At 39.3% G+C, this 55,358-nt stretch overlaps 1 protein-coding gene across 1 annotated transcript; it reads left to right on the top strand.

The window, feature by feature from the left end:
* Positions 1-2,601: 2,601 nt before the first annotated feature.
* On the top strand, positions 2,602-43,050 carry SPECC1L (sperm antigen with calponin homology and coiled-coil domains 1 like). Its single transcript, XM_075215458.1, has 16 exons — positions 2,602-2,743; positions 14,207-14,384; positions 18,483-18,630; positions 19,106-20,688; positions 20,842-21,049; positions 32,218-32,291; positions 32,619-32,794; positions 32,893-33,059; positions 33,155-33,264; positions 33,504-33,594; positions 33,715-33,801; positions 35,260-35,419; positions 36,054-36,156; positions 39,916-40,032; positions 40,713-40,772; positions 40,884-43,050. The coding sequence occupies exons 2-16, from the start codon at positions 14,244-14,246 to the stop codon at positions 40,971-40,973; spliced, it is 3,315 nt and encodes a 1,104-aa protein (XP_075071559.1). The 5' UTR covers positions 2,602-2,743; positions 14,207-14,243; the 3' UTR covers positions 40,974-43,050.
* Positions 43,051-55,358: the final 12,308 nt, after the last annotated feature.

The raw sequence follows: 55,358 nt of genomic DNA on the forward strand, positions 1-55,358 counted from the left end.
CTTAGTAAATAGACCCCTAACAGTCAGCCACGTTTCAAAGACTCTGCTACTCTCTCCATATGCGAATACAAATTGCACATTTAAACATTTCTTGTTACTTGCACTCTAAAACCATATTTAGATAGCTAAAACATTCACTTTGGCAGGTCAGGGGTTTCAGCAAGTTTGTTTCGTCAAGACAATAAAAAATTTTTTTTTATTAATAACCACCTCTATCGCACCAGGACAATCCTTAATCCTCCAGATTAGCAAATATAACTATCTCTTGGTATTACATTCTATATATTGGAACCACATCTAGAGGTAGGTGCACCCACACAAATGGAACAATCTGAGAAACAAACTATAAAACACCTTATGTGTCTAAGGGGCACTCAAAGGATAATTAGATTGTTAAAATTATATAAAGACTTTATTGATATACATTAAAATAGTATGACTTCTATGACATTGGTTAGTAGTGAAAAATTAAAAACAAGTGTATGACAAAATGACCCAGAAAATAATAACTGTTAAGATCGATAGACAAACTATCGAGACGCGCTGTTTCCCCAATAATACATTATAGTTCCAAAGTGAATGCTAACTGTGAGGGAATTGTAATAAACTCCTCTTGTTGAGATGTATCACAAACAGGGTTGAGTCTAAAACCTCAAAGGTATAAGTCATAACAGGACAAAAATCCCTAATTGAGAATGCATTATATTGGAATGTGTTCAGGTATAAAGTTTTTATTGGTTTAGAAATTTAAATGGTAATAAGACTAGGTATTATGTCCTTAATCTTAAAGAGGATCCTGTATTTTCCCAAGTAAATACCGATCCTATGGAAAAAGTATATCCCCTTTCAAGGTTAGATCATACTATATCTAACTGAAACTCTCATATAATTAAAATGTTCTATGCTCTAATTAATTATTAAGACCTATAGATGTAAGAGACTCCTAAATAAAAAAAAACATGGCAGTTTCGAGGAACATACACTATATAGACAAAAGTATTTAGCCACACCTGTTAATTATTGAATTGAGTTATTTCAATCAGACCCATTGCCAGAGGTGTATAAAATCAAGCACCTAGCTATGCAGTCTATATTTGCAAACATTTGTGATACAAAATGGGTCATTCTGAACAGCTCAGTGACTTCAAGCGTGGTACTGTGATAGGAAACCACCTTTGCAATAAGACAGTTCATGAAATTGCATCCCTACTGCATATTTGAGTCAAAAGTGATATTAGAAAGTGGAAGTGTTTAGGAACAGCAGCAACTCAGAAGACCACGTAAAATCACAGCGGGGTCAAAGACTGCTAAGGCGCATGGTGCGTAAAAGTCACCAACGCTCTGCTGATTCCATAACTGAAGAGTTCCGAGCTTCCACTGGCATTAATGCAAGCACAAAACTGTGCGGCGGGAGCTTAATAGAATTGGTTTCCATGGCCGAGCAGCTGCAAGCAAGCCTTACATCACCAAGACCAATGCCATGCGTCGGATGGAGTGCTGTAAAGCACACTGACACTGGACTGTGGCGAAGTGGACACGTGTTCTGTGGAGTGACAAATCACATTTCTCTGTTTGCCAACTAGATGGGCGAGTCTGGGTTTGGCGGATGGCGGTGAATGTTACCAACCTGACTGCATTAAGTCAACTGTAAAGTTTAGTGTAGGAGAGAATGGTATGGGGCTGTTTTCCAGGGTTTGGGCCCTTATCTCCAGTGAAGGGCAATCTTAATGCCTCAGCATACTAAGTAATTTTGGACAATGCTATGTGTTCAACTTTGAGCCAACAGTTTGGGGAAGGCCCTTTTTATGCCAACATGACTGCCCCAATGCATAAAGCAAGGACTACAAAGACATGATTTGATGAGTTCAGTGTGGAAGAACTTGACTGGTCCGCACAGATCCCTGACCTCAACCCCATTTAACATCTTTGGGATGAACTGGAGCAGAGATTGCGAGACAGGCCTTCACGTCCAACATCAGTGCCTGACCTCATAAATGCACTACAGAATGAATGGGCACAAATTCCCACAGAACCACTCCATCTTCCAAGAAGAGTAGAAGCTGTTATTGCTGCAAAAGTGGGACCAACTCTATATTAAAGTGTATGTATTTGAATAAAAAGTCATTGCAGTCCCTGTCGGTGTAATGGTCAAGCATCGGAATACTTTTGTCCATATAGTGTATACAAGACAAAAATCCAGTCAGCCAATCAAGCACGGTACTGGCAGAGTGTGAAAGAAGCTGCAGTGCTCACCATCAGGTATCAAGGTACAGTACACTTGAATAATGGAAGCTGGAATGCCCATCAAACTAATAGCGCCTCATGGGACAGGGATTATCGCGACAGCTAATTAGTTTGATATCAATCCCTGCTTCCTTTCGGCGACTGTAACGTACAGCTGAAGTCCCACCGTCCTACAGTTACTGGAGCCCCTCGCTCCTCCCCAGCATCACTGTACCGTACAGCTGAAGTCCCACCGTCCTACAGTTACTGGAGCCCCTCGCTCCTCCCCCAGCATATCACTCACTCGGTGAACCGTTACTAGAGCATGCGCAGTGCACCGCTCAGGGTAGTAGTAGGCGGGGCTAACACACGGTGGCCGGTGCCTGGTACGCATGCGTAACGCTGGCTTCGCCACTGTGTCTTGTCGAAGCCCGTGAGCTCCGGAAACGGAAATGACCCCGGGAGCTCCCAGACCGAGAATACTGAAAGCGCTTCAGAGATAGGAGAAGTGATGCGCAACGTGTGTATACATTGTGCATGTTCCCGTGTGCTCACTGAGGGCAAGCTGCACATCCATGCATGTTACGTGTGATCGTCCCTTTGTCACTACGTGTCAATGATTGTGTGTTTATGAGTCTTATTACATGGCTTTGGTGTGGTTACTTCTTCCCATTACTTATACATGTTGGCTATTCTCTCCATCGTATTGTAAAGGGATTTAGACGTTCCGTTTAATATGTAAAATGCACTGCTTATGTGTAATATACTTTTTTTTGTATTGTTTTTATTTATTTTTTTGCTTACAATAATTTAATATTTTGTTTTGCTGAACTATAGCTATATGTTGTAAATGTGAACACATACTGGCAGAAAATGTGGTAAATTGGATGGTCTGCTTTGGTTACATAATAATGTTTATGAGTTATACTAGGGGTTAGGAATAACCGAATTCTTGCATGGGAGTTGTCTCTACACTTTCCTCCTTTCTGGTTATTCTGAATGTTTCACTGACCTGTCCTGGTCTTTGGTATTGTATTTAACGTGCTTGCTGATTCACAACACACCTGAAACTAGTCAGATCTTTTCTAACATCAAAGAATAATTTTTCTTTCTTGTAGTGCTTTATATACGCTGTGAGAAATGTTTGTAATTGTGCACGAATTTGCAGCATGCTTTGTTTGAGATGCAAAAAACTTATTGTTGACATTTTGCTTTTTTGTTGTTTTGACCTTCAGTTGGTGATTATCTGCCATAGGGGGTGGTTTAAGGAAAACCTTTAAATTGTGGTCACTTTTCAGTCAGCTGTGTTTACTAAGTGAATACTGCTAAGAAAAACTTTTTTTCTTAGCAGTGTTTACTTTCAAACTTCTCCTGGCTCTTATGCTTGGAAAAGCAGAAGTCTAAGGCACATACAGGGTCTGGTGTCTCAAGAACCTTGGAATTATGCTAGTTGGGATGTTTTTTAAAAGTGTGCTATGTTACACTTTTTATAATAATTGGCGTCTGTACCTATGTTTAAAAATAAAATTGTAATAGCAACACTCCTGGGTGTCTGAAAAAGATATATTGTGTGCAGTGCCTTTTAGGATATTAAAGGCTGCCAGAGCACCCACCTGGCCATGAGTGACAAGTGGGTTCATTGAAACAAATTGTAACTAAAATATCCCCAAAATATATCTTGCACTTATTTATTAAACACCACGTACTGCCACCTCCTATGATTTTGTACAAGAGCTGACACTCTTAGGAAGTATTCATTTACTCCCTTTCATATCCCAAACTACAATCACAGCCTAAATTAGTTACTGTAAACTGAACAATTCCCAACATAAATGTAGGATTACAAAACTGAAGCCTATCTGACATGTGAATTCTTTAAATGCACAGATGGTACGCAGTCACAATGCTTATTGAATAAAAGATGGCTATAACACATTTGCATACATACATAGAAATGCTAAAGTTTCTTAAAATAAATCAGAAATAAAATAGAGAAACGTAAGAAATTTGTACACATTATTCATGTAATCTGCCACCTGGAGAACAGCTAGATAATTTTGTCAATTCTTAACTGACAGACCCCCCCAAAATTGACAATTCCCCAAATCATTTAAATACCTTTTTGTGTTTGGGTAAGAATAACAGGTATGTCCCTGAAAGAGGTGTGCTAATATTTCACAGTCTATTTATTGTCCAAGAACAGTTCTAGTAAGGAGTACAGAAAATATATAACTCCTCTATTCTGGACCTTAGCGGTTATGGCATTAATTCCACTAAGCATGGTATGATTTTCTGTACGTATACAGTACATATGAAACATGTTTAAAATATATGGATTCCTTGGAGAGTGACTTTGGATTTTTTGATCTGGTTACATAATTATGTTTGAGTTATACTAGGTGCGATTAGGAACTTACTGAATTCTGGCATGGGTGTTGTCTTTTTTCTTTCCGTTTTGGTTATTCTATTATTTACTTTTATAGTGCTACCAGATTATGCAGCGCTGTACAAAATATATTGTCATTCAGCATCAGACAGGTACATTTATCAAGCTGTGGGTTTGAAAAAGTGGAGATGTTGCATACAGTCTCAATTTCCTAACACACACACTCTAGGGTCCAATTAACCTACCATTTATGCCTTTGATTCTGAATCTTTCATTGACATGTTCTGGTCTTTGGTATTATATTCACATTTTATTGACACAAAGTTATGTTGTTCCATTGAGCGGTTACAAATTTGTACAGAGGTCTTCTCAAACATGGATTATGGAAAGTGTTGTTTTGATCTTTTCTGTTTCCTATATTAATTATGCACTGAACTTAGTGACCTAGATAGACATTTTAGTCTTTTCCTTTAAAACTCTTAAATGGGCAATAAAAAAAGGTTGATTGCTCCTTTGTGATAACATGGCATCTCTGAGTAAATAATCAAGGTAAGTGACAGAAAGCAGCCGCCTGAAGGACGTCTATTTCCTTCATCAAAATACATTAATAGCACTGAGTCCAGAAATCTGATATATTTGTAAGGGAATGAGTCCCCTTTTCCCCTTTCCCTTATGCCATCCATTCTCTTTATTGTTTTTTTTGTTTGTTCTACAAAAGTTTGTACCACTTCTTTGTTCAAGTTTGGAAACATTAGCTTGTTGTTAAGTTTCTGTTGGTACTTATTAAAATAAATGACATTAAAAAATACATTAACCCATTGTGTACTTACGCACATTGATTTGCTGGAAACTATTCTGTTAATTCAGATTTTAGGGTATAGATCATGACAACATTACTACATAATTTCATAAGTATCCCATTTACATTTTAATCTTGACAACCAGCATAACATTTTACATTGCATGTGTGGTGGTGTTGTTTTTTTCTGAATTGCAATATTAATGGAGTGCGAGGCCTTCAACACACTGGCGCTTATTTCATTCCTTTTACTAGCTTTTTGAACTCATACGCATGTAAACGGGTCTGAAAAATAGAATATGTTGTTTCCAATATCACCATACCCACTTACATTTCTGCTACCATTCAGGTGTTATGTTTTTTTCCAAACAAATAGAGCCTGATTCATTGGCATGAAAAATGAACGTAAATTGATTTTTATTTTATTTTTTATTTATCCACTCCAATATATTTATCCTGATGTTATGAATATTTGCGTTATATAAAATGCATTTTTACAGTTGCTCCTGATTGCAAACGTATACACAGCCATCATCACTTGTAATAGGCATTTACACCTGACCTGTAGCTGGTACAAATGATACGACAAAAAAACACATCCATTTGAAAAGCCCAAAGCGTGGATGGGACGCTGTTGTGTGCGCTCCAGCTTGGCACACCCTTACTGTACATTGACTATGTGCATATGGCCGTGCCCCTCCACGTTCCACCCCTGAAATAGTAGGCTGTAGTAAGGGTCCTTTGTATTAGAATTGAATATTGATACTTTCACTGGCGTTTATTCTGGCTCTAGGCATGCACAGAATGATTTTATGTAAAATATGACACATATCTGCATTTACATTCCACAATGCATTGGGAAGCATGTGGCCTGAGAGAGCTTGTAAAATCTGTAGTAATAAATGCATGTTGAATGCATTTGCCTTTGATCTGCTTTTTCAGTAGCGTTTAGAAAAAATGCAATGGCAATACTGTAATGATGGATAGATAGATTATATCTTATATATAAATGCCTAGTGGCGTGTGTGGAAAAAAAAAACCAAGCTGCAGCGCCACCTGCTGGGCAGAGTTATACACTGACCTATATATTTCTTGAAGGAGAAGTGACAGTTGGGAGTGGTTGGTGGTTGCCGGGGGTGACAGTGGGCAGTTTTTAACACCTTAAGTAGCTTGAAGGATGTGGCGATGAAGGATGAGGTGATGGAGAAAAATGATGAGGTGGCGACATGTGTACAAAACCACGTTAAAAAAGGGCGCTTGCGTCGGGTAGTAACGCTCTTCCCCTGAGGAGGCCTGGGCTAGGCCCAAATGCATGACAAGAACCTTTTTAAGACCTTAAGTAGCTTGATTTGACTAGAATGCATGAGTATCATGCACGGGTTAACGTGTGTGTGTGTGTATGTGTGTATATATATATATATATCTCCCAAACAAGTAGTGTGGGCAAGAACACTGATATGTATGTGTGTAAAACATGCATTTTATAAACTATAGCACAGAGATAAGAGTATACTTAGGCGCTCCACTAAGATATGCAGCCTAAATATGTGACTGTGAACCCCACTATAAATTCACAATATAACAATATTAACAAAACAATAGTCACATACAATTGGTGCTTTCTTTAACACTCAATCAGTATATACAAATTTTCACCTTATATGGGGAAACGTATAAATCCATACGATGTATATTCTTTCTTCAGTAGATCTCAAACATGTAAAGAAAACATACAAACAAACATCGTGCGGATGGTAGACACAAAATGTACAATTCTCAACCTTCACCCACGATAAATAAAATGAACACAGTGGTAAGTATTTATAATAAAAATCCAATAGGTGTCATAGATCTTCAGAGAAGAACCCCTTAAGGGTATATGCTTACGAGACAAAACTCGAACATGCACTTCAAACAGCTGTCTTAAATCCGATTGATCCCTTTCCAGACACGATAACCACTTTTTACGTTCCCTCAGCACATGTAATGAAGAGTTGAAACCAAAAAGGACATCTCGTGTGATACAATTTAAAATTTATTGCAACAAAGTAATAAAATTTCATTCCTCAACCAGGAATGGTTGAAACAAATAAAAACTCGTACCAGAGACTAAGCTCCCACAATCACATAACAGGTTCTTTTGATAAAGATGGTACATCAAAAGTTACACAACATCCGTCACCTGTGACTGTGTGATCACGCTCCGGTTTCTTCCAATATAGCCAACGCGTTTCGACCCTTTAACGGGGGTCTTTATCAAGGTACCCCCGTTAAAGGGTCGTTCCTGGTTGAGGAATTAAATTTTATTACTTTGTTGCAATAAATTTTAAATTGTATCACACGAGATGTCCTTTTTGGTTTCAACTCTTCATTACATGTGCTGAGGGAACGTAAAAGGTGGTTATCGTGTCTGGAAAGGGATTAATCGGATTTAAGACAGCTGTTTGAAGTGCATGTTCGAGTTTTGTCTCATAAGCATATACCCTTAAGGGGTTCTTCTCTGAAGATCTATGACACCTATTGGATTTTTATTATAAATACTTACCACCGTGTTCATTTTATTTATCGTGGGTGAAGGTTGAGAATTGTACATTTTGTGTCTACCATCCGCACAATGTTTGTTTGTATGTTTTCTTTACATGTTTGAGATATACTGAAGAAAGAATATACATCGTATGGATTTATACGTTTCCCAATATAAGGTGAAAATTTGTATATACTGATTGAGTGTTAAAGAAAGCGCCAATTGTATGTGACTATTGTTTTGTTAATATTTTATGAACTATGCAAAAGTCTCCTTTTGAGACAGCAGGTAATCTGTACTTTTAGCATTAAAGTATCCTATGTGCTCTTGCAAACCCTAATGAAATAAAGTGGAGTACCCGAGTAGACGATGATGGCCCCATCTCGTGCTGCTGTATTCGGCCACTGACCCACAGTTATGTTTCAAAGTCCCAGTGAGGAGGTACAGAAGGCAATAAGGGGGAAGACATTGTTCAAATAGTTACATGTTTATAACATGCAGCTCGGACAAAACGTACAACACTGAGGTTCTGCAGATTTTCTACAACAAAATACTTCTATGTAATGCAGGCCTGTAGAATGACCATCTTAATCTGACTTGTGCATTGGTCTATGACAGAGGTGCTGAAACTCAGCCCTCAAGTGCTTTCGACAGTTCATGTTTTCAGGATTTCTCTAATCATGCACAGGTGAGTTAATCTATTTTTCTGAGTCAGTAATTATCTTACCTATTTCTACAGATAAATCCTGAAAACATGACCTGTTCGTAGCTCTTGAGGACTAGTTTGAGTACCTCTGGTCTATGTGCAATCCTGTTCACTTTCTTTAATCTTGTAGCAGAAATAGATACAGAAGCATGTATCAAATCTTTATTGCTATTTTAGAACTTCAAGTTGTGTTTCTTTATGCTTCAAATCTCCTTAAATCATCTGTGGAGATATTAGCTTATGTGTTGGCACACATTTCTTTCAAGTAATGCGTTGCAAATAAGTTGGATAATCACACATTTTCTAAAAGTTTACCCATAGGTGCAGCATATATGTCTCATGCACTAGCTCTGGAAGCTGAGGTGTTCTGTACAAGGTAACTGAGCTACATTCCAGCATGGAGCCAGGAGTCCATCCCCAGACAGTTAATTAACAGGAGGGAAGGCCTCAGCTAACAGTGTGTTCACATTCTCCGTTATTTGTTAAACTTTTTGTCTTACTGCTTGGGAAATAGATCTGTACAGTGATAATATCCATGTTTAGATTCTATTACAAAATAGATTCCCTTCCATTACTTTGGTCCCAAGTGACTAGTGTACATGGTATAAACAGGAAATGTTGGGATTCTTGTTATTTTCTAACTTCATGTTTCATAACAGGCTGAGCATAATTGATAGAATCAAGATGAAGAAAGTTTTTCAGATGCAAACACAGATTGTGTGTGTCGGACAATCCATTCAGGCAAACCCAATACAGAATCTTCTACTGTTATGCTTTTTGCTGTGGATGTAAAGGCTTACAAAAGAGTTATTTTCCTTGGCCTCCATATTAATGCAACCTCGTTTGCTGTTAATAAAGACATTTGTTAACAGGAATATTCGTGTTGCGAGACTTGGTTGCACATGCTGCAGATGAAAGGGAGGTAGTTAGAAGAGGAGGCCCGCTCAAAGCAATATTGCAGGCTTGTAGCGCGGAACATCAAACCTATGTGTTTAAACTAAAGGCTGAAGACCCACACCATAGCCTCTCATAGACTCATCTGGTGTTTAGTCAACCACTACTGGTATAAAGGCATCTCTCATACTCTGATTTATGACTTGCTAGGTTTATTTTTATTTTATTTTTAATGGCAATCGTCTGTTCTCTAAGACTAAGTTACCATGTTCTCTGTACAGGTTTATGACTTGCAGTGTAGTGTACAATAATCCTTCTGTTATTTCTTTGCAATGTGTTACTGCCAATATTTTCCAAGCTCTTTGAAGTGGCTTCTGGAGAACAAACCTCCCCCTCACAATCGCTCAGGCACAAAGCGCCTAGTTGCACACTTCCTATCAGCTGAATCCCCCTGTGGATACCTAGTAGCACGTTTAGGAAAATCCGATTCTCCTCCCCCCACAATGCTAAAGCCAGCTTAGATCTATACATTGGAGCAGGCAGCACACAATTGTAGGTCATGCTGGCTCCCAATACAGAAACATGTTTGTGTAACAGCATTATGGACCCACAGCAAACTGATGGAAATGGGTGATGGCTCTAGAATCCGCTGCCATTGTTTTTTGTTGCATACATCTTTAAGGAATGTTCACAGCAACGTGTTTTTTTTTCTTGTGTTTCTGCACTTAAATGCAAACTGTTTCCTATACTGTAATAGATGGAAATCTTCCAAAGGACATGAAAGAAATAATGTCCATGCATTATTTGTCACTTGTGTGAGCACAAAGACCATTCTTGCAAGAACACCCCACAACTGCAGGTGTAGCGGGACTCACAAAAGTCCATAGTAATGTTTATCAGCCTCTATACAAGGTTGGAGATGCAAAAAAAGATTAACAGAGACTTATCACTTAAACTACATTATTATTTATAATTACTGTCTGCATCGCTGTACATAGGGGATGAAAAAGAGTACACATTTACAAATTAAACAATGAATACATGATACAGTTATGCAATGAACGAACAGCAATAAATTATCATGCAAAAAGGAAAAAAAATATACATGAGCACAAATAAGTAGAAAAATCCATATATGAATGCAAATAAGGCAGCAAATTGCAGGCATGACAGGAACAATTGAGGAAGATGGAGAGAGGTCAGACAGGCGACATAGGGTAGAAGACCCTGCCCGTGAGAGCTTACATTCTAAAGTGAGGACTAATGAGAGACAATAGGAGCAAATAGGACACTAGGCATTATGTTGCTGGGGCGTAGATGGTGCTAGTCACAGTGCAACTTCAGATCTTTTTGTCTGATTTTCATATATATTGCAATATTTAAATTCAAAGCCAAGTTTAAAGCCACATTTGTTTATCCTTGGTGCACTTACCTGATCTTTGGTGAAAGCACAAATATGTTTTTGGTGTGTGCTACCTTAACTTGCAATTATGTATGATCTTCCAACACATCAGTGGTGGAATGGCCATTGGCATTAGATTGCTCTTGCAACTTTAATTTTACATGTATCTACATTTGTAAGTCAGTATGTTGCATGATGCATTGTTTTAGCACATTTTCTGCAAATTGGTTCACAAGGAAAAATGATGTAACCTATATCAATCATTCAGGTTCTGTCATTTTCTGGTTCTGGTTGCTACAGTTTTCATTGCCTTTATCATGTATACCAGTTTTCATAAATGTTCCTGGTTACGTTTAGATTTGTGTGGTTATTAATATTAAAGTTTGGTTAACGCAAATTAACCAGGACTGTAGTGACCTGTCTGGATAGTTCCTGCAGCCATTTAATTAGGTGTAAACTTTTACCCCACACATGGCTTAAGATGGCTTAAGTCCTGCCATAAACACTACTTTCTACAGGGTGGAGTGGTCCAATTGCCCACATCATGCGATGGTTCCAGGGGAAGGTCCGTCCTTCTAATTGTCAGGAGTGGAGTGGCTGGACAAGGGCTTTTATGGAGCTATAAAGGGGACAGTGATCGTATTGTACTTGAAGCTGCCACATTCTACAGTTCCTCCTTATATCCACACATAGATCTTGTCAATATTAACCATTTATAATTGCTCAGCTCACTGTTAGAGCGGCCAGAAAATGTCTGAGCACGCAGCTCAGATAGCTGGAATTTTCCAACATGCCCAACAATAATTTTAATTTCAGTAAAATTATTGAACATAATTTGTTTTAGGGCCCTTTGCTTGATATTGCTGCCAATAATAAGAATGACCAGTTTAAGATTTTAATTTTTAATTTGAAACTCTAAGTATTTTTGGCTGAGTATCCTAGGTGATATATTCACGTAATAAGTGTAACAGAAAAGTAAAGAAACCTTTGTGTGTGTGTAGCATTGGTTGCCATTAAAAAGTGCATCGGAAGAGACACTACCAGCAGTTTTGAAGGCTGCTCTGTGTAACCTCTCTGATGCGTGTCTACTCAGCAGCTGGATAAACATACCCTACAACGAAAAGATCAGCAGCTGTCAAACATAAAAATATTTCATTTTTATTAAGCTATTATACAATGTACATGAGGAGAACTTGATTCATATGATTGCAGACCCTTCTGATTTTTTTTTGATTTTTTTTTGTTCTATGGGGAAAAGGCTTAGCTTTGACTCTCCCAACAGCAATGTTCTCTCTCTTACAAAACTACTATATTTTTAATGAAACCTTATGTGTATTGAAGAAATAAATAGATACAGTACAACACTGAACACGTTATGAAAACCAACGTAATTGTTTCCACATTATTATATAGTTATTAAAGGTAACTGGGGCAGGGAGGGTTCAGGTACAGACCCAATACAGGGGAAAAATTGAGGTGCTGTACTAACAATAAAGTAATATAAATAATAGCAAAAAGAGGTCTAATACAGCTCTAGAACATCAAGAGAAAAAAGAAACCATAAAACTCCAATCTTTAAGAGATTGTTGGAAGTAAAAAAGTTAACAAGATTTGGAGTAACACTTTAATTGCATCCTTCGGTATATCCTAATGGTGATGTCCAAAAGCAGTGATCATGACAGCTGAATTGCTTGTATAGTTCATACATGGGAGTAAATGGTAAATGCTCCTCCTGTCATAGAAGAGTGATTCCTATTGGAAAGTGCTACGTACATTTATCCATATTGTGTGTATTGACCTTTGAAGTTGGTATTATATAAAACAAGGATATTTATTTTGTATTTTTGAAAATATTGCAACGTATTGCAGGTATTTTTGTGGCGTTTTGCTGGGACCTACTGTTTGTACGATCACTGTGAACTGGATGATCCCTATGCTGCTATTATTTCCAGAGTGGCATAACATTCGGAATGTTGTGTGAGCAAATTCATGTCATATGCTCGTCTGAGCGATTTGTTAACAAAGAATATCCATATAATCTTGGTATTTTTAACATTTGTGACTTTAGTTGTGAAAGTGCATTGGACAAAAAAAAAAGTAAAGGAAAAAAAAAGCTGTAAAAGTAATTGTTTTTTTACACAGCCACCATACACAATAGAAATCTTTTGCTTGCTCTGCCCCCTGTAATCCAGATGTTCATAAAATGTTTCTATTGGACAAATGCTGTAGATGGGGGGAAAACACACAAGACCCTTCTCTTGTCTGTCGTTTCCAAGGAATTCCAAATATTAGGAACGTTTAATGTCAGAATCCACAGATCCCTGCAGTGCTATGTTAGATTCCAAATAAGGAAGACAAGTTCTGTGTATGTGAGCTTCAGTCTCAACATCAAATGCAGGATTTAAATTTAAATCCTTCTACCTTTTTGACCCTCCTAGTGCAGTGTCATTCATTGCTGAATGGAGGAAATATGATGTGCATCATACAAAGTGTTAACTGATGCATGCACTGTGCAGCTCCATTGGTTTACAGTTATTTTTAAAAAATGGGAGGGTGGGGAGCAGGCACCGTATATATCTTATGAACGTTGTATTGGAGTGAAATCAGACATAGTCCAGATCCATTCTCTTTATGTGTTCTCCTAGGAACCGCCAACTTAACAGCAGGTACCAAACCACTGCCCTTGAATATTTATTGATATAGATATATAGTATATAGTATTGTTCTTTGTGTGTGTATATGTATGTGTGTGTATATATTTGCACAAAAATATACGATCTATTATGCAGCACCGCATTTTCTTTGCACTTTGTGAATGACCTGTATGGAATAATATTTGAAATAATGCACTCCATCTGTAAACTATAGATATAGCAGAAGTCGTACAGGTTACATAAATCCAAGGTATCTTTTAATATTCATAATAATTTACAGTAAGGGGGGCATTTTTTCTTATATTACACAAGGTTTCTTAATGAACACATCTTATCTTTCATTTACTGCCCCATTAATATTAAAGTTGATTTTGACTATATTCTTTAAACTATTTTCATGATTCTCATTATACCTACTGCATATCATTAGCTAATGCATTTTTTTTTTACTTAAGATTCAATTACTTCTGTCAACTATTTACGATTTCTTTGTGACCACACGTGTAATAGTACTGCTGCTGCCTTTTGAGCCTTCCCTTCTTTCCCTTCGTGTGCCATAAAAATAAACCCAACTGGGAAACGCAGCATAATGTAATGAGTCTTGTGTCTGCTTCACAGATTCAGCTGTAAATGCATCACAAACAGACTGCCCAGGATGAGGAAAGCTAACAGGAGTGCAGGCTCCGCCCCAAAAGTACCTGCCACTAGCAAATCCCAGGGCACCGAGAGGGCAAAGTCGGAGATCAGCGTACCCACATCATCCAAGGTGTCCCGCCCAGGATCATCTTTATCCAAGGTAAACAATAACTAAAGCTGCTTACAATGTACATACACTGGAATTTTTTTTGTCATGTAGCTTGATGCTTTGCCAAATCACAATGTAATATTTACTACCCAAGTGACTGTTATAGGTAAAAATGTGCATCTTAAATTGCTCTTTGTCATCTGAAACTTAAAAATGTCCACCGAATGTATTTTGATTCCTACTCTCCACTTAGAGCTGCAGTGCCCTGTAATAGGTGTGTTTTTATTACAGCTGCATTCCTAGGTAAGATGAAAGAAATCTCCATACCCAGGGTTCCCCTCACTGGACTTCCCATCTGACAGACCTGGCCGAATATAGTCTAGCCGCTGCATTCAAAAAATTTTGTAGGGGTGAAAGCTGAATTAGGGGAAGATCAGTGATAAGGGAATTGCAATAGTCCATGTTGGTGATAATGAGTGCATGAATTAAAGTTTTTGCAGTATCGTGAGATCATGAGATATGTGCATATTCTAGAAATGCATCTTAGATGTAAGTAACAGAATTTGAATACAGATTGGATGTGGGGAACAAAGGACAGTTCTGAGTCAAGAATAACACGTAGGCAGCAAGCCTGTGGTGTAGGGTTTATTTTCCTGCTGTCCACTGATAGAGATAACTGGTAAATGGCTTCTGTTGACTGGTGGTAATATTATTAGCTCAGTTTTTAAAAGATTGAGTTTAGGGCGGTGAGAGGATCATCCAAGATGAAATGGCAGGTAAACTTTCAGTAATGCAGGCCAATGTGGAAGGTGAGAGATCTGTAGGAGATAAATTTGTGCATCATCTGTATAGAAGCAATACTGAAATCCAAAGGAGCTTATTAGTTTTCAAAGAAAATGGTATAGATAGAGAACGGTAGAGGGTCTAGTACCAAGCTTTGTTGTACTCCAACTAATAAAGGAAGTGGAGAGGAGGTGGATCCTGAGAAGAAGTGGTTTCATAAGTAGGATAAGAACCAGGAAAAGACAGTGTTCTGAGTGCTTTGGGAAAGTAGTATTTGTATGAGAAGAGAGTGGTCAATTGTTAAATGTAGCGGAGAGATCCCCATAATCAGAAGAGACGAATAGTCTTTAGATTTAGCAGGGTTCGAGTTATTGACCACCTTAGTCAGCGCGGTCTTTGTTGAGTTTTAAGAACAAAGGCCTGCCTGAAGACGGTCCAATAAGTTATGTGAGAAAAGAAGTTAGATGAATGTAGGCGAGCCTCTCGAGAAACTTGGAGGGGCATGCATGGGACTTGGGAGATGAGATGGCAATCTGAGAGAGTTTGGTTCAGAATTAGTTTTTAGGTTTTTGTTTTTTTTTGTTTTTTTCCCAGAATAGGAGTATTTACAGCATGCTTGAATAATGATGGATAAGTACCAGTGGAGAGAGAAATTTGAGATGTTAATTAAGGCTGGGATGAGCAGAGGAGACGGCAATCAACTGATTTGTTAGGGGATAAGGTCAAGTGGGCAGGTTGTAGAGTGTGAGGAGAAATCGAGAGCCAATGCTTCCTCTTCATTTGTGGGTTAAAAAGAGAAGGTGACCGAGGGTGCAGGAAAGGAATTAGGCAGTCTGTAACTCAGGGAACCTAAACTAAAACCTTTATTAGGTATGCTGGCCTTGCAACTTTTGAAAACTTACTCTAAAATTGCTACACATATTTCCAGTAACAAAATTTTCCACTTTTATATTTGTTGGCTTGTAGTTTTTTTTTGTTTTTTTTCTTCTCTTAACTGCCTTTTGACCTATATAGTTCTTAAATTCCCAACTTCTCTGGTATGTGCCCTATAAACATCCACCTCTGTGTAACTGACATTTCCTTTATCTTTACATGGTTAATCCCTTACATTTGCACTTGGTCTCTATTTTTTCCCTCACAGTAAATCTAAAATTATATATTGTTGCACAACACATAGTAATTGTAATGTAATAATACAGTAGTAAGAACATTTAACATATAATTATTAATCAGAAAGTAATTAGGCAAATATTCAATTATTTAAATAGGTATCGATTAAATTCTGCAGAAAGATGTATTATATACAAGTTAACCCGTGCATGATACTCATGCATTCTAGTCAAATCAAGCTACTTAAGGTGTTAAAAAGGTTCTTGTCATGCATTTGGGCCATAGCCCAGGCCTCAACCACCAACCACTCCCCACTGTCACCCCCGGCAACCACCAACCACTCCCCACTGTCACCCCCGGCAACCACCAACCACTCCCAACTGTCACTTCTCCTTCAAGAAATATATATATATATATATATTTTTTTTAAAATCTTTATAAACACTTTTAACAATTAACAAATTAAAAACATCTTAGTATACCAAATTTCAGCCCTTTTTGTTTTCCACACACACTAAGAATTTAGTAGGTCAGTGTATAACTCCGCCCAGCAGGTGGCGCTGCAGCTTGGTTTTATTTTTTCCACACACAGACAGACTAACACACGCCACTAGACATTTATATTATAGATATATTAAAGTAGCAAACATGTCATCAGAGGAAAAATGAAGGGATGGGAGATAGTGTAAAATGGGTTTGGCCGGTAAAGGGATGAGCGCAAGAGAGTTGAGGACATCCTTATGATCTCTTACGTTTATGAGATGCCAGGGAGTGGGGTGCTGATGGTAGGAGTGCCAGGGTTCCCAGATCTTATGGGCATTTTTAACTTTATGTTTTTGAAGACTAGTGATATAATCCATAGTGATGTAGTCCATTCTGGAGGTTAACCAGATACGATTAATGGTTTCTTGCTGTGTGGGAGGGTTAGGTGTTTTGCAGTTGTGTGCAATTTGATACTTTGCAGCGCAGTGTATGTTTTGTCTATCTGTGGTATAAGTAGTAGATTGGGGAAACAGATCTGTGATGTTGGCAAAAAGAGTTTTTATTTGTTCCAAATGAGGTTTTCTTGGGGCAAGACCACCAAACATGAACAAACCTACCATTCAGGTCACATTCCCTCCAACATTAATCAGATGTATTTGGATAGATTTTGTGTATGCGTTCTGGTACTAAGTACTACCAGGTTAAAAGTTTATAAGCGTTTTCTCTTATAGCCACTGTAATCAAGCATTTAAAACTTGTGCGGATTTTATCCCACTTCTCCTCTTCGAGACATATATCTATATCTGATTCCCCGGCCAGTTTGATTGTCGTCTTCCAATTTTCTTGGGGCTAGAATATTGTGGTATAATAAAGATGTAATGCCTCTAAAGTTAGAATTCTAAGTACAGGTACTTTCAAATTGGGTTAGCATTCTGGGTGGAATTTGTTTGAGTGTTAATTGGACAAAGTGACGAATTTGGAGGTATTGATAAAAATGTTATGGGGTAGTTGTTTTTTTTTTTTTTTTTCTTGTAACTCGCAAATAAGATGGGTACGCACTCTCCTGCTATGTGACACCCTCCTCCCAGAGGCCATAGATTCACTTTGACAAGGAGGGAAAAGGGGGTGAGCCCAAATGGGCACAAGTGGCAAGGGGTGATCCAACAGGCGAAAACTTCTGTTAACTGTCCCAGATGGATAATAAGTTCACGGTTGGGACAGTTAAAGCCATTTTCGATCGTGTTGTTTTTTTAAGCCAGCGAATGAATTCCAGAGAACTTTCACCAACTAACTCATTCTCCAGGTTGACCCAGCAATTGTACTTGGCCTCTTTTTTAACTTGTTCTGACTTGCCTTTAAAAAAACATGTACATGATTTATAATACTTTTATGATTCAAGCATATACAGCATCTTGAAGGGTACATCTGTATTTTTGCTGTAACCCTAGCTAATCAAATTGACATCATTTTTGTAAATGTGCCTATAATAAATATGTGAATTTTTCTATACATCCTACTTATGATACTAGTCCCAATAATATTAACAAATATGTATAATAGTTTGGAGAGTGAACAGATTCTTGCTTATCCAGGCCTAATAAACTATGCAAGTTGATGGAGATGGAATTGTCTTTCTTGAAAGCATAACATACATGTATGATGAACCCCTATGTACTGCACTATATATACATTATTTGCTGTCACCTTTATGTGGTTGAGAAATGACTGCATGGTTATAATAGTCTCATCTGTCGCTTGTTTGATCCCCTCCAGGCCAAGAGTAATGATGATCTCCTAGCTGGAGTGGGTGGTGGGCCACCCACAAGCAACGGTGTAAAGGCGAAAAAAACCAGTGCCATATCCAACGCCAGTTGTGGGACAGCAATGAGTGGATCAGATGGTAGAGCAAGGAACAGCGCTGGTATGAATTTATATACTGGCACAGTAACCAACTTACCAAGTCAAGTCTTGAATGTTTTGCTGGAAAAATTTAGCATATCATTAAATGTGGTACATTCCAGATTTAGCAGACATCCATATTTTTTACTTTGTTTTGTGTAAATTGGAGAGCTGCATAGTGGCAGTAGATGGCAGTCCTGTGTTGCATTTGTTCATTGCTCATTGTAACTTGGTGCACTGTGGTCTACTGCAACTGTACCTCAATTTACCGCAACAGGGTAGTAAGCTTTTACATTATAGGGATAGAATGATCATTTTTATTGGTGCTCATATTAGTTATTTTTTGTAATGGTATGACATTCTGCAGGACAAGATGATGACACTTTTTGTCTGTTTGGCTTCAGCTATAAAATAACTTGACTAATTACATACAGCTGTTAGCCCTGCTGTCAAGCTCTTCTCATTGGCTTTTACTGTGTTCTTCAATTTACCTGCAGGCAGCAGTTCCAACACCAAGCGAAGTGGCTCTTCTGGGACCAAAGAAACAGGATCATCTCGAGAGAGAGTACGTGATCGTTCTCGCTTAAATGCCAGCAAAAAACCTCAGGGTTCAGGCGTTGGTATAGGAGAGACGTCTGCCCCCACTAAACGATGTCGGGGCCGTGCAGAGTCTGATGTTCTTCGTATGAGCAAATCCAAATCTGACAACCAGATCAGTGATCGGGCTGCTCTAGAAACCAAAGTAAAGGACCTGTTAAATCTGGCTAAAAATAAAGATGCTGAGATTCTGCTCCTCCGTACTGAGTTGAGGGACATGAGGACACAATTAGGACAGGATCTTTGTGATAAGAGCCCTGAGGAAGCACCATTACTGCAGTTGCAGGAGCAGAATGCTGTGGTACGAGAAGAGCTACAACAATTGAAGAATGAGAACCGCATGCTGAAGGATCGGCTGAATGCATTAGGCTTTTCATTGGGTCAGCAGTTAGATGTTACAGAGAAGCTGTATGGCTACCCATCCATGGATATGGCTGTTGGCAGCCACAGTGATTGTGGAGGAGGGACTTTAGCCTCATCTGTGGAGGGTTCTGCTCCTGGCTCGATGGAGGACCTCTTGAGTCAAGATGAGAGTACACTGACAGGAGAGAGGAGGAGTAGTTCCATGGATAACTTAGACAGTGAGTGCAGTGAAGTTTACCAGCCACTCACCTCGAGTGATGATGCTCTTGATGCCCCGTCTTCATCCTCAGAGTCTGAAGGTCTTCCAAGTACTGACCGTTCCCGCAAAGGGAGCAGTGGAAATGTAAGTGAGGTGTCGGTGGCATGCCTGACTGAGCGCATTCACCAAATGGAAGAGAACCAGCATAGCACAGCAGAGGAACTACAAGCCACACTACAAGAACTGGCTGATCTGCAGCAGATCACACAGGAGCTAAATAGTGAGAATGAGAGGTTGGGTGAAGAAAAGGTCATCTTAATGGACTCCCTTTGCCAGCAGAGTGATAAGCTGGAGTTGTTCAGCCGTCAGTTAGAGTACGCAAGAGCTCTTCTCGATGAGCATCATGTGTCGTACTCTCTAGATGAGACCCTTAAAAGCAGCCGTTATTTAGACTTAGAACAGAGATACATGGAATTGGCAGATAGTGGCCGTTTTGAGCGAGAGCAATTGCTGGGTGTCCAGCAACATTTGAGCAACACTCTAAAGATGGCAGAACAGGACAATAAGGATGCGCAGGAGGTGATCCGAGCACTTAAAGAGCGGAACCACCACATGGATCGCATTGCTGAAGCTGAACAACTTGGAAAGCAGGCACTGGCGGCCACTCTAGACGAATACAAAGCCTCTCTAAATGCAGAGCAGGCAGAATGTGCGCGTCTGAAGGCCCAACTGGAACAGGAGAAGCAGAGAGTGGCAGAATTGTACTCTATACACAGCTCTGGGGATGCGTCTCACATCCAGAACTTGCTGGAAAGTGTGCGTTCTGATAAAGAGAAAGCAGAAACTCTGGCGGGGAACCTGCAGGAGGAGTTGCTGCATGTACAGAGTGATCTCAGACGTACGCAAGACGCTTTTGACAAGGTGAGAACAGTGGAATGAGTGGTAGAAAAAGCACATCACCTAATGTGACAAAGGAGGGTGTCTATGGCAGAAGTCGTATGTGATTAATTTGGTAGGATGGGGCATAATTATTTATTTTTTATTTATCTTTATATTATCAATGCTCTTTTTCAGCTGGAAGACAAATATAGAGCGTTCCGTGAGGAGGCACAAAAGCAGGTGTCAGAATTGACTCTGGCACTCGATAAGGTGAGGAGTGAGCTGGAGGAAAAAGAGACCGAACGCAGTGATATGAAAGAGACCATATTTGAACTGGAGGATGAAGTTGAACAGCACAGAGCTGTGAAACTACATGACAACCTCATCATGTCTGATCTTGAGAGTAAGTGCTTTCCCGTTTCCTTCCAGCAGAGGTCATTATGACATAGCCAAGCTACGGAATCCTTCCAACCTGAAATAAGGGAAACTGGGCCCGAGTCATTAAGGAGAGCAAGGCAAAAAAAGGAGTAAATTTGATCCTGCACAATCCATGTTACAATGCAAGGGTTGCAAATCAGTTTATTATTTTGCACATAAAGAAAATACTGGCTTTTTTTGTCATATAGTGCACAAATACTTGATAACTTTATTTTTACGCTGAAATTTAAAGTTGATCAAGAACATGCCCTACCCAAATATAAATCTGTCCCCACATTTTAAGTTTACTTCACCCTCCAATGCAACATGGTTTTGACTCCAACCCAATGTGTATTGTATTGGCCGTTGGTCCCCATGATGAAAGAAGAGTTCTGCATTATTTAGTGCAGTATATTAGGTCAATGTTGGTGTCTTTAAAAAGTATAAAATAATATTTGACTATGTCTTTAGTTATAAAATTTGTAATGATTTTTTTTTCTTTTTTATGTTGTTTTTTAAATACTCATTGCTTGTAACATAAGGAATATCTATATTTGTATATTTGATTAATTGAGTCCCTGTCTCCCTCAATTTTCTACATGTTGCTCTGCTGGTACTTTAAGTGCAACCCAACTGTTAAAGTCAACTTAGCAATTATACCTATAGATTTTTATTTATGCAAAACATCTGAGCTGTTTTTTCAGAACGCAAACAATCTTATTCCGAACATTAACTCATCCATAACACAATTGCTGAAATGCAGCTCTTAATATGTAGATTGGTCTATATAAGCAGTGAATTGTCAGGGTAGTATGTACAACATTAGGAGGAGAAGAATTGTAATCTACTTCCTTACTGCCAGTAGTCTTCCCCTAATCACAGCATAGTGTGCTCTTAAAGTAACAGGATCTACTAAAACGAAAAGGGGAAATTGCTGCAGTCAGTCAGCATTTAGCAAGAGCAAAGTGCGCCTCTTGCCTTTGGATTATGTACTTATATTTTGCCAAATACTCACATTTTCAGGCACACTTGTTTTAAAAAAAAAAAAAAAAATAGTTTCAAGTATTAGTCCAATGTTAGAAGGAATAACGTCTACTCTTTATTGTCTTGGTTTTTTAACTGAGGAACAAAAACAAAACCCAAAATGCTTGAAGGGTGGTCCTACATAGTGGTTTACACTAAAAGAAAGACATATATGATTTTTATTTTATTCCCTGTATCTTATTGATATTTGCCATGTGATTAACCTAAAGGGCTCCGTAAGAAATTCCTAAGTACAGAAACTGTTAAATGCACTAAAATATTCTGGGGCTAAACACCTGAATATAAATAGTAAAGTAGTTAAAGGTGAAATGTCCCAAATTAAGTCTAATTATAATAATTTGATGGAATACTAAATACATACTATTTTTAGAGAAAAATGAATAAATGCAATCTTAGAATAAAAAGTAAAATATACAAATATTGTAAATAGTGTAACATGAAAATCCGATACATATCACTGTTAATTAATCAAATGACTATAATGATGGAAACAAAGGTATCAAATTTAATGTAACTCAAATGTCCTATTTCCTATAAAGAAGAACAAATTACTATGCACCATAAGAACATGGTGTAAATGCTAATGTTAAAATAAAATAAAACTGGTGCCCAATTCTCCCTAAATATTTACATTTATATTAATCAAGAGAATATTGGGAATACAATATGATTTTAGCTACAAAACAAATTTGTAAATGTATATATACAGATTGGCAATCACTATAGTAAAGTTAATGGGCATTCACCTGTGATAATGATACTGGGTTTATTTATGCTCAATGCTAAATAAGTGAGCAGGTGTGGAGGACAGTTATTATTTTACTATTTTCAGTTCAGTTGTTTAGTGCCGTAATATCTTGGTATATTTAATTGCCTTCCTTTTTTTTTTTTTTTTTTTGTGATTAGCCGATCCATGTATACTTATTGTTAACGGGCTATGTGAAGTGTCAGACCATAAGCCCACCTTCTGTATGTGTGTCCTTAAATTTCCTGTGACCCATCATCGCTGTCTGCACCATTGCACATAGCACTTTACACTTAGATGGTAGAGCATTTTATTTTGGGCTCCTGACAATTTTTTTATATTCTTTCATTTTCAATTGTCAACTTTTATTTTTACTTTTGCGTGCATTGCAGGGACCCTTTTAGCAGAGACTGAATAGCCTGTGGGCTGCTTTCACTCTGGGTCCCTGCATCGCGGTGTGCAGCCTGTGTGCTTTCTGCACCCCTGTTGGTGTGGCAGCCGCTGGGAGAAAGCTCTGTGTTTCACACACACACTGCGGCTGTATGAGAGTGACGCTAACAGCTGCTCCTCCAAAACCGCACAGCTTGCAGACATCCTTTAGCAACAAGCAGCTCTTTCAAAGAAAGAGAACACTCGGCAGGGGGAAGACCGCGCGATAGGACTTCTATATGTAGTGAACTCTGCTATGTCGACATCTACAACTATAAGTGTAGGCAGCATTGGGCACTAGTAAAGAATGTATAACAGCCATTACTGGATGGGCAGTTCCAAGGGGGCAGTCCTCCTCAGGCTCGTTTGGTGGGCTCTCACTCACAGAAGCAGCCATGTTTCCCCAGTAGCAGTGCAGTAACACAGCCCTTTCCTACTCTGTGCTCTCTTTGTTTTTGTCTGGTACCCTTATCTACAAGATGAAATTCCTGTGCCTTTACCACCTGTTACTATAGTGTTGTAGTCATTAATTCACACTTGGGGCACAATAACTTACTATAAATCGGTATAGTGGGTGTCAGTGTGTGGCATACAAGTGTATTTTATATTAAATCCTTCTGTAGCTCATAACACAGAAGATTTTATTGTGGTATTTATTAGACCTTGTTTGCTGTGTGATATTTGTTATTTATCATCTATATATCTGAGAAAGACTAAAGGATCAGCTGTAAAGTCTGTGCAACATTATTTTTTTAAATCAAGTAATTTCTATTGTAGAGTTTAGACAAAAGACATAGTATAATGAAATAAAACAAATAAAAAATGATAAAGCCATACAGCATAGTTATATGATGTAGGCGAGTTTGATTCAAGCAGAACAGATTGATACATGGATGTATATAATTAAACAGATTGTGTATATATATATATATATATATATATATATATATATATATAAACAGAAGGCGGGCGCAATGGTGATCTTAACAGATTATACTAATCAAGGTGGGTACAGAGTAATATGTATGAGGAAGTAAAATAAGTCTCTGGGTTGGTATCCAACAATATGCGTAGTAAGTCCAGAGCCAAATTCATATGCTAGACAGTGACCAACGTATCAGATACTAATGTGCAGAGAATCAACATAAATGTCACAATATAAAGATGCAGTTCCTACTCCTCTAAAGCTTGCTGAATCAGTGTAACGCAGCTTGTAAACTCTCCAACCAAATGTCAACAGAGGGACAAGGATAAACAGGAGATACATAGAGTAGTGCAGTTCACCAGATAACAAATCAATAGATGGGAGCGTACCAGAAAATAATATAAGACCAGCATATCTGTATCAGGGTCTCCAAGGGGAAATCACGGCTCCGTCTGGTGTGTCAGGAACAGGCATAACAGCAAATGCAGTATGTGGTAATTCTTAGTCTCGGGCAGCCGTCCCCATGCAAACACCGCTAACAAACTCCAGTCAGCCAAAATAGTAGAGATAAAGGAGCCATATAGTGTAGTAATTTATATACAAAGAGTTTATTCAGCAATATAATAATATAATAAAATGCAAACTCACATTATGCAAAGTAAATAAAAGCTTATCTGTATATAGCAGTAGGTCAGCTTGTGCCAGTATGGATCCCTGGAGAGTTCTATAGGTATTATCAGCGATCTCCACACAGGAGTATCAGGGTATATACACTAAGTGTCCAGGATAGTAGTGTGACCTAGTTGGTATCTTACAGAAGTATTAGGGACTCAACGTGTTTCGTCTTGATAGACTTCTTCAGGAGGAATATATATATATATATATATATATATATATATATATATATATATATATATATATATATATATATATATATATATATATATATATATATATATATATATGGCAAGGTGCCTCATAGTGTAGTATTATGGAACACAAAGATATAAATTAAGATAGTGGTATGCGTACCAGATTTAGGCTTGTCAGCAGTCATAACAAAATTGTCAGTTCTTCCAGTTATCAGAATATATCTCTGGATCTCACCTCATACAAAAACACAGCAAAGGAAACCGGTAATAGTATAGTATTTTGATATATTCACTTGTACACCCAAAGATGCATGGATATATACCGCCAGACCAAGTAAATCAAATCTACTGGCCACCTTTCTATACATCACCACACCAGTGGAAAAAATCACACACACATCCGTGCTTGTGAGTCACCCAATGGTGTACCAAAAAAATGTATAAAGATGGCTTATCTGTCACCGATCCTCTAAAACATCCTCTTGTTCATAGATGTACCTTCCTCATTTTTTCCACAGATGGTATATAGGGAAAATGATGATTGATATAGTGTAGTATGTAATAGAACAAGTTTTATTTAGTACAATACAAAGGTTGCACTCACATAATTAAAAAGAATAAAAACTTATCTGTATAACCCCGCATGGAGCCGCAACAATAGAGATTAGTCTGGCTTACACCACCGATCACATAAACAGTCCTCAGCCACTGGATTCAGACAATATAGATGTCAGCACTTAGCCGAATACCTCAATGCGTTTTGTCTTGCAATAGGTAAGACTTCAACAGGAGTGTTTTTTAGAGAGTGTTGTAGTAGTGCCTCATATAGTGCAGGGAGCGGTTAGATCTGGATTAGATTTTAATAAAGAGGTTGTTTGGGAGCTACAGCCATAATGCACAGAGTAAAGAGGAGGAGGATGACCATTCAGAGAAATCAAGTTTAAATAAGGTCTAGTTCAGACCTGTGTAGTTTGTATTTTGAGGAATACCAGGTTGACCATATGTTTTCATATTTGTGCCTTGCATGTCTTTCCATATACATATACCTTTCATGATTCATGGTATCCTTCACAAGAGCTCTCCATTTATGTAAATCAGAGGCATCCGTTGCCATCCACGTGCGGGCTATAATAACCTTGGCTAGGGTTGTGAGAGTAAAGATATATTGACATTGAGTTTTAAAGAAACTATCATCCAAGAAAATACCAAATAAACATGTCATTGGTGTAAGAGGAGGAACCCCATGCACTGTATTATAAACACATGCCCATACCTTGGTCCAGAAATCGTTTACTTTTGGGCATTGCCATAGCAAGTGCTAGAAGTTGCAATCCGTTGACCCACACTTTGGGCATTGTCATGTTTTCTCCCAATTTTGATTAGTGAACATGGAGTATGATAGACCCTAAGTAATATGTGTAAATTAATTTGTCGATAGCGAATACATGACGTGGCCTTTTTCAAACTTTTTAGGATATTGGGACCATTCTTCCCCATGACAACACCCCTACATTAATTTTGCATCTGATAGTAGACTATCAGATGCGTAATGATAATTTTGTTCTGTATACACAATGGAGATAATTCTATGCTCACCCATATTTTGTAGCAAAGTTTTAATTGGTGAAATTTGAAATGTGAGAGGAGAGTCAGCTAATTGTGATTGAATAGCATGTCTGAGCTGTAAGTAACGGTAAAACACAGTGTGTGATAAACCAAAGTCTTGTCTGAATTGAGCAAAAGATTTAAATACCCCACATACATAGAGATGACCTGTTTCCGACACCCCATATTTGCTTAAAAATATATTATCACTTAGTTTATTCAGTTCCGGTAACATAGTATTGTGCCAAATCATAGTGTCTGGATCCCAGCCCTCTCCCCCCATTAACCTGTGAGGCATATTCAATACCCTAATTGCCTGAGACACAATGGGAGGGTGAGACCTAATGGATTTACCTATCAGAAGCACCTGGAGTGGGGAAAGTAAAGACCCTGCTCGATCACCAAGAAGTGTGGTATATAACCAGTCTTGTAAATGTGATAACTGAGCTGCCATATAATATATTTTAATTTAAGTCTGTGCAACATTATAACTAATAACTGTACCAAATGTAATGTCAAATTATCTTGTGGACAGTCAGACCTGGAAGCCCTGTCTGCAATGTGTCAGACAGAGATCTGTGATCAGGGTGCGTCCATAACTGCACTGGCGGCCCTGGAGGAAAAGACTTGGACTAAGTCACTAGGGACGTCCATAGCTGAACTTGCTCAGCTAATGTCTCTGTCCAAAGAGGTAGGTGACTCTTATTCTCTAAACGCACCACAAATTACACCTTCAAAGCCGCTACCACCTATTAGTGGGGCTTCCCAGGCTGAGGCAAGTTTGGTGGTATCTCTAACCGAGACTGCCCAGGAGAGGCCTTCCTCCTCTTTGGAGCGCCCCCTACAGGACAACTGGTAAACGTCAGGTTCCTGACACTATTCATGTCCCTATCCCTGACTTTAAACTTTCTTCTGAAGAAGCTAAAGAATTGCTTTGGGAATCTGAGGAGAAAGACTTTCTGTGCTGAGGACATTTCTACTTCACAGAGTGCAGACAATTTAATCCTGGGCGTTCGGAAAACCTTGGGTTTTGCAGAGCCTTTGGTTGTGGACTCATCTATCTTCTGGTTGGTTTCCCACCTTCTCCTCCGTTTTTGGTGAGATTCAGAATGGAGTCGTTGCGGTCTGTGATTGCGGGCATGGAACACGGGGAATTCCTGGCATCACTAGATATATAAAATGCCTATGTTCAAAGCCTCCTATTAGAGGGGCATCAGTGTCTCCTCCACTTCCACAGTCTGCAGCGAACACTATCTGTTTGGGTCTCTCTACCACAGCGTGGGTGTTCACCAAAATTATTTCCACCGTGGCAGTCCTCCTGTGTTCTCAGGAAGTTCTTATTGTGGGACTGGATTTTGGTTACCGCAGACTCCAGTCTGTGCGGTCATAGGTCTGCTCCGCTTCCAGGGTCTCTGGTCTGCTCTGGAGTCCTACCTGCTCATAAATGTGTTGAAACTAAGGGCGAAGTACACTACTTCAGGGTCAGGAGATTCTGCAAGGTCTAATCTAACAGTGCTAAGGCAGTAACTCACCTGAGCCTTCAGGAGGGGGAAAACTCAGTACCATGGCAATACGAGAGACAGCGGGTATCATGTCCAGGGTGGTAGGTTATGTTCCTGTGATATTGGCAATATGCATCCTTCATCCTAAAGAACTGGGATACAGATTACCTCAGCCGCAATTGTTTCTTCATGAGGAGGTCTTTGGCTGACCCCAAAATTAAACCAGAAGGGCAGAGATCGACATCATGGTGTCTCGTCTGAACTTCAGAGTCCCTCTTTTCTGCTCCAAGTCCAGGGATCCAGAGGCGGGATATATGGATGCCATGATGATCCGGTGGCTGTTTCATCTGGTATACCGGTTTCCTCCGTTTTCCATGCCCACACGGGTGCTCAAAAGAGAATGAGTTCTTGCCATTTTAGTGGCTCCAGATTGGCTGCGCAGAATGTGGTACTCAGACGTTCTAGGAACAGCGAGAGATTACCTCTTTCTCCATGTCTTCTGGTGCAGGGTCCTCTTCACTACCACTCGTTAGATCATCTGGTTTTGACAGCGTGGTTACTGAATCCCTGATTCTCTGGACTCTGGGTTTCTCGCACACGGTTGTGAGGAACGTGATTAAACCAAATAAATCTGCTTCCTCTGCAAATTATCGAATGTGTTAGGTTTACATCCTGTGGTGTGTGTCACTTCCCATTTTAGTCTTTCCCACCTGCTATCTTTTCTGCAAAACGGTTTGGATAAAAGGCTTTGTCTGTCTTCTATTAAACTGCTGGTTTTGGTGCTCTCAATTTTCTTTCATTGCAAGTTGGCAGTTGAGGAATGTCCAGACTTTTCCACAAGGGGTTCTACTCACTCAGCCCCCTTTTGTACATAAGGTAGAGCCTTGGGATCCTAATCTGGTGATCAGGGTTCTTACTTAGGAATCCTTTGAGTCTTTGCATTCTGTTACTCTCCGTTAAATTACTTGGAAGGTGGCGTTTCTACTTCCTATTTCCTTTGTTTGTCGGGTGCCTGGTTTGGGGGCATTGTGCTGTAATACCTCCTTTCTGGTATTTCATTTTGTTAGGGCAGTGCTCTGCATTAAACCCTCCTTTCTGCTGAAGGTGGTCCCCCATTTTCACTTAAACCAGGACATTGTCATGTCAACGTTCTGTCCGAGGTCTCGTCTTCTGATGAGGCTTTGCCTCTTTTGGGTGTGATCATCATCATCATCAGTTATTTATATAGCGCCAACATATTCCGTAGCGCTTTACAATTGGGGACAAATGTAATAAACTAATAAACAAACTGGGTAAAACAGACAAAGAGGTGAGAAGGCCCTGCTCGCAAGCTTACAATCTATGGGATCTGGGCCTTTTGGTGCTATGTCAACCATGCACTTTCTGTTCGCAAGAGTAATGACCTTTTCATCCTGTATGACGGTGACAAGCGTGGTTGGTCAGCGTCTTAGCAGTCAATTGCTTATCACTCGGCTTATGTCCAGGCGGCTCGGCCTGTGCCAGTTTGAGTCCAACAGGGCTGTTGGTGCTTCGCAGGTGGTGCCTCGCAGGGTTTCGGCTGAGCAGTTGTGCCAGGCTGCATTGTGATCGTCAGTCCGCACTGGCTCAAAAATCTACAAGTTGCAGTGCTTTGCATCTCGGGATGCTAGCTTTGGGCGCAAGCTGTTACACACAGCTATTCCAGAGTAGTTCCTCCCTTAGGGGCAGCTTTGGTATGTCCCCAATATCTTGCAGTGTATCCCAATGGCACGAAAGAGAAAAGAGTATTTTTTACTTGCCATAAAATCCATTTCTCTGACTCCATTGAGGGAGGACACTGCGAACTGTCCCCTTGCTCTGGTTGATTGATGTTGTTGTTTGTGGTTACGCCTCGTTGGCTCTCTCTTATATTCTGTGTTATACAGTAACTGAGGATGGCTCCAGATGGGAGTGACATAGTACGGGAGGAGTGTACACTCAAATAGTTATGTTTAAAGTGCCTTTACTCCTAGTCCGCCTGCTATATGTTTCCTATGCTCTCCTAGAATGTTTGAAATCGGTAACTAGCTAGGAAAATAGCCTTATTATTTCACATTTTCATTTTCTATACTCTGCCTCACTCAATTCCATAGCATAGGTCCTTGTCATCACTTTTAACCTTTCCACAAATGACACCTCTGTTGGAGTATAGGAAATCTGGATTAATAACTTCTGAGAAAGTATAATTTTAGTATAGTAATAGTATAATTTTAAAATGTTTAGTTTATCACAAATGTTTTTGTGTGCTTATTCAAGAGACTTTGACCAACTAGAGAATGGTCAATGTCAATTTATCTTCCCAAACCTAGCCACATTTTCTTATCTAGCAAATTCCTTGAGTTGATGACTTCAAATCATTGAAATGTATTTACATTGATAAAATATTCTCAATGATTGAAGAATAAAGAAAATGTATTGTGGTGATGCAGCCCATTCTGGCAATTATTTCTGGACGTTGTGATCGCTACTCAGTCACAGAAATACCAGATATCAATTAATGTGATTAATCACTGATCAGATCCTTCACTAAGTAGTTTTCTTATTGCAGCATTTTTTTAATCTGACTGGCTGCTATGGGATGCAAATTATTGTTTTGCACTTGAACATATTTTGTGTCTCCATTACTTTATTTACATTTTTTTCTTGACTTGTGCAACCTTATTCCTGTGTTTCATATTTCTTCATATTGGACTGCACTATGCGAGTAAGCAGATAGAATCGCGTAATGAAAAGTTATGGCAAGTGTAAAAGAAATGCACTTCCAATACCAAATTGTAACATTCACTTTAAAACACTTTGAGCTATTGCCCACCGCACAGAAGGTAAATCTAGATCTGCAGAAATCGCCACTTACCAGATGGCAACCGTGGCCTATTAAAGAGCTTCTCTCCAAACCTGTTTCCGCAAGATATGGTAATTTCTGCATATTCGGATTTGCCTTGTGTGCTGCAGAACAGCATTAGTGTTCTAAAGTGATTGTTACAGTTTTATATGGTATGTGGGTTTCTTTTATTTTTCTACTTACCCTAACTTGTATCTGTCTATTCTGCTAATTTGCACAGTGCACCCCTATGTGAATCCCATTTCATATTCTGCCTGTGTAACAGCAGGTAGTGGGTTGTTTCTGCTCTGTGAATTTTTCAATGCGATCAGTTTTGGACTTTTAGGATTGCTAAGGCTGACTTACTAACCTACTTTTGTAGGTTATTGTGTTTCATTGTAGTCCAAAAATATATTGCTGTAACCCTTGTTTATTAAGCTCCCTGCCAGCTAACATCTCCTTAATCTTATTGCTTCTCCCTCATTTTTTTCCAGTGTTTATTGCTTATAAAGAGCAGGTAGACCCATTAATGGATATTAATAAATGCATATTGAACCACAGGCCCTAACTACTTCCTCATCCCCAGACCTCATTGTAGTACCTCACACTGGAAATGTCTCCAATGCAAAATATAGTATTTTGAGTATTTGCTTCAGATTACTCAATTTTATATTAAAATGTACACAAGTTTTTATTTTATTGGTTTACCCTTTTAAAATTTGATTCAGCTGACAGTATATCCAGGTTCCCTTTTTCTTATGTTGGAAACTTTTACGTTTTCCCCTATATACTGAGCTTGTTTTGTTTTTCTTGGTTTCATTTTGTATCGCTATCATTCAAATTAGTGATTCCAAAGTAGAGTGACAGGATATTTTTAATGACATGGTTACTAACTGTCCGGTCCTGTACGTGCTGGTCACCTCAAACTCCATTGTCTTCCTGCCTCTAGCAGCACTTACCCAGAGGATGTGTTAAGGCCGTCTTAACACGTCTCACATGTAGCTATTAAATTAGCTCTAAAAAAAATTCTCATTTCCTTTTTTGCACGTTATACCTAGATATAGCTATCCTCAGGGTTTGAACCTTGCAACAACATTAACTCATTATAATGACACAGGCCTGTATCATGTACTGCTAAATAATTTACTAGTGTATGCCCCACACTTATCAAGTAATTCCTCTTCATCTTTTAGACACTGTAAAAAAGCTGCAGGATCAGAAACATGACATGGAGCGAGAGATCAAAATATTAAATCGGAAGTTGCGGGTAAGCCTTCCACATATCATTGTGGGGGAGGGGGGTATAGCAGTGCCTAAAGGACTTTCTTTACTTTGGCCAATGATAACATTTTCAGACATTTCCCCTGAATGTTAGGCCTGATTTTTCCATGTTTACCTTCTTTTTTTTGTTGTTTTGTTTTATTTTGTTTTTCTATTTTTTTTTTATTTTTTATTATGATTCAGTTCTTATAGCCTTGTATATATGATCTAATTAGTGGAGTTTGCTGTTGAAGACCTGGTATAGTTGAGGTGCATGATCTATGCTGTAGAAGTGATTCCAGTTTAATTATCCTCTCTCCGGTGGGCACCACAGGAGGAATCTGCAGAGTGGCGCCAGTTTCAGGCTGATTTGCAAACGGCTGTCGTGATTGCTAATGACATCAAGTCAGAAGCACAGGAGGAGATTGGTGAACTTAAACGGCGGCTCCAAGAGGCACTGGAGAAAAATGAAAAGCTTAACAAGGAATTAGAGAATGCTGCATCTCGAAAGTAAGGACAGTTCTAATAGGGTTGATGGCAAAGTTTTAATAATAAGTAGTTGCACATATACAGTTGAGTCCTAAATCTATATATTTCCATCTCTCCAGACAGGAAGAGGAACGGGGTCGTGTCTATAACTACATGAATGCAGTGGAGAGGGACTTGGCAGCCTTGAGACAGGGAATGGGTCTAAGTCGCAGGTCCTCCACCTCTTCTGAACCCACACCAACTGTCAAGACCCTCATCAAATCATTTGACAATGCATCCTCGCCAGGTTGTAATACAGATATTTCTGCAAATCAGACAACAGTAAGGTTGTTCTTTTATAGAAATAGATAGAGTAACTCCTATACTTGTCTTTTCTGATAGCCCCCAATCCAGCGGTAGCAGCAGCAGCAGCGGCAACCACAATTCCCCGCACACCTCTAAGCCCGAGCCCCATGAAGACTCCACCTGCTGCAGCTGTGTCCCCTATGCAGGTAAGAAAATAATCTATCATTTGTTCTGCAACCTCTGCAAATATTTGTGCTTGTTGGGCAACACGTATTTCATTTAAAAAAAATACATATTGGCCATAATTATCACTAGTGAATCCTAATTTTTAAAATTACATTGGTCACATTCAATTTGGGTCAGCTTTATATCAATATATTTGTCTAAGAGCATTTATTCACTGGTTATATCTTCTATTTCATATTTCTCCTAACTGTCCTTGCAGAGACATTCCATCAGTGGACCTATATCTTCTGTTAAATCATTGCCAGGCCTGTCAGAGAAGAGACCAAGTTATGCCGAAATACCAGTGCAAGGTAGGTAAAGAGCAAACGTTTTAATAGGTTTATGGGTACATTAAATTGGTGCGAGTCTAGAGTCCCCTAAAGGAGCTGTGAATGATCAGGACTCTAATTCTTTTTTTCTTCCTTCTGCAGAACATCTGTTGAGAACGTCATCCAGTGGCAGAACTGCCTCATCCTTGCCCCGTGTCCCAAACATGGACAGCACAAAATCCATCTCTGGTAAATCCAGCTATAATCTAATATATATAAGCCTAGCGGTGTGTGTTAGTGTGTGTGTGTGTTAGTGTGTGTGTGTGGAAAAAACTATTTTCTCAGAAAGGATTTATCCAATTGACCTGAAATTTGGTATACTGACATTATTTGACCAAAAAATTATAATAGTGAAGTCAGTTAACTTCCATCATCCCCCCTTCCCCCTGTGGGAGGGGTAGTAAAAGCTAAATTTACGAGTTGAGGGCTCAAACTCTTGACCGTGTGGGTATTTATTTACCAGAGCCTGTGTTTGGTCATGGACAATTGTATGTCGCATTTTCACGAGTACGGAAAAGCAGTGATGTGAAAGTGCAGGTTATGAGTACTGCTCTTCAAGGAAGACTGATTGAGCACAGCGATAAGGTGTTTAGCAGAAATGTTGTGTATCGAGAGGTTTTAGAACAGTAAGACGATGGAAATTAAGGATGTGGCGATGAAGATGAAGGATGAGGTGATGGAGAAGAATGATAAGGTGGTGACATGTGGACAAAACCACGTTAAAAAAGGGCGCTTACGTTGGGAAGTAACGCTCTTCCCCTGAGGAGGCCTGGCCTAGCCCCAAATGCATGACAAGAACCTTTTTAACACCTTAAGTAGCTTGATTTGACTAGAATGCAAGAGTATCATGCACGGGTTAACTTGTATTTTATATAGATAGATCAGCGCAGTGGCAACCTGAGATCAAAGAGGGATTGTTGGATTGGTATGAGAGGGGTATGGCAGAGTTGGTTATTTGCCAATCACTTACTGTGTTTTAACTGCATAATGCCTTGAGAACAGGTTTTTTTCGATGAAGAGATTTATTCGGAATCCACAGGGACAAAATCCAGCCCTCATTCACTTTGAGTGAAGTGTTTTGAGTTTGAGGAGCAATGTGATAGTGTAGTGTTTGTGTAAATGGAGGATAAACTATACTTTTGTTTGGGAATTAACCTGTTAGTGTTCACTATTAATAGCAACAACATTGGGTGCCCAGATTTTTTTTTTTATTATTATTTATTTATTTTTCTTCCCTTTTCGCTTTGTGTTTTTTACTTCCTGTTCTCAGAATAGAAACAATATTAAAGAGGAAGTGTCTGACCCCAGCTTCCACGGCAATTTCCTATTCCCTTCCTGTCCATGTCTGGGATTCCTTGAGGGTGCTGATTAGAATGTGCAAATAATTGTGTTGCTGTACAAGTTGTTGTTGTTAAGCCAAAGCCTTAGGATATATTTTATATGTAGGCTTTGTTGCTGTATATTTTGTTGCTATATCTTAATCATCCTTATCCTGTGAATGACAATTAGAGAGCCAAATTTGACAAGTCGGAAGTTGTATGATGTCCTCAGTTCTCTTGATGCTGTATCTGAGACTGAAAGCTGTTTCCTTTGATATTGTGTCCTCTAAGGCTATTTTTGTACCTTTTTTTTTTTTTTTTTAATTAGTGTCCCGCCGCAGCAGTGAGGAACTGAAACGTGACATCACTGTGCCGGATGGTGGTTCTGCTTCACCTTTGATGTCAATGACCTCACCCTCACCACAACTTTCCCTCACTTCTTCCTCTCCGACTGCGTCTGTGACACCAACTGCTCGAAACCGCATCAGGTAGAAGACACAGTATTACAGCTCCTTTATACTACTAGAGTGACTAACATGGCAGCAGTAATTTAGGGTACTGCTCCTGGAGTTCACAGAACAGTTACTCCCATGATCCAGCTAGTGTGTCTTAGCAGACTCCTCTTTGTCTTTATTCTGAATTGTGAGACTGTAAATTCTGCAGTGTCTCCAGACATTTCCGTTTTTCATTGAAAAGTTTATTATTGCAGAGTGTCTTCTGTTGGGTTTGATTGAAAGTCTAAATTTTTGACCAGTGAGCAATTTGTTGAAAGGAACAGTACATAATTTCTGTCATTTCACAGCTCATTTTAGTTTTAGATCTAGTATGTGTTTTATTTACGGTACTAAAATACATAACAATAAAACATTTAAGCTTCCCCTGTTACAAGAATTATTTTTAAAGGTACATGTTTAAATTCACTAATAAGCTTCATATTATTGCCATTAGTTGTAGCCTTCTCTTCCCTGTAATGGCAGGACAAGCAAATGGACTTTTCTTTGTCCCCTTTGCACTTGGTAAAGGCATGTGGAATATTCCTACTATTTCATCTCCTTTCCTACTTCTTTTTTTTTTTTTTTTTTTTTTTCTCTCACATATTTTTTCAATGATTGTGTACTACAGGGAGGAGAGGAAGGACCCCTTGTCAGCCCTTGCAAGAGAGTATGGTGGCTCCAAAAGAAATGCTTTGCTGAAGTGGTGTCAGAAGAAGACTGAGGGATACCAGGTGAATATGCGGTGTTAAGTGAAGAGTGCTCTACTTTACACCTCTCAGCTACCATTACTTGTATATATGCCCAGTTGGCAATGCAGGGGTTATCATTTAAAGGTAGATCTGACCCTGAAAAGGCGTAGGCAGATTGTTAGGTTGGTTAATTAGACCCTGGGTTATTAAGCAGCACTCTCTCTCTCTCCCGGGAGCGGATGAAGGATAGTTACTGGGATACATGCAGCTCCATCTGTCTAGAACCAGGAAGGAATTAACAAATGCTCTTTGCATACACAGATGGCGAGGTGGGTAACTCCTGCCTTTTCATACCTTCTCCCTGTTTTACTGGTGTTACAATGGTTTTGAGGATGGTTGGTTCTTGCTGATGACATTGTGTGATTTGTGGGTCAAAGAGTTCTAGATCTTGAAAATAATCCTTTGCCTATTGTAATCCTATGACGTAGCCACTGAAGTGTTTCACTTTAGAAACTACACCTATGTCGCTGTTTAAAACCATTGTGGGGAAAAGTCCATTATCCGTTTGAGTAACTTAAATGTGTTCAGTGTAATCGTTGCATAGGCTCAAAAGTTAGGATTTGAAATGTTTAAACATGTAACTGTGCCCAGTTATATAATTTGCTTGACCAGTGTCCTAGATAATAAGATGTGCTGTTTTGTAAAACATTTGATTGACAGTCTGATTTGAAGTGATGCTGCTACCAAGGGATATGATTGACAAACTGTAGCAAAGGACGCACACTGACATGTGACATTAGTCCTTGTTGTCCTGGGGAGCTTTTGTCTGTGCTGGGAGATACTGATTTCTTTTTAGGGTCAAGCTTTGATAGAAGCCTCTGCTGCGGGGGTGGATGGCTGTGATATATAAGTGAACAAGACAATAAATACAGCTAAATCTTTGGTGTAGAGTTCATGTGACTTCCTGAGGAATACAGGCATTGTGCAAAATATGCAGAGAGGCTTTTTCCTGTTCACTTGCATGGGCGCTTCTCTGGGAATGAAGAATTTTCACTAGTTTGTTTTTTTTTGTTTTTGTTTCTGATGGATTTAAACTCTTTTGCAGAAGAAAGATACTAATAGTCCTGGAGCTACTAGATAATAACAAGTCCTTCCTATTGTGCCCCTGAGATACTTGAACAAGTTTGTTCATGTTTTTTGCTTGCTCACCATTTGACCTGTGCAAATGTGTTGGTCAGTACGTGTTAAATCCGCATTCTGCACAGGAGTTACTTGAAATACTCTTGTGTTTTGATTAAGTGCACCTTAAAAAGTACCTGTCAGGTTTGCATTCATAGAATAGCTTCATTATGGTATACAAAAACAATCCATCTGTCATACTAAACAGCACATTAAGAAGCCTAAATAAACCGCTGGACAAACTGAGAATTTGTAACGCAGCCAAAGACAATTTTTTTAAAAATAAAACACACCTCCCCCTAGACACATCCCAGTCAAACAGAATAGGTTTCATCACTTCTATGGAGTATACCACTAGCCTCCAGAATAACACAGTGGCTGATTTGTCACACCACCCACAATCCCTGGGACTCAACACCCATCCCATCTCCATTAGCTAAGTGGCGTTCTGTTTTATTTTATTTACTGCTTTAAGAACCAACATAGTAATATCTTGTTAAGGTAACTAAACCCAATCTGCCCAGGATTTTTCGCTACCACCTCCCTCTTCTCTAGTCTGTATGTGGGGCCAGTTACATATTGTTGTATGTTTGTAACTGCTACATTTACAAATAAAAAAATTAAAAAAATAATTGCACGCCGATGACTTTGTTCGTTCAACTGGGTGGACTCGCTGTCGCCCCTCTCCAGTGACTGACAGGCACCATCCTTTTGCAACTGGTAAGCGGCCTTGTTTGTGTTAGCCACCCCTCCGCTTTGATATCTGCATTTTGTCTTAAGCTCATGTGTTTGCACAGTGAGCTTTGCTGTCATCGACTCTCTAATCACCAGGCAGGTATGCTTATCACTGGTTCTATTGTGAGACCAGCGAAGCTTATGTGCTGGATGGTTAGGCAGAATTCAATCTAAATTGTCAACTAAAACATGACGTTTCATAGATGAGGAACTTGCACAGCCTTCCGTGTTCCAGTACTTTTATAAAGCTTTGTCTTTATCATCTACCGTTCACTAATTAAGTAAGCACCTCGATAACTTTCAAACACTGAGTATCCCACAAGCCAGCAAAATAGACCTGCCTCTTTATATTGCAACTTATTCAAATAATTGCAGTATGGGAAATGAAAGTCCATTAGGAGCATAAATTATAGCTGTAAAGTAATGTGGTTAGCTAGACAAAATTGATGGCATTGAAGTCCCAACAGGTTGAACAGCTCACTAGGTTTGTTTTTGTTTTTTTGTTCTCCACTGTATTGATCAGCCAGTTTTTGGTGCTAAAACAAAGATAAAAATCTTGCAAGTATATTGTGACCTCATGCAGTAAGAATAACAGTAAAGCGCTACGGAATATGCTAGCACTATATAAATAAATATTGATGATAACAGGAGCGCACATAGACGTTCCCACTTGGGATCTTTAAATACAAAATAGTGTTCATTGGCATGTAGACACAGACTACACAGCCAGGTCACGCAAGCACATTTTTCATCCGTTGTCTCTGTGTGCTGAAAACATGTTAATCTGTGTTGTAGTGCACAGTTTTTAGCAACGTGCACTCTAGGAGACAGTGGGCAGTATGTTATTTTATTTTTTTTTTGTTTTTTTTTTAATGTACCAAGTGCACTTTAGTTTTCAAATAAAAATATAGATCAAAATAAAGTGATGCCTATGCAGCTGTTTAACAATAATATCAAAACCTGTGTGAACTTACCTGGGAAATATCGTCAAGAAAGCCCTAATGCCTCTCGCTGTAGACATCTGCTGGGGTTAAGAAAAGCCGTGAACACTAAGAGGGAGGTTTTAAATCAAGATTTATTGATGCAAAAAAAATGTGACTCTTGTATTTGACCTTAATAGAAATACACACATTTCTTGGTAACAATTGTCTGACATTAAAGCTGGTACTGGGAATAGAATCCCTGATTCCTAGAGGTTCTGTCCTGGGTCAAATGATGTCTCTGTCACTGAAGTCACACATCTCCTGCTTCTATAAGTGTTAGTTAATTAGACACTTGGATTGGGACCCCCCAAGGCCATGGCTACTGTGTGTGTGTATGCGCGCGACTCAGCACGTACAGCTGTACAACAGGCAGGAAATGAATTCTTTATTATCATTGGTATTATTTTAGTTTCTTCCCAGAAATGAATTTGACCCAGGGACAGGCGGGGGAAGAAAAGACTGGGACAGCGGGAGGGAACATCCTGCTCCTGTGAGAAGGAGATTCCTTTGTATTAGGGTAGAAACACAAATATTAGTACTGGTTCAAAAACCACATGTACATATTCATTCTTATGGATATACAGAAACCTCTCCACTCTCCTCTACACACATATTTTCTATACATAAAGGAGGGACGTGTGCTTAAATAGCCCCTGCAGAGCTCTTATCTACCTTGCTCTGTGGAACTGTTAAAGCAAAGGTGTCCACGCCGTCTGTTGTGGACCAGCTGGTATATGTAGAGCTGCGGAATCTGTCCAGAATGGCCAGTCTAAAATTGACTTAAATTTAAATTTTACATTTTAAGATACTTGTACACCAGCTAATAGATCACAAATAAGTAAGATGATGATCTCTGCTAGTGAGCAATTTACTTACATGGTTTGTTTCATTTTCTTTCTTTCAGAATATTGATATCACAAATTTTAGCAGCAGTTGGAATGATGGCCTGGCATTCTGTGCTTTACTGCACACCTATCTTCCTGCCCATATTCCATACCAGGAGCTGAGCAACCAGGACAAGGTAACCTGCATGTGACATACCCACATTCCGGGCAGTGGTAGTCCCTTTAACGGTGCATATAACACCGACAGTGACTACCACGAACAAAAATACACAAAACTCACTTGCCTGACTCCTAATAAATTCTGACTGACATTAACAATGACAAAACAAGTCACCGACAGTGTGGTAAGAAATCACGAGCACCAGTAATAACGGCAGCCTGTTTTCACGTCATTTTAAATTGTGACCTCTATATCACTATTTTAAAGCGGCAATGCTGCTTCTCATTGGATCTAGGTGTTAGACTTAGGGTTAGGAATAAGGTTAGTGTTAGGGACCCGCCATTGCCGCTTTAAAAATACTGATATAGAGGTCGTAATTTAAAATTACTGATACTCGTTATTTTTTAACACACTGCCGGGGACTTGTTTTGTCATCCTTAAGGTCAGTCAGCATTTATTAGGAGTCGGGCAAGTGAGTTTTATGAATTTTTGGTCATCCTACTGCCTGTCGTTTATAGCAGCTCTGTAAATTCGTACCCCACCCATTCCGGGAAGGCATGACATCAAATTTGCAGTCAAACGTAACAATGCACATGTTAAACCTATTATGTTTTGGTCTCTCATGTTGTGTTTTTTTTTTGTTTTTTGGTTCTTTTTTTTTTTTTTTTTTTTTTTTTGTGTGTGTGTGTTTTTTAGAGGAGGAATTTCACTCTGGCTTTCCAAGCAGCTGAAAGTGTGGGCATCAAATCTACCCTGGTGAGTTTGGAAGAACTGAAGTGTGAAAATTAATTATTTTCTATTAATTTTATTTTTCTTTTATTAGTTCTATTTCAGCTATATGAGCATGTGGTGTTTTGTCATTTACAGGACATCAATGAAATGGTACGTACAGAGCGGCCAGACTGGCAGTGTCTCATGACGTATGTTACATCAATTTACAAATACTTTGAAACCTGAACATCCGGCATCCCCTTGTCTGTTATAACCTCCCTCATCTGAAACATGCAAACTTCTTGAGGAACTGTGGACTCCAAGACTTTTCAAGCCGTTTAATGTGAGAGGTGTTAAAGTGTCTTCCCTGCCCAGCATTATGCAGATCTCACCGATACATCAGTCTGTACTATGACACATCCTGCTTCATGAGCTAAGGGTTATCCCCATTGTCTGTGTCCTTTGCATGGCATAGGAACTATACAGATAATTTCTACTGGTCATATCTCAGGATGCAGCTTGTGCCAAGGCAGTGGAAACAACAACATGACTGCAGTAGGCTGAAACAATTTAAGTCTTGCCGATATTCTCCTAGTGCCTTAGCAATGTGTGCACCTTGCAGCTGCACCCACTAATCATCCAGAAGAATGAAATAATTCCAAGAATTATAGACAATGGAAATGATGCACACTAAAGCACATATTGTGCCAACATGTTAGCTGCTGCCTCTAAGTCCGGATTGTCTTGTCTCCTGCTCTTTGTGCCTAGTGACGATACATGTTTTAATGTTGCGCTACGTTCGGCTGTTGGCCTTTGTACACATCAAAGCCGTAACTAACACACAACAGAATGCTGCATGTACAGTGTTTTTGCGGAGTAACTACGGTTAATGATCTAGCTGCTGTGCCACTATTAGATATTCCCAGACTCTTGCACAAACCTTTAACTCCATACCCCACATTCCTTCAAGGGACTTTGTTCAGAAGTCTGCACAAGCCATGTACCAGACTCGGGGAGGCGCTTCCTTCCCCAGGAGGGAGACACAAATATTCCCAATTTATGAAGTGCCAGATTTCTAAGTACCTCAGGGAGCTGCAGCCTGCGGGTGAACTTCTCTGCATAAAACCTTTCTGGACATCCTGGATATGCTAGAGAGAGGAGGCTGTTTTAGGGATACATATCCCTAACATTTGCAAGCGTACAGATAAAACGGTTATGTTCACTTCTTCCTTGCAAAAATCATGGGGGATTTATAAAACATCCTTGAAATGACTTCCTAATATAATTTTACACAGGAACAGCACAAATGTTATTTTAATTAGAAAGATAGAATCTGGCAAAGACTTCATTATTTTGCAGGACATTTTTGTACATGTGAAATGGCCAATGCAGACTTCACATGAGCCCCAGACATCAAAATAACATCCAAGTTGTTTGCCCTGCCAGGCCACTGGGTAAACTATAGGAATTGGCTTATAGCATATGCAGTGCCTATTTTCCATTAACGTTTTAGGGTACACTGGGAAGTCATTCTTCAGAGATTTGCTTCTTGAAAAGAGGGTACAAGAATATAATTTCTAACTAGCTAACAATATTCTATTTCTTCTCAATAGAGCATTTTGAACTGATACCACATTCCCTGCCTCTCCTCACTGTGGTTACATATTTGCAGCTATTTCTGAATGTTGTTCATTTGCCTCTTGGCAGTGAGGATAAATCTGGTGTGAATTTCATACCTTCTTGTGGCCAGATTTAGAGGTGTATATATGAGGTCAATTATATAGGGCATTCATTGTTAAATACCATTTTCAATGGCTGATGACTCTATAGGCGTATTATTTTATATTGTACATTTTCTAGGCTAATTTATTTTGTTTTGCTATATTTCTTAACTTCTCTGAAATGCTCGACTGTGCAAAGTAAACAGTTTGCCAAAAATTACAGCTTTTTTTTTTTTTCTACGTGGACCTTAGAATGAGGTTTAGTTCCTATATGACAATTTTCTTGTGTTCTGTTCTTGTTAAGTACAAAATATTTAAACCTATTATGCTGGCAGAATATTCTTCGTGGCCAGACTTTGTATGGATACTTATGAAACTTTAACCACATCCTAGCAGAAGAGCACTTACCATGATATAAAGCAGTAACAACAAATATACACAATATTCACTGCAGGTATTTCTCTGCTAGCAACGTGTTAATGGCAGTCTTTTATTATTATATTATTAATACCATATCTATTATATATGATATATTTAAACATGCATTGGCTTTACGATGCAAAAGGGCATTTCCGAAATAAAGTAATTAAGCTTCGTTTTCATTTTTTTGTGGTTACTGTGATGTCTCCAAGCAGTCTGTAAATGGCTTTTGTGCTCATTGACATATATGTTTTTCATCCAGTCCCCCTGAGACCAAACTAAATTGTATATGCAGATTGACATTATATGACACACACATTGCTCAGCGTTTTACCTATGTAGTGGTGGTTTAGTATAAATATACATCAAGCACCAATCTCTTCTTTAGCTCCCAGCCACTCTATCTCCAGTATACCACATTGTAAGAAAACAGCGGTGCACAATGCTCATTCAAGTTCCATTATGACCTTTGTTAGAAGTAATGTTTAAACAGATTCTTTGCTACTAATTATCCAGTCATAAAAAGTACAGTGTTAATGTGAAACCATTGTCATTGTGTATATTAATATTGCCCCATAAAGTATGTTTTGGTGATCAGTGAGTCAAAGGGTTGTTACTACCCAAGGGCTGCATACGAAAGCTAATGCAGTCATCAGCTATACACAGAATAATCTTAATAGGTGGTTTTTTTTTGGGGGGGGGGGGGGTGGATGCACACAAACATTTGGTTGGAAGAAGGGGGACAAAAGCATAAAGTTTGAGTCCATGTTCAATCAGCTTTCAGCATTCACCTGGCTGTCTGCTCACAAGCGTCTCTGAGAAAATCACAAAATGGTGTACACAGAATTAACATCCACTTTGTGGCATATGTAAGTCGTTTATATTAAACTAATCGTATTATTGGACAATGATCTATTGAGTAATGTGTTCAGAACATATTGACATGAATACTCTAATTATACTGGGAGCTAGTATAGTATTGAGTGGAATGTGGTTCATGTCCATGTTTCGTTTAATTTCTTTGAGCAGTTTTTTTACTGTATTATTACTACTAAAATAATTGTACTGAATATATGTAAAAGACATGAACTTCTTACCCAAGCACGTCTGCGAAACACTTGTTTCAAATGTGTCAAAGCAACTTTCAGTCAGTGTTTGATGTTCTGGTGGAGACTCAATCTGCCACCAATCTTTTTTTTTTTGTTTTTGTGTGCAGTAATTGTATAGAAGTAACTCAACATTTTTTTAGAGATTTATCACCCCATGTTTGCTATTCTACTTCTTATCTGTATCCTGGTACAAAAACAAAACACATTTCATGAGGAACATACCTTGTACTTACAATCTTGTATAAACAGGTTTTGTTCAAACCTCTAATTAAATGCCTGGCTCAACAAAATGTTATCTAAAAGGAAATAATCCTATTATATGTATTGATTGTGAGTTGTTTTTTTCTAGAGGCAGACCATGAGATGGTGCACTGTAAGTTACTAGTTGCTTGACATTTTTGGTACTGCAAACTGAGCACTTCTAAAGGCAGGCTAGTGTTGTTGGGCGAGAGAGCAGTCATCATAGAACCACCGAGTCTGCCAGGTCTGTTTAACAATGGAATGATCGCATTCATATGCTGGACATTGGCAGTCTTTTTGTGCCCTCCACTGCAATTATTTGTGGTCAATTAGGCCTAAAACACAATTGTATGTATAGGTACCTTTTTTACTATCCATGTATAAATGTGCTATAAACCATAGAACAGTCGGACATTTTGCTTTCTAAAGGTTTTTCTTTTTCCTTTCAAAGTGTCTGTTGGATGTCTACACTTGTTTGCTAGGCTTCCTTTTATTGGCTGCTTTTTTTTTTTTTTTCCATTATTCAGTTTTACTTTTATTATTCTTTTATTTCTCTTCTGTTGTTTGATGTCTGAAGTGGGCTAAGAAAGTACTGATCAAAGAAAAAAAAGAACAAAGATTCCCAGGCACTGAATATAATCATACTCAAGCCCACCAAAATTCTAATCTAACAAGAGTCAGCTTCTTAAAGGATCTGGATTAACTTTGTGGTTTGGCAAAACCACCCTCGTGTGTTTTTGGTTTTGGATCAGTATTTTTTTAGAAAAATTGCTAAACTATGCTAAAATCACATAATGTTGCTCTTTTTGTTCCTACATTATTACTATTAACCTCAATAACACTAATTTAAAGTCATTTGCAATCAATTTTGACCACCTCACAGGTCACAATATTATTTTCATACACTTTCGGACAAATACTGCTGCAACCTGGCTGGATGCTAAGAGACAGAGCAATGACTCAAACACATGGCAGTTCCTAGCACATCTAGGAAATATTGCCACACAGCAGTGGCAGAAAAGTGGTGCAAGATGGAATTGTCCTTGGATCATGAAATCGGTTATGGTTCATTTGATCGCTCCACCCGTTCCTTGGATAACTGTGGTAATTCTACAGCTAATACATGAATTCGAGCACAGATCCCCCCCCCCCCCCCACAGAATGCGTGTTTTTTTTTATCAGACCCAGACCAATCCAGGGGGCCAGACAATGCACTAAAAAGAGCCATTGTAATTCACAGCAAAATGCAAGTTCATCACTGAGCTTTGAATCTGCCCCAATTCCCCAAAAATTATAATATAGTTAGGTACCTTTGATGTAGATTGCCAACACTTTGTGCAATACTGATAAAACAGCAGCAAAGTGGAAGGTAATATATATACACGTCTTTTTAGACATCCATGCTTACATTACTTCTGCAACCAACATTGTTTTTTGCTAATAAAACTTGTGTTTATACCGTTCAAAAAAAGAAAAATAATCCTCTACTGTTCTTTGGATGTTGATAGTAGGATCAGGTCGAGTTACAGCAGAGGTGTCACTAATTCTGGTCAATTCTTTTACATTAGACAAGACCAGATGTCAAAATGTTGTGCTGAGTCATCTGCATCATCAATGGGTGTTATTTGATTTTTGCTAAGCACACAACTGTATATAGCACATGTAGGTAACATTGGCACACAGCGGTAGCTGAAAGGAAAAGTGGTGCAAGATGGAATTGTCTTTGGATTGTTGGATTGTCCTTGGATTGTTGGATTTTTAAAAGGACATGCACACTTAAACAAACCAAGCACTTCAGCCACAAAAATGGCACTCCTTATGGCTGAAGTGCTTGGTTTGTTTGGGCCCCCACAAAACAAGGTAACAATGGATTTAAGGCACCTAGGGTAACAGTGCTGTTAATGAACTCTACTGTCGCAAGATGTTGTCCTCAGCCTCACCCTGATCAGTTTGTACTTCATCCTCACACATTATTAATTCATCACCGCTGGAATCCACCATTACAGAAGTCTGTACTTTGATGTAATTGACGGTAAAGCCCTTCCTCATGGAACTTGAAGTTCATTTTTATGAACATCATCTTTTCCACATTTTGAGGAAGTAGCCTCCTATGCCGATCGCTGGCAAGGTTCCCGGCAGTGCTGAAAACTCTTTCCGAGTACACACTTGGAGGGTGGGCAGCTTAGGCAGTGTAAAGCGAGTTGGTACATGGGTCTCCAAATTCCCTTTTTTTCCTCCCAGTATGTAAAGGGAATGTTTAAAGGGAAACTCTCCCTTCCCACTCTCGGACCACCATCTCCTCTCTTTTACTCTGTCCTCCTCCCCTGCTTCCCCCCCCTGTCGAAAGTCACCCTCACCAGACGCAACCTTGAAGCGATTGACCTTACCTCTTTCTCCTCCTCTCTTGATTCTCTCCTCTCTCCCCTCCCTTCCCTGGCCTGTCCAGACCAAGCGTCCTCTCTCTACAACCATTCACTCACTACTGCCCTGGATGCTGTCGCCCCCGCCGCTCCTATCCGCCGCTGCCGCCTTATTCCTCAACCGTGGCACTCCAAACTCACTCGCTTCCTCCAAAAGTGCTCCCGCACTGCCGAACGCCTCTGGAGGAAATCTCGCTCCCTCGCTGACTTCCTTCACTTCAAATTCATCCTCTCCTCTTTCTGCTCTGCCCTCTCCCTTGCTAAACAAACCTTTAAATCCCTCATCTCTTCTCAGTCCTCTAATCCCCGCCGCCTCTTCGCAACCTTCAACTCCCTCCTTTCTCCCCCCCCCCCCTCCTCCAGTCCCACTTTCCCTCACCGCTGCTGACTTTGCCACTTTTTTCTCTTCCAAAATTGAGGCCATCAGACTTAACATCTCTTCCTCCCCCTCTCCCCCTGCCCTTATTGCTCCACCCCCATCCAACACGCAACTCTGGTGCTCCTTCCACCCCACATCTGGCGATGAAGTTCGCTCCCTTATTCTTTCCTCTCCACCCTCCACCTGTCCGCTTGATCCCATCCCCTCTAACCTCCTTCGTTCTCTCTCCTACTGCCTGCTCCTACCTTGCACACCTACTCAACTTATCGCCTCAGGTGTTGTACCCTCCTCATTCAAACATGCTCTCATCTCTCCTATCCTCAAAAAACCCAATCTTGACCCCACCTCCCTCGCCAACTATCGCCCCATCTCACTTCTCCCCTACGCCTCCAAATTACTTGAGCGGATAGTCTGCTGTCGTCTCACCAATTACCTCTCAGACAATTTCCTCCTCGACCCTCTCCAATCTGGCTACCGCCCCCTCCACTCTACCGAAACCGCCCTGGCCAAAGTCACCAATGACCTCCTTTCAGCCAAATCCAGGGGTCACTTCTCCATACTCATCCTCCTCGACCTCTCTGCGGCCTTTGACACTGTGGATCACCCCCTCCTTCTGCAAACTCTTCTCTCTCTTGGCCTCTCTGGTTCTGTCCACGCCTGGTTCTGCTCTTATCTCGCCAACCGCACCTTCTCTGTCTCCACATCTGGCTCTAACATTGCCCGCATCCGGCCCTTCCTCTCACAAGATGCCACCAAAACCATCATACACGCTCTCATCATCTCCCGCCTCGACTACTGCAACCTTCTCCTTACTGGCCTCTCCCACCTCGCCCCCCTTCGCTCTGTTCTCAATGCGACCGCCCGACTCATCTTTCTCTCACGCCGCTCCTCCTCCGCCTCCCCTCTCTGCCTTGCCTTACACTGGCTCCCCTTCCCCTACAGGATCCTTTTCAAGCTCCTCACCACCACTTACAAAGCCCTCTCCCAGTCTACTGCCCCCTATATCTCCAACCTCCTCACCATTCACACCCCTGCCCACTCCCTGCGCTCGGCCAATGACCGTTGCCTCTCCTCCACTCTGATCACGTCTTCCCACTCCAGAATCCAAGACTTCTCCCGAGCTGCTCCCCTCCACTGGAACGACCTCCCTCGCTCCATCCGTCTCTCACCCAGTCTGTGCTCCTTCAAACAGGCACTCAAAACTCACCTGTTCCTCAAAGCCTACCAACAATCCACTTAACCCTTACCTTGTGGCACCTTCGCAAACATCCTTCTCTCGTTCTCCCCTCTCCACCAGCCCCGCCTTTCTCTCCCTTACTTTAATGGCTCCCTCCTGTGCCTGTTGTCCACCCTCCCTTAGGATGTGAGCTCGTATGAGCAGGGCCCCTCTCCCCTCCTGTCTCCATACCTGTTCTTCTACTCCATCTTCGCTCATATGTCTGCCCGGAGTTCTGAAGTATTGGTACTTTGTGTTTATTGCTCTGTACTATGTCACCCTGTATGGTCTCCTGTTTGTATTATGTACGGCGCTGCGGAAACCTTGTGGCGCCTAACAAATAAATGATGATAATAATAATTGTCTATTTCTATGCTGTCGTGAAAATAATCCTCCACCATCCTTTGGATGTTGATAGTAGGATCAGGTACAATTACAGCAGAGGTGTCATGTTTTTTGGTCAATTCTTTTAGACCAGACGTCAAAAGTTTGTGCTGAGTCATTTGCATCATCCCTGGGTCTCTTGGGAAAGCGAAGTTTTTTTTCCTAGCAGCAGTTGAGTGAGAAAGTGAAGGAGGAGATGCCGTCCTGTCACGTAACACTTGAGCTGTCATCTTGCTCACCAGGAGCTCCTTGCATCTCTTCAGATCTGGGTCATTTGGAACAAAGAGAAGATATAGCTCTTAAACCGAGGATCAAGCACAGTTGCCAAAATGTAGTGATCCGATTTCAAGATTTTGATAACTCTTGAATCCTGGCGAAGTGAATAAAAGTACTGTATCTACAAGTCCGACATACTTAGCGTAATTGTTTTGTTTCATCTCCTTCAGTTTCACAAGCTGCTTTTCCAAAAGTCTAATTAAGGGAATAACTTGACTCAAGCTAGCAGTATCTGAACTCACTTCACAAGTGACTACTTTGAATGGTTTCGGCACCTTGCATAACACGGAAAGTATTTTCCACTACGCTTGACTAAAATACATACCCCCTCCTTTCCTCAATGTCATGGCTTGTGGAGTAAGCGTGGATGGCTTTTTGCTGTTCCACCATCCGCATAAGCATATACAGGGTGGAATTCCACCTTGTCATCACCTCTTGCTTCAGTTGGTGGCAGGGTAAACTCAATTGCTCTTGTAGCTGCTGCAATCTCCTACACACTGTTGCAGAATGTCGGAAATGTCCAGATATTTTATGGGCCACAGACAGCAACTCCTGCACGTCCCTGTAATTTTTTTTGAAAAGCTCTGCACCACCAAGTTTATTGTGTGAGTAAAACGGAATGTGAGGGAATTCACCCAGCTGTAATGCTTTCACAACATTGGTTGTGTTATCAGAAATGACATATCCTGAGGAGAGTCCATGCGGGATAAGCCATGTTGCAATGACATCCCTTAGTTTTTGTAACAGATTGTCAGCTGTATGCCCCTTAGTGAAGCCGGTGATACACAGCGTAGCCTGCCTCTGACAAATGTTATGTACTTGGGTACATGCTGCTGCTGTTCCTGCTGGTGAAGGCGAATCACCAACCCAGTGGGCTGTCAGTCATATAATCTTTAGTTTGCCCAGTTCCGCTTGTCTAATACCAGCTGCATTAATAGTGGATATTGGATGCATATCTAATACTAGCATAGTTGCCATGGTTACCAAAAGGAAAAGAAAAAGGCAGGTGACTGAGGGGCACTCAGAACAATGGATGAGTGTATTTATTTAAATAAAATTCAATTTTATTGATATGCATTAAAATTTATTTGATAATTCATCCTATACCCAAAAGCTGGCGAAATATTAAAAACAAAAACAAAAATGGATAAAATTGCAGATCCACTGCAAACTTAGCTCGGTGGTCCTATATTGCTTAATAAGTTCTAAATAGAAAGTATCGCTAATGTAGGTTAATATATAGATGTATTGGTAACAAGGAAAATGATATATAAGTTTCCTTTCTAAGGGTTCCCTAATAGCAAATAAATCTCCTATATTGTCTCCAATGATGCATTCGGTCTCTAACAAGATGTCTGTGTAATTGAGAGAAACCCATAGTGGTGACTTGTAGATAGCTATCTAATGAGCTATAGGGTTAATATATCAAGGAGTTGCGTGGACACCCTAATATAAGAACGCTAAGTAGACCAATATGAATCTCCCTAAATGCCCTCTATTTCTGTGAAGAGAAATCTCTAATTCATGGGGTAGGGGAGATGGTCTAAGCGTTTCCTAAACAATTTTAGGTAACAAGTAAAGTGGTATATAAATTTCCTTTCTAAGGCTTCCCTAGTAGCAAATGAATCTCCTATATTGTCTCCAATGATGAATTATATCTCTAACAAGATATCTATGTAATTGAGAGGAACCCCTAGTGGTAACTTATAAATAGCTATCTAATGAGCTATAGGGTTAATATATCTCTGAGAGAGTGTGATATATGAACATAGAGTCAATACAAGGAGTTGCGTGGACACCCTGATATGAGAGCGCTAAATAGACCAATATAAGTCTCCCTAAACACCCTCTATTTCTTGTAATGAGAAATCCCTATATCATGGGGTAGGGGAGATGGTCTTAGCGTTTCCTACTAAATTAGCATATTGACACACAGAGCTAAGAAACGCCAACGCGCGTTTAGCTTATCAGCTTTATCAAGGCTAACCAGAGCCCAGAGCCGTAACTTAGAATTCTAGTGCCCTGGGCGAGAAAGACAAATGCCGCCCCCCTAGCCCTCAATTTTAACCAAATTAACCTAAAATATTCCTAAATTGCGCCCCCCTTCAGCATTGCGCCCTGGGCGGTCGCCCCTCTCGCACGGCCCTAGTTACGGCCCTGCCAGAGCCTTGTTCCTGTGTGTCTTAAATAGTCAATGTCAGGTCAGCCCCTGATGACGTGAGCGAATTTAGCCAATCACGCCACAGTGTGAGTGACTTAGATGGACATACTTGTCAACCAATAGAAAAGATCGAGGACGATTAGGCTCCGCCTCCATATTGCCGTGATAGGGCAATAGTAAAGAAGCAGGAAAGAGATCATGACTATTCAAGAAGATAACAAGTGAAGTCCAAAGATAAAACATAAATAAGGAGAAGGTACCATTAGTAAACACAATATTGTTCCAGACGATCAGCTAATTTTAATGGGGTATATCTAACAGTAATAGTCATATATACTTTATTCATCTACAATCCTCCCCGTTATAATGGGGGATAAATTGTGATTCACATTCCTCAAAGTGGAAATGTACTCATATATATATATATATATGAGTGAAGGGTTATATATCAGATGTGATTATTGAATCAATAAATATGTAGCTATGTATAGCTATGATACAGGATTATAAATATAAAGGGTATCAATGTAAAAATTAACGGTGGTAAGTCATAATACTGTGTTCCTTTATATATGATGCGATGGGTATATATATTTTACCCATATGACATCGTGTTAAATAATTATAACATAAAAATTGGACCAGTGAAAGAGGAAAAAAGAATCAAAATTTTTTTTATGGTGATCCATAATGATCACATGTAAAAGGTGAAAGGTAAGTATTATTAATGTATTAGAGTAAGGATGGCATAATAAATGCTGGGAAGACCTGAAACAGGAAAATAACATTGAAAGTGACCTTTAAAGACAAAAAATGGGATACGTGCAAAGATATAGTGATATACAGTGTTTTAAGAGGTATAAACCCATAAAAATGTGAATAGAGAGGACCTATTCCAAATACTACCGGTCATAAATCAAATATGCAAAAACTATTAATTATAGAAAGGCAGAATAACTGTTATAGTCATTCAATCCATTTGGAAACATAGAACCCATCCCAAAATTTTTTTAGTCTCTTTCCTCAATAGTTGTGATTGTAAATCACCTCCCCTTAAATTTAAAGTAGTTTTATCCATAGCAAAGGCTTTTATGTGTTTTGGATCGCAATTATGATGATTCATAAAGTGTTTGGCTACAGTTGTCAATTTCTTAAAGTTCTTCTGGTCTTTGAAAGCATTTTTGATATTGCCAATGTGTTCCAGGAGATGTTTCTTAAACGGACGACTTGTCATCCCTATGTATTTTAATCCACAGGGACAGGTTAGACAATAGATGACTCCATGGGAGTTACAATTTAAGAATTCAGTAATATGCCAAATCTTCCCATATTTGTCTGTATATTGTTTTGTTGGAATAGTAAATTGGCAAGCCTTACACGTACCACAATTAAAGAAACCTTTCGGTCTGTTATCTTCTCTTTTTGGGGGTTGTAAATGGCTGTGAACCAATTTATCACTTAAATTTTTGGATCTCCTCCAACTAAAAGCAATATTTTCATCCAGCTCTTTCTTAAGGTCTTCGTCAGATAGTAGTATGTGCCAGTGCTTTTGAAAAATGGTTGCTAAATCACGCCATTCTGCACAAGAAGTGCCTACCATTCTGACTGGAGCTTTGTCCTTAGTTGGATTCAGAGATGGATAGATAAGAGTATGTCTATCTCTCTGATCTGCTGAAATTTTGGCTTTCTGGATGATTTTATTTCCATAGCCTCTCATCTTTAGGCGATTAGTAAGTTCTGCCGATCTGGTTTGATATGTTTTAGTGTCTGAACAATTATGTCTCATGCGCAAAAATTCCCCTTTCGGAACACCTTTAAGGACTGGTGGAAAATGGGCACTTGAGTGATGGAGAATACTATTTGTAGATGTGGGTTTTCTGAAGATGTCAGTCTCAAGGGAGCCATTTGAATTCTTATAGATAGTAAGATCTAAAAAATTAATAGTAGTGTGATTGATTTCCGATGTTAATTTTAGGTTGAGATTATTAATATTTAGAATTCTTGTAAATTCCTCGAAGAGGTCTTTCTCCCCCTCTCACAAGATAAAAACATCAATGATATATCTCAACCATAATATGATGTGTTTAGTGAAGTTCTCATATCTTTCACTAAAAACCACCTCTCTCTCCCACCAGCCTAAAAAAAGACCAGCATAAGTAGGGGCACAACATGTCCCCATAGCCGTGCCCCTCACCTGTAAATAAAATCTATCATCAAAAACAAAATAGTTTTTAGTGAGAATAAAACGTAATAATGCCAGAAGAAAATTACTGAAATCCGTTTGTCTATCCATTTCTAAGAAATATCTGACTGCAGCCAGACCCTGATTATGATCAATATTTGTACATAACGATTCAACATCGTATGATGCTAGCCATGTATCTTCATTTGTCACAATGTCTTGAATCTTGGACAATACATCCAAATGATGTATATGAGCCTACCCTTGTATATGAGGGTAGACTGAACACAAACTTACGTAGATATGAGTCTACATAAACACTCACGTTCTCGGCGAGTCCTCCAATCCCGGAGACTATAGGCCTCCCTGGGGGATTGCGTTCACATTTATGTATCTTTGGCAGGATGTATAACGTAGGTGTCTTTGGATTTTCAGCACAAAGATACTCATAATCCTGTCTAGATATAATACCCTCATTCAATGCCGAATTAATCAAATTTTTATATAAAGATGTAAAGTTAGCCGTGGGATTAAAGATAAGTCGTTGGTAACAGGTAGTATCACCTAATTGGCGAAAAACTTCCTTGACGTATTTTTCCCTTGGTAATAAAACAATATTGCCCCCTTATCTGAGGGTTTTATGATGGTATCCTCCCATCCCTCAATGTCCTTAAGAGCCTGAATCTCGTCTTTATCCAGATTAGGTGATAATCTAGTATGTCTCATATTTTTAACATATAGTTGATCTAAATCTTTCGATACGAGATCCATATAGACTTTAACTTGGGGGCATGTATTGATATTCGGTATGAGTGTTGATTTTTTCTTTAGTATTACTTGAGGTTTAGGAGAAGTCTCCATAGATTGTTCAGAGGAGGCAGTTTGTTATTCTTCTAGAATAGTGAGTGCATGTTGATCAATTTCACTATCAAGTGTCACGTCCAAAATCATGGTATTAGGCAATATTGGTAGGAACATATCTATATTACTCTGGTTATAAGTCTCAACATTAGTCTCAATTCCATCAGACTTAGGACAAAATAGTTTTTTCAAAAGTAGTTTTCTTGCAAAAAGGGAAAGGTCTTTTTCCCATTCAAATCTATTCATGGATTGGACAGGAGAGTAAGATAATCCTTTACTTAAAAGTCGTATATGATGAGGAGAGAGTTCTCTATCAGTAAGATTAATAACTCTAAGATTCATATCTAATATTTCTGTCTCCTTTGGCTCCGATGATAAGGTGTTTCTTCTGAATCTAATGTTTGATTGTAACGATTTACACGTCTTGCCCCTTCGCGTCTTCTTATATTTGGGCCACTTTTGTCTGTTCTTAAAGTGCCTTGTCCTAAAAAATCCCTTCTGAGGGGATATCTATTGATAGATTGATTCGAAGAGGTCTCTCCCTCTGAAGAATCCACTTCAGAGGTACTATAAGAAGTAACGGAGCGCTTAGTAGAGCGATTATCCCATTTGAAAACTCTGTCCTGAGCATAATCCTGTTTATCCTGATTAAACTTAGTTCTTTTTTTATCTATGATCTGTTTCTCATAACTATCTAGGTCCGTCTTCATTTTTTCATACATTGTCTGAAAATTTTCAGAAGTTTCAAATTGCTTTAATTTGTCTCCAAGAGCAGTGATCTCTTTGTCATACTGCTCAAGGAGAATCGTATCATGTTTAATCAATATATTTATTAAATCATTGGAACATTTGGTTAGGGTGGTCTCCCAGTCTTTTTTTAATACTTCTGTAGCCAATTCAAATGCTGGGTATAATTTAGGACGGAGACCCCTCGGTATCATTTTTTGCGCAATATAATTATTAAACATCGTTCTGTTCCAATACGTTTTAGTTTGTTTATACATATGTGATTCTAGCTCTGTTAAGATTTCAGACCATCCCTTCGAATTGCCCTCCTGTGTGGTAGTGTTTTGCAAAAATTCTAACTCATCATTGTTAGTCCATTTCTTTTGCCTATCTGTAAGGTCGCGACAGATGCTGAAGCTTGTCATAATGAATAAATTTGTACAAATCGGATAAAAAAAATATTTTTTATCTTATAATACCTGTGCAGGATAAACAGAAGAGGAAAAAACCTCACTTAAATAGTTTGTAGAAAGAAA

This window comes from Mixophyes fleayi, chromosome 1 (genome assembly GCF_038048845.1).
Source record: "Mixophyes fleayi isolate aMixFle1 chromosome 1, aMixFle1.hap1, whole genome shotgun sequence".
Classification (NCBI taxonomy): domain Eukaryota; kingdom Metazoa; phylum Chordata; class Amphibia; order Anura; family Limnodynastidae; genus Mixophyes; species Mixophyes fleayi.

Excerpts from the sequence above, each read along its gene's own strand:
- SPECC1L (XM_075215458.1), top strand. The coding sequence starts at position 14,244 with ATGAGGAAAGCTAACAGGAGTGCAGGCTCCGCCCCAAAAGTACCTGCC. Across the intron at positions 35,420-36,053 it reads ACTGCTCGAAACCGCATCAG|GGAGGAGAGGAAGGACCCCT; the intron begins GTAGAAGACACA and ends TGTGTACTACAG. Across the intron at positions 36,157-39,915 it reads AGAAGACTGAGGGATACCAG|AATATTGATATCACAAATTT; the intron begins GTGAATATGCGG and ends TCTTTCTTTCAG.